The sequence below is a fragment of the Dipodomys merriami genome, unplaced genomic scaffold (assembly GCF_024711535.1).
Source record: "Dipodomys merriami isolate MVZ:Mamm:240054 unplaced genomic scaffold, mDipMer1.0.p SCAF_459, whole genome shotgun sequence".
Taxonomy (NCBI): Eukaryota; Metazoa; Chordata; class Mammalia; order Rodentia; family Heteromyidae; genus Dipodomys; species Dipodomys merriami.
This window is the reverse complement of record NW_027206023.1, coordinates 624,093-696,181: the sequence shown is the minus strand read 5'-3', so window position 1 is coordinate 696,181 and position 72,089 is coordinate 624,093. Positions and strand designations below refer to the sequence as shown.

Here is a 72,089-nt window from a genome sequence, read left to right as displayed (position 1 = left end):
CACGGATTCTCTCTGGCTACTTCCTGCTGAACAGGGGCGTTGACATTAGGGATAAAAGTCTGAAATTTGGTCCCCTCCCAGAGAAGGCAGTGAGCAGCTGCTGTCCCTTGGTGGTGTGAGTCCTTAGATGAACTCTGGAGAGGTCTCATGAGGCATTGAAGGGCTGGAAAAAAATACTAGAGAGCAAATAAATGGCAAGAGGAAGGACTGAAAATGTTGGGTGAAATGTCTCCAGCTACTTATGATATCTGGCAACTAGGTAGAGGATAAGTCAAGTGACAAAGACAAGAATATAAATTCCTGTTCAGTTAATAGGTAGACAGGTATAGACATTGGATGGGCAGGCTTCTTACTTCTATTGACCTCCCAACTGTGGTTAATTTTGAAAGGGCAGGCACAAAGTAGCTGTTTGACAACATCTCCTCTTACACCTATCCATGGTCCCTTGTTCCCCAGACTGGCTGAGTCTAGGTGCTCGTTGCTGGGATGGTTGTCCCAGTTGGTATTCAAGGAGGTTTGAACTCAAGGCCTGGGCACTATCCCTGAGCACTTCTACTCAAGGCTAGTGCTCTATCACATTGAGTTACAGTACCATTTCCAGTGTTTGGCTGGTTAGAGATAAGAGTCTTGAGCATGCTTCCAACCTGGCTCTTTTCAGGTTAGTTGGGAGATGGAGTCTTAGGGATTTTTCAGCCCAGGCTGCCTTTGAACTGCAATCTTTGCCACAAAGGCCCTTTATTATTTCCAATAAATCAACAAGGAGATCAAATAGAATAGAGAATAGAGCCTACCTGGTCCTTATCAAGAATTGACCAACAAATATTCTGCAATGACTAAACTTGTTAGATGTGATGAAAATTTTAGCACAGATAGGCCCAGTATTTTAAAACCACGTAGTTAGTAGTAGAACATACAATATAAAACAAAAAAGGCAAAACTCAAAACCTGAATTTTTTTTAATTGTGAAAATACTGTACAGAGGGGTTACAATTACATGGGCAAGATACCGAGTACATTTCCTATCAAGCATTAACAACAGTGTGTAGACATCTTTGGTAACAAAGCACATCAGATGGTTGGGCCTCACTTACCAGGGCCTGAAAAAGAGCAACTTGTTAGCAAGATACCTTAGAATAGATGGATGGAGTAGTAAGCTTGATGGAAGTTGAAGGGTCAGATGGGGCCAAACCCTTAACCCACCATGTGTGGCTTCCCCACTTCCCCAAGAGCCCTCTAGAGAAAAAAGGCCAAGTCCCAAAACCAAGCATCCTAGGCTTCAGAGGTGAGTGGCCTTTTTCAGCTAAAGGCTGTAGGAGCTCTCTGGCATGGTGCCATGTCTGGACAGAGACTGAGCAACTGAGAATTGTAGAGAGTAGTTTCACTCACCAGAGTAGAGAAGTGGTGTGGACGTGGATGTGAAGGCCAGCAATGGTATTGGTGTGATGTGTCCACAGCAGACAGACCAATTTGCAAAAGGCCATCAGAACTGTGGATATTCCTCAGAGCAAAAAGGGAAAAACAAGCAAAAACAGAAAAAAAGAGGAAAAAAACAGAGAGGAATCCCACCTATCCTGACTTTAAGCCCTTAATCCGAGTCACGACACCATTTGTTAGATTTTTAAAAAGAGGTAGCTGAGTAAGAAGAGCACCACGCACTTGGTATTCAGGTAAGGGGTAGGTTTAGTCATTGTTCTGGCTGGCACCAGGCCATCTTGGCCCTCCACGCGGCTGGGAAAGGCCAGGAAAGACCTGGGAAAGAGTTGGGAAAGAGAACTGAGAAAGATCGCTGGGAAAGAGAGCTGGAAAAGAGAGAGAGCTGGGAAAGAGAGAGCTGGGAAAGACAGAGAGTTGGGAAAGAGAGAGCTGGAAAAGAGAGAGTTGGAAAAGTACTATGAATTCTTGAATCATTTCTAGGAAGAGGGATTATGGGAAAGTTTGCAGGTATCAGGTCTTTGTTATGGTAGGCGTGAGGTTTCTACACAGCAAACATAGAGCCTCCATGATTTAAGAAGCCTTTCATTGGGTCTGGTACTCTTTAATTCTGTTGAAATACTTTCCCTTTTTCCTCTTGAAAAATAAGTTCCAAAATAGAGTTTATTTTAACTTCCATCACTAAAAGTTCTTCCTTTTACTCTATGGGTAGTTCACACATGACCAAAATTTAAACCAGCTGGTTTTACTGCATCATATAACTTTGCTATGTATCAAATTTTTCATCCTAATCCTCAAATCATGTAATAATTTGCCTATTTATGACTGAATTGTAGTTCCTTTATTAATAAAAGCTAATGGGAAAGGATTGTGTATTTAGTTGATGAATAGACCTACATTTTATTTCCCTGAGATACTGTAGCAGAGTATTAAAAGGAATGTAATATATATATTTGGGGGGGGGTCCCATCGAGGGGCCTGAACCTGGGCCTGAGCACTGTCCCTCAGCTCTTCAGCTCAAAGCTAGTGCTCTACCACTTGAGCCACAATGCCACTTCCAGCTTTTTTATTTTTGCTTATGGGATCCTGAGGAATCTAACCCAGGGCCTGCAAGGTAAGCACTCTACCACTAAGCCAACTTCCCAGCCTGGTATGTAATATTTTATTGATAAGTCTATCCCTTAAAATGAATATATTTTGGGGCTGGGAAGGTGGCTCAGTGGTAGAGCGCTTGCCTTGCATGCCTGAGGCCATGGGTTTGATTCCTCAGCACCATATAAGCAAAAAGAAAAAAGCCAGAAGTGGCACTGTGGCTCAAGTGGTAGAGCGCTAGCCTTGAGCTGAAGAGCTGAGGGACAGCGCCTAGGCCTAGAGTTCAGGCCCCACGACGGGACCCCCCTCAAAAAAAGTAATATATTTTAGGATGTCATTATTTTAATGTGAATTATGTAAATGTTGATAATATGCTGTTGGTTATACATTTAGTTTTCAAGAGTTTCACTTAATTGCTTTTTTTGCCCACATATGGTACAAGTCTATTTGCAATTGTTTTTTAATGGCACTAATAGTATAGTTTATATAGAGAAAATAGAGTTATTTTAGGACCCTATGATTGGTTATAGTATTAATAACACAATTAATTTGAAGTATCAATATTTCTCACCAATTACTGACTCTTAATGAGGTTCCGTGTGGAGTTTTGGAGTGCAAATGAGATGGTGGATGTATAGAGTTGTAAGGAAGTGTTTAGGGACCATTAAAAGGCATTGGGTGACCCCAAAGTGTAGGTCCCTGGTCTTCTGTGAGTAACTAGTTCTAGGAAGGTCTCAGGAGAGATCTGCATTGCTTGAGACACATTGTGCTCCTGATATGCATACCCCTGGCCCACCTAGATATGTCCTTTCTGGAGGCCTGGCTCTCTTGTGACTTTATCTATGAAGCACCCAGCCCTCATGGGGATTTGATATTTCAGTAGCTCTTAAAGCCTAGGCAGAATAGAAGACAGAGCTAACCTCTCCCAGTTCCCAGGTCTTGCTTTGAATGGATGGATGGAGAATAGGGGAGATATGAAGCTGTAGGTCAAGCAGGAGTGGCTCAGGTCATGTGCCAGAATCCCAGATGTTCCTTGTAATTGTAGAAGACTCCTATAGCTTCTACAGTGCAGTGCAGGGCAATGAATATTGGCATTGAAGGCAGGGACAACATCAGGTACCAGATGTGCCTCCTTTAAACATGTCCAGGCCTCAGCCTGCATTTTGTCCTCTGAGAAATTGGGATGGTTTTCTTTCCTGATGGTCTTGCTTTGTGTCTATGAGATCCACTTGGAAGTCTTGCTGAGAAGGTGATGCTGTGATTCCCTCATCTGGGCAAGGAAGGCAGGAGGAAGAGAAGAGAGTGTGAGAAACAGAATCCTTCTCTAAGCTTGTCCTAAGGAGGTCTGTCTATGTGGTAGATAGTGCTTCCAATCTGGCTTTGTGTCAGAGCCTCTGCTACCTGCCTCTGGCTTTACTGGATGGCACCCTTGGCTGCAGAGAGTATGGGCTCGGCTTGAATGTTCCTTGTCTCTTGTGTGTTGGTATACTAACCCGGCCTCCTGATTGATGGCTGAGAACCCTATCTCACTTGGGGGTAAACTTATCTCCAAGAAGCTCCAGACCAGTCACCCCTCTGGGCATTTGATTTACTAGGGAACTCAAGCCTGAGCATAGCATGCACACAGCTGCTGCATTAGGGTGCCTGACAATCTCATCAGCCCTTTAGTGCTCATTTGTGCATACTTGTTGATGTGGTGCCTGGAGCCTACAAGTCCAGCTTCCTTGTTACCCTGGAGCATTGAGGACTTCAGAGTGAGTACTCAGTGAGTACCTAATGGCACCCAGTACAGAACTGCTCTGTGTACTCACAGTAGTTGACATAGTGCTCAATTACTGTAGGTGATTCATAAGTGAGTTAAGAGGGCACATGGAAGAAGGATTGGTTAGCTTGAGTTCATACCAAAAATAGATGAGAAATATTTAGGTCTTCACAGGAAGGTGATATTGGTTCTGAATATTGGGGGATGAGATCTTCTTTGGTGGTCTCTGGGAAGAGTCTGAGGCCCTGGCAAGCTGTGCACTATTCTATTTGGTTCCTTGGTGCCAAATTACCTGTCTAATACTAAACGGTTCCTGTTAGCTCCAATCAGATCCTATTATACTAGTGCAATTTGAGTTCCAGCATCAAAAGCTCCTTGTTCAGTTAGCCGAGCTCTTTGAGTTAGTTAGTAAATATGTCTTTTGTGTGAAGCCTGCATGCTTGTCGTGGAAGAAAGTGCTGAAACATCAAATTATTTATGAAGCCTGTTTTCTTTGCTTACTCATAAAGGGATAAATAGCAGTTTTGGAGCCACAGTATTGGCCGGAAAGGAGGAACAATGGCTCATTGTCTTCTCTAGTTCTGAAGGATCACTGTTCCCATGGGGCTCTAAAACAGAGCTAGCTGTGGGTGTGATGGGTTTAATCAAAACTGCTACAAAGACTTTACAAATAGGGCACAAACTCTTGAGAGTGTTTGCATAGATATGAGTCTTTTTTTATTCATGTAAGTAAATCAGTAGTACATTCCTCAGAATAAATACAATTTGTGCATTGTAGAAAATGTGTGTAATAGAGATAAAGCATGATGAAAAACTAATTCCATATCTCAGCAGAAAGGATGGAACACTACCAACACCTTAATGTACAATGTTTTAAATGTCTCTAAGCATGTGTGTCTATCTTACCTTTAGCATATACCTACTAACACTTTTAAAAGAAGGGCATTAAAAGTGTATTTTCTTTTTATTTTCATCACAGCCATGGTCTCTCTCTGGTTCACCAGGTTGCCCATTGACTTGACAACTCTCCCATAGTCTTAGCTGATCTGTTGTCATCACCCTTCCAATAAGACCTGTTGCAACAATGAGAAGTACAAAATGTCATGTCAAAACCAGCTTTACAATGTCGGTGTGGGGGGGGGAGGGGGGTATAATTGGGTAGGGGGAGGGGGGTAAAATTGGGTAGGGGGAGGGGGGAGGCGGGGAAGGGAAGTGAAGGGTAAACAAAGGAGGAGGCTGCAATGCTTGGTAAGAAATGTATGCATTATCCTGCCCATGTAATTTTAGCCCCCCCTGTACAGTATGTTCTCAAATAAAATAAAATACAATTTAAAAAAAAAGAAATATTCTTAGCCTTACTAAGAGCACATAACTTGTGGGGGTGAGGTTATCACAGGAGTTACAGCTCTGTGGCACTTAGAGTAGGGTTTCTAAGTAGTCCCAGGACAGGAGTTGGAATGGCTCTGTCACTTAGGAAATACCAGGTTTCTCTGAGTCCTTGGTGGAATGGTATTGGATAGGCCCCTTTATGGCTTACCCTAAGTTTTTGGGACAGTCAGGACTGAGTTGTGCTATGTCTCCAGCTCTGTCACTTGTCACTTTGTGGGTCATTGAAGATGCTTTTCACTGCTTGCAGATGGCTCCAGTGATGTTTATAGAAACAGTTTCATCAGAACATGCAGTATTTGGGAAATAGCATGGGAAATACTTGGCTCTGTGGACCTTCTTGTCAGTGTGGGGAAGTAAAATTACACAAGAAGGGACCAGAAAAAATTGTGTCTTCTCCTGATTTTAAGAAAACCTAGAGTTTTTTTCTCTTTGCCTCTCATAATGAGTGTCAAAAAGTTCCATCTTGTTGCTGCTACAAAAGAATACTTGCTCAGTGTCCAGGTTCTCACATCCAGCCACTCCAGAAGGGGGAGATGAGTGTGTTCTTGAAGTCTGCCGAGGACTCCATTCTTAGTTGGAGTCCAAGACCCAGGTACCACCTGTTCATCTTGACAAGTTAAAGGCATGAGAGTCTGTGGCTCACCTCACCTCTCCCCTGCAGGACTTGGGCAGGAAATGTGAGGCTCAGCTACTTTGCCAATAACTGGCATATACCCAGGTATTTCCAGTGTCATAAAAAGGAACAGGATTTTCCCTGTGTCCCTTTACTTCTCTGATAGAAAAGAAGTAATGATTAATTTGTTTAATGCTGGTGATATTCAGCTATTGTGATACCAAGCGGTATATCTTTGAAGTTTGAGTCTGAAATGTTCCCTAAAGGCCCATGTGTTATAGACTTTGTGGCCACCCCATGATGAAGCTGGCAGAACATTCAGCTGTGTGCAGTGATCACCTCATAATTTTGTATTATGCCTGTCATCCCATTAATTGGGAAGCATATTAAGATTATAGGGAAGCATGAGTCAAGTGTTAGAGTGGCCTTCCAGCAATCATAGAGCTCTGAGTTCAATCCCTAGGACTTCAAGCAACCATTCAGAAACACACCCCATGCTATGGTAGAGTCAATCTTTTTATTCCACAGCTGAGGTGACCAGCTCCCAGTCTTGCCTACCTTCCTTCCTGCCTCCCTCCCTCTTTCCCCTTCCCTCGCTACCTCTCTTTCTTTCCTTCCTTCTTTCCTCTCTCTCTTTCTCTCTCTCCCTATCTTCTTCCTTCCTTCCTTTCTTTCTTGTTTTTGACCTTATAGAAACTCTTGCCTTGTAATCTGTGTTTACTTCACGTTTGTCTTCTGAGTGTGAAGATAGTTTTTCTCCCAAATGCTACAGCAGGTAATCATTTAATATTTTATGTGTTTCCCATCTGCATATTTGTTTGCTTGTTTATCTTGTTTAGGTTTGAACTCAAGACTAGTTTGCTGGGCACATGCTCACACAGCCACTTGAGACACATCTCTACTCCTTTTTAGATTCAGTTATATTTTATATAGGACCTCATGTTTTTTGTCTTAACTAGGCAGAACCAACATCCTCCTGTCCACAGCTTCCTGGAGTTTGAGATGGGATACATGCACAATCATCCCCAGTTTATTGAGATGATGTTTCAATTTTTTGTGCAAGATGGCCTCCAACTTTGATCATCTTGATCTCCACCTTCTGAGTAGCTGGGATTTGGGGGGACAGACATGCACCATCCCATCCTTGGCTTTGAAAAACTTCTTCATTTTATGTGTTTGTTGTCTGTTTCTGGGGGCCTTTTCCCCCACCGTGCCTCTTTCTTAATGAATAGAGATGTTATTCATTTTGTTCTCTGGTTAGGTTCATGTAAGATGTCAGCAAACTTTTTTGTGTGTGGCAGTCTTGGGGTAGAACTCAGGACCTGAGTACTGTCCCTGAACTTATTTGTTCTAGGCTAGTACTCTACCACTTGAGCCATACCCCCACTTCTGGATTATTGGTGGTTAATTGAAGATAAGATTCTCATGGACTTTTTTGTCAATGCTAGCTTTGAACCATGATCCTCACGTTTCAGCCACCTGAGTAACTAGGATTATATGCATGAACCATCAGTGTCCAGGTGTCAGCAGACATTTTTAAGGGGGAATGAACAAATGGGTAGTAGTTCATTTTCACCTGTCTGTAGGTGTTTAATATTGGTCTGATTTTTTTTGCTTAGCTTTTCCTTGGGTGGAGTTAAAAGTTTCTGCTTTTCAACAAAGGATATTAATGTCTACTGAAGGAATAAGAGCTATATCTTAGAGAGACCATCCATATTCTTTTTGAATAAATGCTTATCTATGACAATCTGGATATGCATATTTCCTGGCAGGTTTTAGAAGCTCAGAATCTTCAGCATTTCAGCTTACCACAGACTCTAAATTATTTCATTCAGGTCTCCTGTTTCTAGGATTTCTGAAATTTTGAATTCTCTCCTTTCTTAGAAATTACAAAATAGGTAATTCTGTTATGCATTTCCTTTGATTTTACTGGGACTTTAGAGTGGTCTTCGATAAATAAATGGGTGAATAAACAAACTTTCTGTGATCTAACAACATACTTCTGGTGATAAGCTGAAAGTATTACATTCATTTTTCCTAATGATCTCATTCTTCTCTGTTCAAATTGTTGTCAGTCACTGATCAATGTTGCATATAAATTGAGGTCTCAAAAGCAAAATAATCCATAGCCTTCAAAATGGATACAGTCCCGTAATTATGAAGAACAACTACCTTCAAAGACCTCTTGTTATTAGAGAAGTGCCTTATAAACCCACTGAGGGAATCTTTGGAGTGAATTTTGTAAGTTTCCTAAGGGCAGGATCATGTTCATACAATTCTGAGCACTTTCTGAGTGTTTTGTTATGTTGGCTTTTTGTCTTTCTTCTCTCAATGTCAAGTCTTAACATGTAAGTACTCAGTAGTACAGTTAATCAGGAGTGCAGCAGACTTGGTTTACAAAGAGGTGACTCCCAGTCACTTGTTTGTACAACTTCCTTCTCATTGGACCCTCTATGGGCTCTTATTAAGACCTTCAATATTGGGAAAAGGGAGGAGGACTGAAAGGGGATAGGCTTGACTCAATTGTCAATAGGTGAGGACTGTTTATTGAGGAACACCAAGGGGCACAGACCTTCCTACAGTTTGGAGGTTGTGGGTAGGAGCTGGGCTTTTCATCTGAGCAAGGATGAATGAAAGGGCCTAGTCTAGTGAATTGTGCCTTTCAAATGAGCTCACGTGGGATGTTCACAGCTGGGTTCAGGCACATCAAACAAACATACCTGGGAATTTGTCTGGCATCTGTATGGACCTGGGACAATAGGGTGGGAGTCAATCCTTCACTCTACATCTGATACTGTTGCCTTTGGTAGTCCTGTGACAGAACACCTTTTGACACCTGAATTCTTTCCTGTTTTCCTCACATTTTCTGTCTTATTGCTTAAAGACAAGCTATAAAATACTATTTCCTACTCCTGTGATTATTGAGCTTATGAATTGTCAATGAGCCCTTATACACACGGGATGAAGTAAATTTCTTCCCTGGGGCTTCTGGGCCCTGTTTGGCTAAGGTTAGCCTTTACACACACACACACACACACACACACACACACACACACACACACACACTCACACACACACACGCACACACATGCACACATCTTCAGACTCTCATTGTTTCTAGGCTTTCTCCACGGTATTCATTGTCCCAATCAGAATTACTTAAATACTGAAAATTGGACCCTATTAATAATTATTCTGGGACAATGGCACAAGTTGGTTGGACTCAGAGAACAGGAACACATGATCATTTTAGGTATATATTACTCTTGTTCTCTTTTCCCCTTGATCTCCATTCTTTTCTACTTAGTTCAGCTCAAGACTCTCTTGTCTTTAGTGGCTTATTGCTAGGAAGCTTCTCTGAATGAAGTCTGAGTTTACTAAGTCAAAATGATGAGGCTCCATGTCAGAAGCCATTTTGTTCTTCAGCTCAGTGTTTAACTACTGGGGTAACATTTTGGAGTGTGGGTTCTATAGCAGGCTGTGTCCTGGCTATTAGTAGCAAGAACTAGACCACAGAGGGCCCAATGTCACTAAATTGTCTGTGTTTGTTGTACATATATATCTTATATTTGCCATTTTTTTTGCTTTTCAAGTCCCCTATTCTTAGAGAAGATCAACATTTTAAAGCAGTACCTATTTAAGATAAAAGCCATTTTATTAATGTTAATGATTAGCATATCTAATCACTTAGCTACCTTCTTATATCTTTTACAAAAATTGTTGAAGCTTCACACCTCTTGTTTAAACTTCTGTAAAGAGATTAAAGGGTCAATATTAATACCATAAGAAGTACTTGATAAGCTATAAAATAGTATCCATGTGTTAGTCCTTATGTTCTGTTTCAAATAGTGAAATTTAATTCTTGACCAATAATGCTATATATCAAGTTGTATAACACTCTCAAAGAAGCTCAGCACTTATATAAGGAATCTACTCTCAAAAATGGATTTTTAAATTCTTTGTTTTGTATTTCTAGAGCTATGTTTTCATTGCTTATACCAATACCAGTTAGATATGTTGTATGGTCATTCTTTTAATTCATGGTTTTGCGTTTTGCTCTTTGGAAAGTGTTTGATGATAAAGATACACTTTAATTTTAACATCAACAAACCTGTGCCTGTTTCATTTTCTACACAATTGAAATGTCAGGTAAGTGCTTTTCAGTTTTCCTTGGAATCAGAGTTCAGGAAGGGATCATTTAGATTCTTGCCTGGCGAAAATATCAGCAGTGGCAATGGGCAGTGTTCCTAATCATGGCTACCATGGCAGATGTGGGTGGCAGCTCCAGCTGAGGTGTCTGCCCCTGGCACTGTGCCATCGGTGGCTTCTTGACACCAGTTCTGCAGATATGGAGACTCATTCTTGGTGTTGTGCCTCTTTTGCACCAAGAATATTCTTGGTGTGTTCTCTGGCTTTCCTGGATGTTTAGAGATGTTTGCATACATATTATAAAAAAAATTTAGCCTAGCAGAAGTAGAGAAAAATTATATAAGGAATCTTTACCTTTCAGCAGGCACACTTAAAAATAGTGCAAATTTTATTGTTTTCTTTGTTTACTGTTGCTATTAAAGAATTTAACAGTATTTTCACTTCAGTATAAGTCTCCAAGAAATAAAGACGTTTTCTTGTATAACTTTACTATTCTTCATCTTTTCTATTAAGTTAATAGCAGTTCTTTAATATTGTCATTTAAGCCTGTATTTCCTCGATTTTCTAAAAAAAAAAAAAAGAACCAAGCCTCTGCCTTTTTGTGTGTGTGATATTGGTGACAGAACTCAGGGACTTGTGCTCCTAGTGTTCCTCCACTTGAGTAATTCCTCCAAATGTGCTCAATTCTCAGCTGAGGTCTTGCAAGCATTTCTGTCTAGGCTGGTCCCAAACATGTGGTTTGCACAGGAAGTAGAAATAGCCATGAGGAAAGACACATGTGGATGTGTAGTTGTGTATATAGCTATTGAAGGTAAAATATTCTTACACAGAGGCATCCCCTCTAAAGTCTAGTCACCCAATGTAGACTTGTACATGGTATTTGTAAGCAAGTTTGGATGGGGATAGAGATAGTGGTATGGAATAAATTTCTAGGAAGAAATAATTCTTCAAAGGGCATGTTCAGGTAAGTGAACAACCTAAGAAAATTAGAGATTTGTGACAGTTTCTCAGCAATTGCAGGCTGTGAAGGAAATGGCCCAGCAAGGTAAGTGTGCTTAAAGAAGCTATAGGCCAAGGTACTTTGAACAATGACTGGTTTGGTTTGTCACCAGAATGTTCCTGCAGGGGTAAGAGTACTGGCTTATTTCAGATTGCTCAGCCTCAGGTCATCCATGCTAGTCTCCTTGCCATCAGTATACTAGTTTCATTGTGTGCCATAAGAAAAACACTTTCTTTGATGCTTATCATGATCAGGACAATTGTGAGGGCCATAAGGTTTCAGACTATGACAATAAATGTATTCATTCATTCATTCATTTTTGATGTTTCAGTGTTGTTCTGCCATAGGTCTTACTGTGCAAGCCACAGTTGAGTCATACCTCAAGACTTCCTACCAACAAATGAATGAAAGTATTACAGGTATGTATCCATCTATTTATTTCAATGAGATCTTCTATGTTGTATGGTTTCCAACCTTGAATTGATTATTCAAAGAAATCGCCAAGACTGTATACTAAAAGAAAAAAAATTCTTTGGATGCTTGTATATGAGAGCAACAGTCAGCAGCTATGTTAAAGAGCCTTGTGTCCTGAGATGGGTTGCATAGTGTGTATGCCTTTTAAGTTATGCCTGTGTGTCCCTGTTTGTATGTCCTGAGGTTTGAACTGAGGTCCAAGGTGCTGTCCTGAATTTTCTTTTCAAGACTAGTTCTCCATCACTATAATCTTGCATTTGAAAATTAATGTTTGTTTGTCATGGGGCTTGAATTCTGGGTTGACGTCCCTCAGTTCTTCAGCTCAAAATTAACATTCTGTCCCTTGAGCCATAGCACCTGTTTTCTGGTGGTTTAATGGAGATAAGAGTTTCACGGACTTTCCTGCATAGACTGGCTTTGAACCATGATCCTCAGTTCTTAGCCTTCTGAATAGCTAGGATTACAGGCATGAGCCACTGGCATCCAGCTGGAAATTACTGGGTTTTTTAAACATAACAAATATTATTGACAAATAAACAATTGTGGCCTCATCAGAAGGAAGTCCAGTTGCTTTCCACCATTGTCCCATTCCTATAATCTTACCTCGGAAAGATGAGAACTGGAGAATCATGGTTTGAAGAAACTCCTAAAAACAAGTCCACAAAACTCCATCTGTAGTTAACTAATCAAAGTACAGAATGGAGGCCTGATTCAGTTGGAAGAGTGTCAGCTTTGAGCAAGCAAACAAATCCTAAAAAACATGAGTTCATGTTCTTAGTTTAAGTGGTTGCAAAATATGTAGATGACATCCAGGCATACAGTCAAATAAATAGAAGATGATAGATCACACTTTCTTGTTGCAAGTTGATCCCACAAGGTAAAACAGCTCATAATACTGGATAAAATATAACTTTTAAATTATTAATTGGATTTGAAATGATACCCAATGCATACAATTCTTGCAGCTCCAAAAATAGCTCTTTGCACCCCCACAAATACCAGTTTTTGAAATCAGAGCCTTGCCCTTTCTTGCCTTTGCTTTCTCATCTAGCCAAGCTCTCTCTCTCTCTCTCTCTCTCTCTCTCTCTCTCTCTCTCTCTCTCTCTCTCTCTCTCTCTCTCTCTCTCTCTCTCTCTCTCTCTCTGTCTCTCATATAACTCTCATTCCATGAGATTCAATTCCCTTGTCTTCCAAAAAATTCAGCAATTTTAATTGCTCTGTTTCCATACATGAAAATAAGTTACATCAAGACTTAAAACCTTTAGCTTTGGGATATACCACTTGGGTTAGCTGGTGGCATACTCATCATTAGACATTTGCAGTCCTAAGAATGGTTATTACATCTATTGGGGAAGCAGAGGAGGAGCACTGGAGGGCTGCTTAAGCATCTTGAAGACCAAAGAGTACCAGATGTTTAAAGGAAGCCTTGGTTCTCCATCAGGTACCAGAAGAGGAGTGCAGAAAAGTTCTGGTAACTGTTGATTTTGCTATTAACTTTCACAGAAACCGTACTCCAATTTTGATTCAGGTGACCACCCACAAATACACCATTGGTGTATTTTCCAGGCATGAAGTATAAATCCAGCAAAGCATGAAATCCCTTGTAATGACTAATTTAACAAGAGCCCATGACTTTTTGAGAAGATTGGACCTGGGGCCTAAACCCAGGACATAGAGCGAAGGGAAAGGAAAGGCACTGGGCAGAGTAGAGTGACTGTGGCATCCCAAAATGGTTGATTAAAAGTAACAGCAATTATTGTGCATTTCAGTCTATTCTACATAGGTGGGTTTCAATACTGTAGCTGGATCCACTTACAAGGAATGGGACAATGGTTGGAGGCAAAGCGGCTTCTTCATTATATTTGTCAAGAATAGTTTTGCCATTTTTTTAAAGCAGTAATTTTCAGCTGGGTGCTAGTGGCTCATGCCTGTAATCCTAGCTACTCAGGAGGCTGAAAACTGAGGATCATGGTTCAAAGCCAGTCTGGGCAGGAAAGACCATGAGATTTTTAAGACTTTTTATGTATCTAATCAAGCCTATTTCCCATTTCACCCTGACAAAAGCAATGTGAAATGTGTAAAAAATATCAGTTTCAAACAAAAATCAATCGAGCAAGATACATTTGCAGTTTGAAAAGTTACAAGAAAAGTAGTGCCTTGTGGTAAAGTTTCTTACTCAACAATTTCAAATGTCTCAGTGTCTGTGTATAAAGAGATTATGGCAAGGCACGAGTGGCTCATGTCTTTAATCTTAACTATGAAGGAGGCTTCAGCTGAAGGGTAGTGCTCTACCATTTGAGCCATAGCGCCACTTCTGGTTTTCTGGTAGTTCATTGGAGATAAGTGTCTCACAGACTTTCCTGCCTGGGCTGGATTTGAACCACATCCCTTAGATCTCAGCCTCCTGAGTAGCTAGGATTACAGACAACACCTGGCTAAAAGTACAATTTATTAAACATTGTCTATATTATTTTTTGTTGATTATGACATCAGTGGCAAAACATATAGTAATAAAAGTGGCAACTCTTGGGGCTGGGAAGGTGGCTCAGTGGTAGAGTGCTTGCCTTGCATGCATGAGGCCCTGGGATCGATTCCTCAGCACCACATAAGCAAAAAGAAAAAAGCTGGAAGTGGTACTATGGCTGTAGTGGTAGAGCGCTAGCCTTGAGCTGAAGAGCTGAGGGACAACGCCCAGGCCCAGAGTTCAGGCCCCACGACTGGACCCCCCCCAAAAAAGTGGCAACTCTGCAAAAATCATAACAAACTACTAATATATGATCCTCCATTAACAATTATGATAGAAATAGGTCAGAGAGAACTAGATGATTTAAAAGGTCCTTTTTCTAATTCTAAAATCATATGATTTAATCAATGATTCATATTAAATACTTATGTGGTAAGCACTGTGAAAGATACAAACCAAATGTTACTGAACTACTGAGTCAAGGAATTAAATTCTACAGAAGGTATATAGGTTCAATTTTATAAGAGTACCTCACAAAATCCAGTTAAACTGCTTACTATATCAGACTGTGGTCTATATATCTATCAAATAAAGAAAAGACAAAAGGCTGTGTGAAAGTAGTTCATGCCTATAATCCTAGCTACCCAGGAAGCTGAGATCTATAGATCATGGTTTGAAACCAGTCTAGGCAAGAAAGCCCAAGAGTTTCTTATTTCCAATTAACTACCAAAAAAGCCAGTAGTGGGGTTGTGGCTCAAGTTGTAGACTACTAACCTTGAGTAAAATGTCTCAGGGACAGTGCCTAACCCTAAATTCAAGCCCTAGGGTCAAAATCAAACAAGGAAAGAAAAGACAAAGGGACTTCTGAAAGACACATCAGAAATTACTACTAGCTGCTATTAATATGTATGTGGCAGAAACTACATTCTTTCTTCACAAATAAAGAACCAGTGAGTGGGGCTGGGAAGGTGGCTCAGTAGTAGAGTGCTTGCTTTGCATGCATGAGGCCCTGGGTTTGATTTCTCAGCACCACATAAGCAGAAATAGTTGGAAGTGGGGCTGTGGCTCAAGTGGTAGAGCACTAGCCTTGAGCAGAAGAGCTGAGGGACAGTGCCAGTTCAGGCCCCACAACCAACAAAAACAAACAAATAAATAATGAGGTTTGGGGGTATGGATAAATGACAGAGCATAGTATACACAAGATCCTGAGTTCAATATTCACCACAAGTGCAAAAAAGTGGGGAAGGAGAAAGAAAAAACCATATGACATAGTAATTTACATATGTCCATTAGCATGTAAGAAGAGAAACAGCCAGGCCCCAGTGGCTCACACCTGTAATCCTAGCTAAGGATCATGGTTCAAAGCCAGCAGGGGCAGAAACGTCCCTGAGACACTTATCTCCAATTAACCACTCAAGAAAACAGAAGTGTTGCTGTGACTCAGAGGTAGAGTGCTAGCCTTGAGAAAAAAAATGCTCAGGGACAGCACCCAGGCCCTGAGTTCATGCCCCGCAATAGACAAAAATTTAAAAAGAAAAAAAATCACATTATTTATCAATTTAAGGTAACTCTAATATTTTGTTCCAGCTTCATTCCATTACTCCCTGTCCATTCGCTCACCTCTCATAATACTAAAGTAGTTAGCACTGGATCTTCTTTGGTATTAGTTTTTTTCCTTGTTTGCTTGAAATCCATCCAAATCGTTTTCATTTTCTCTACACAGTCATTCTCCCTTTTTTTTCAGGTTGTAAATAATTCTAAATAGTTGCTCCTTCTCAATTCCTTGATCTCTTCAAATAATTCTTGCTTTGTAGGTTACTTTAATGTCCACTGTGTTTCTTTGGATCTTTATTTCAATAAGCTCTACTGATGGCTCAATGAAGTTCATTGATTCAGCTTCCATTTTTGTGATCGAACTTCAATAATAATACTCACATCTTGGAATCAGAAATGGTCTCAAGATGGGTTTCTGACATTGGGGGCCTAATTTAGGTAAGTCTAACTATAGTGAAGATCCTGCAGCAAGTAATCCACTAGTAATCCACAATATACAGCAGGACCACAGATAATTAAATTATCATGCAAAGCTGTTTGAGATGAAGTGCCATTTGAAACCAAACAATTAGAGAATGAAGTAGAAAAGCAACTCACCATTATTGCATTATCTTTGCCAAAAAACTAAATATTACTAAACAATTTGCAAAAACATTCTCAGGGATTCAGGAACACAGCTCAAGACAGACAAAAAGTCAGGTAGTAGTAACTTAAATCTATAGTCCTAGCTACTCAGGAGGCTGAACCTTGAAGGAAAAGTCTTGAATTAACCGGCAAAAAGCCAGAATTAAAGGTGAGGCTTAAGTAGTAGAGTGTCCAGCTATGAGCAAGCAAGCCAAAGAAGAGTGAGAAGCTCTAATTTCAAGCCTCAGTACTAGAAGATACTCAGAAAACTCAGAGAATTTCCATGGTGGCTTTTAAAGAATCTCTTATATCCTGTAGCCCTAGAACATACAAGTTCAAGAACCAGACTCTAATTATGCTGAACACTGAATTATCTTTAATGGTGAGTCTAACCAAGTTTCTCCTAAAAAGTTTCAATTTGGAGATAATTAGGAAATAAAGGACCTTGGTTGAGAGCTTTCAGAATTACATAAACCTAAAAATTGTGAACCCCAAGTATCTCCAAAATAATTTTTACCCATCCCTCCTCTTTGAAGTAACTAGCCTTCTACTGATCAAAGATTTATTCATGACTACAAGAAGCAGCTAACTTATGAGTATTTCCAAAATCCACCTGCACTGCTGCCATTAAAAACTTACTCAAGGGCTAGGAAGTTGGCTCAGTGGTAGAGCACTTGCTTTGCATGCCTGAGGCCCTGGGTTCGATTCCTCAGCACCACATAAGCAAAAAAAAAAAAAGAAAAAAAGAAAAAAAGAAAAAACCTGGAAGTGGCTCTGTGACTCAAGTGGTAGAGTGCTAGCCTTGAGCTGAAGAGCTGAGGGACAGTGCCCAAGCCCAGAGTTCAGGCCCCACGACCGGACCCCCCCAAAAAACTTACTCAAATCTCAGTTTCTACAGGAGAAATGCACAGCTGACACTAGAGATAACAACATATATAACAAAAGATTTGCATGCTTTTTTTTTTTTTGGTCATGGGGATTGAAGTCCGGGCTTCATCACTATCCCTCAGCTCTTCAGCTCAAGGATAACGCTCTACCACTTGAGCCACAGCACCACTTCTGATTTTCTAGTGGTTTGTTGGAGATAAGAGTCTCACGAACTTTCCTGCTCCAGCTGGCTTTGAACCTCAACCCTCAGATCTAGCCTGATGAGTAGCTAGATTACAGGAGTGAACCATCAGTGCCAGGCATGAGTACATTTCTTTTTTTTTTCTGATTTTTTTTAATTTTATTATTTTATTTGAGAACATACTGTACAGAGAGGCTACAATTACATGGGCAGGATAATGCATATATTTCTTACCAAGCATTGCAGCCTCCTCCTCTGTTTACCCTTCACCTCCCTTCCCAGCCTCCCCCCTACCCCCACCCAATTATACCCCCCCCACACCGACATTGTAAAGTTGCTTTTGACATGACATTTTGTACTTCTCATTGTTGCAACAGGTCCACCTGAATCCTTAAACGACTTGTTTGTCCCCATCTCCTCCACATGTTATATTGACATCAAATATAGTGAAAGCAGCGGGGGTTACACTGTGGGGGAGGAACATACAAAGCAACAAAGAAATAATCTTATAAATGCGTTAGAAACACATCCATGAAAGAAACGAAAACATTAAAATATATATTTAAGGGTTCATTTTCCTAACATCACATTATCTGACCTTTTCCGCTTGACTCATACCTATACTAGATATTGCAAATAAGGGAAACCATGGGACCTATGCTTCTTTGGGCCTGGCTTACTTCACTTAATATAATTTTTTCCAAACCTTTCAATTTCCTAACAAATGGGGAAATGTCATTCTTTCTGATGGAGGCATAGAATTCCATTGTGTATATATACCACATTTTCTTGATCCATTCATCTACTGAGGGGCATCTGGGTTGGTTCCATATCTTAGCTATGGTAAATAATGCTGCAATAAACATAGTTGTGCTGGTAGCTTTAGTGTGGTCTTGTTTGTAAACATTTGGGTAAATGCCCAAAAGTGGGATTGCTGGATCATAGGGGAGATCTATGTGAAGTCTTTTGAGGAACCTCCATACTGCTTTCCAAAGTGGTTGAACAAGTTTACATTCCCACCAACAATGAAGTAAGGTTCCTTACTGTCCACATCCCCTCCAGCATCTGTTGTTGTTAGAGTTCTTGATTTTTGCTGTTCTAACTGGAGTGAGGTGATATCTCAATGTTGTTTTGATTTGCATTTCTTTTATGGCTAGGGATGTTGAACATTTCTTCATGTGTCTATTGGCCATCCTTCTTTCTTCTTCAGAGAAGCTTCTCTTTAAGTCTTTCGCCCACTTATTTATTGGGCAGTTGTTTCTTTGAGGATTTGTTGTTGGGTGGTTTAATTTTTTGAGGTCCAAGTATATTTTAGGTATGAGACCCTTGTCCGTTGTATGGCTAGTAAAGATCTTCTCCCAATCGGTGGGCTTTCTATTGATCTTGCTAGCTATGTCATTTGCCCTGCAGAAGCTCTGCAACCTTATGCAATCCCATTTGTCCAACCTTTCTTTGATTTGTTGTGCTTCTGGGTCTCTATTCAGAAAATTTCGGCCTGAGCCAAGGAGACCTAGGGTTTCTCCTATTCCATCCTGTAATGTTTTCAGAGTGTCTGCTTTGAGTTCAAGGTCTTTGATCCATTTGGAGTTGATTCTGGTGCAGGGTGATATATAAGGATCTAGCTTTAGTTTTCTACATGTAGTTAACCAATTTTGCCAGCACCATTTACTGAAGAGGCTGTCTTTCTTCCATTCTATTGTTTTAGATCCCTTATCGAAGATTAGATGGCTATAGGTCTGTAGGTTCATTTCTGGGTTTTCAATTCTATTCCATTGGTCCTGAGGTCTGTTCTTATGCCAGTACCAAGCTGTTTTGATTACTATGGCTTTATAGTAGAGTTTGAAATTTGGTATTATTATTCCTCCAGCTGTGTTCTTTCCGTTGAGGAGCGTTTTTGCTATTCGGGGTCTTTTATTGTTCCATATGAATTTTTGGATTGCCTCTTCTATTTCCTTGAAGAATCAGGGTGGAATTTTGATAGGTATCACGTTGAATTTGTAGATAGCCTTGGGAGGTATTGCCATTTTCACGATGTTAATCTTGCCAATCCAGGAGCATGGGAGGTTTTGCCATTTTTTAAGTTCTGTGTTGATTTCCTTTTTCAAGATTTTAAAGTTTTCATCATAGAGGTCCTTCACTTCTTTGGTTAACTTAATTCCTAGGTATTTTATTTTTTGTGGGGCTATTACGAATGGAGTTTCTTTCCTAATTTCAGCCACACTTTTCTCATTGTTGGCATATAGAAAAGCCATTGATTTTGGGGGGTTAATTTTATAACCTGCTACTTTGCCAAAGTTTTGAATCAGCTTGAGTAATTTGGGAGTGGAGTCTATGGGATTCTTTAAATACAAGATCATGTCATCTGCAAATAGGGAGAGTTTTATTTCTTCTTTCCCTATTTGGATCCCCTTTATGTCTGCATCTTGTCTTATTGCTGTAGCTAGGCATTCTAATACTAGATTGAAGAGAAGTGGAGAGAGTGGGCATCCTTGTCTTGTTCCTGAGTTAAGAGGAAATGGCTTTAGTTTTTCACCATTGAGTATAATGATGGCTGTAGGTTTGTCATATACAGCCTTTATTGTATTGAGGAATGATCCATGGATTCCTAATTTTTCCAGAACCTTCATCATAAAGGGGTGTTGGATCTTGTCGAATGCTTTTTCTGCATCTATTGAGATAAACAAGTGGTTCTTATTCTTGCTCCTGTTGATGTGATGAATAATATTAATTGATTTGCGTATATTGAACCAGCTTTGCATCCCTGAAATGATTCCTGTTTGATCATGGTGTATGATTTTTTGGATGAATTGTTGAAGTCGATTGGCCAAAATTTTGTTGCGACGTTTTGCATCAATGTTCATCAAAGAAATGGGTCTATAGTTCTCTTTCTTTGATGAGTCCCTGCCTGGTTTTGGGATGAGGGTTATGATGGCTTCATAGAATGTGTTCGGTAGTGAGCTTTCTCTTTCAATTTCATTGAAGAGTTGGAGGAGTATTGGTGTGAGCTCTGCTTTGAAGGCCTTGTAAAATTCCGCTGTAAAACCATCTGGTCCTGGACTTTTCTTAGCTGGGAGGTCTCTTATTGCTGTTTCTATTTCAATGCTTGATATGGGCCTGTTAAGCTGGTATAACTCATCTTGGTTTTGTTTTGGCATGTCAATATTTGCTAGGAAAAGGTCCATTTCTGTCAAGTTCTCAAACTTATTAGCATAACGTTTTGAGAAGTTTTCCCTTATAATGTTCTGAATCTTGGTTGTTTCCGTGGTGATGTTTCCATTCTCATCTCTGAGTTTATTAATTTGGGTGTGTTCTCTCCTTTTTCTGATAAGGTTTGCTAAGGGTCTGTCAATTTTGTTAAGTTTTTCGAAGAACCAACTCTTTGTTTTGTTGATTCTTTCTATAGTTTTTTTGGATTCTAATTCATTTAATTCTGATTTAATTTTGATTATTTCTTTCCGTCTAGTGGATTGGGGTTTATCTTGCTGCTCTTTTTCAAGGAGGTTTAGATGTGTCATTAAATTGTTAGTTTCAGATCTCTCCAATTTGTTGATGTAGGAGCTCAGAGCTATAAACTTGCCTCTGAGTACTGCCTTTGCTGTGTCCCAGAGGAGCTGGTAATCTGTGTGTTCATTTTTATTGAATGGCATGAACATTTGAATTTCCTTTCTAGTCTCTTCCATGACCCACTCATGATTCAGCAGTGTGTTGTTCAGCCTCCATGTGATACCGGACTTTCTTTGGTGGCTTTTGGTGTTGAGTTCTAATTTTATTCCCTTGTGGTCAGAGAGAATGCAAGGTATAACTTCAATGTTTCTGAATTTAGACAAGTTTGCTGTGTGGCCTAAAATGTGGTCTATTTTAGAAAACGTTCCATGTGCTGCTGAGAAGAACGTGTATTCTGATGCTGCTGGGTGAAATGTTCGGTAAATGTCTGTTAAGTCTAGTTGATCTATGCAGCTGTTTAGATCTGCGGTTTCTCTGTTGAGTTTTTGCCGAGTTGATCTATCTAGTGGGGAGAGTGGTGTGTTAAAATCCCCAACAATTAATGTCTTTGGATCTATATGGGATTTGAGGGAAAGTAGTGTTTCTTTGATAAATTTGGGTGCTCCATTGTTTGGCGAATAGATATTTAGAATTGTAATATCCTCCTGAAGGAGAGATCCTTTAATTAGTATGTAGCGACCTTCTTTATCTCTTCTCACGAATTTTAATTTGAAGTCTATTTTATCTGATATTAGGATTGCAACTCCCGCCTGTTTATGGGGGCCGTTTGCTTGGTAGATTTTGTTCCAGCCTTTAACATTGAAAATGTGTTTGTTTTTACGGGCAAGATGTGACTCCTGCAGGCAGCAGATAGAAGGGTCTTGTTTTTTAATCTAACTAGTCAATCTATGTCGCTTAATTGGAGAGTTCAATCCGTTAACGTTAAGAGATAGGACTGAGAGGTATTGGGGAGTTCCTGCCATGTTATCCACCTTCTTGGGGGCTGCGAAAACTGGGTTCTTCCTAAGGTTCTTGGATTATCAGTTTGGGTGCAGTTTCTTATGAGTACATTTCTTATCAAGCATTGTTGCCTCTTTGTTTTTTCCCTGCCACCCCTTCCCTCCCATCTCCACAACTACATCCCTCCCTGCCCCATTTAAAAAAATTTTTTTTTAACCTACTGGTCAAAGCTCTCATTGTTTTTTTGTTTTTTTTTTGTTTTTTTGGGGGGGTTAACTGGTCCTGGGGCTTAAATTTAGGGCCTGGGCATCTCCCTTTACTATTTTTGTTCAAGGCTAGTGCTGTACCACTTTAGCCACAGCTCCACTTCCTACATGTCACTGGTTAATTGGAGATAAAGAGTCTGACAGGATTTCCTGCTCTGGGTACCTTCCAATGGAGATTTCCAACACTCAGTCTGCTGAGAAGCTAGCATTATAGGCACCCAGGTTCTGATTGCTTTTTGATATTCACGGTGGAAAACTTACACTGACTTTATCACGCCTCTGACTGAACTGGATCTTTGATTACTATTCTTACAAAAACTTATTATTATTATTATAAAGGTGATTTACAGAGGAATTACAGTTACAATAAGTTAGGAAAAGAGTACTTTTTTTGTTGTTCATTGTGGGGCTTGAAATATGTCCCTCAGCTCTTCAGCTCAAGGCTAGCACTCTACCACTTAAGCCACAGTGCCACTTCCAATTTTTTCTGTTTATGTGGTGTTGAGGAATTGAATCCAGGGACTCATGCATGCGAGGCAAGCACTCTACCACTGAGCCACCTTCCCAGCCCTCCAAGAGGATACTTGTTTTGGACAATGTCACCTCTTCCCTCTCTCTGTTTTTCCATCCTGTCCTCACTCACAAGTTATAGAGTTCACTTTTCAACATAGTGAATACCACTGTTGCATTTGTTCACTAATGTTCTTTATTTTTATTATATTTCCCTATATTTTTGCTAATTCTCACTATGTTTACATCAGATTTAAAACGTCACATGAAATGTCTATAAGTATTATATAGAATATATATTATATATAGAATATATAATTATATAATTATAAAATCACAAAGTGTAAGGTATGTTAGTACTATTGTGTATTAAGATGAATAATTATATTAAAATATAAAGGAAGGGATTGTCGATGATTTTGGAGTAGTACAGGACTTGGGTTTGAACTCAGTGCATGTACTAGGTCAGTGTTCTACCACTTGAGCCAATACAATGCAAAAGATTTTCATTAAAATGAATGTATTTGTCCTAAAAGAAAAATCAGTACTTTGAAAGGGTTAACATCTTAGTACATGAAAAATTCATGAAGTAAAGATAAAATATCCTCATGCATGTGTCTTTGTTCCTGAGAATTGAACGTAGAGCTCTATCACTGAGCTATATTCTTAATCCTCTATATTCTCTCTTTTTTTTTTTTTTTTTTGGTCAGTCATGGGACTTGAACTCTGGGCCTGGGCACTGTCCCTCAGCTCTTCCGCTCAAGGCTAGAGCTCTACCACTTGAGCTGCAGTGCCATTTCCAGTTTTTTGGTGGTTTATTTGAGGTAAGAGTTTCACGGATTTGCCAGCCTGGGCTGGCTTTGGACCACGATCCTCAGATCTCAGCCTCCTGAGTAGCTAGGATTACAGGCGTGAGTCTGGGCAACCATCTATATTCTTTAATACAGGGTCTCACTGAGTTGCCTAGGCTGGCTTCCAATTCCTGATCCTTCTACCTTCACCTCTATGATAGCTGGGATTATAGACAAGCACTCTGACCCTGTATGCCTTATCTTTCCATCAGGGTTCATCACCTGCTTCTTCTCATCCATTTAAATATTTGTTAGAAAAATTGATTATCTGCCAAGTATAGGCAAAGCATAAGATGATGTCTACTTCTAAGTAGTTTACAACTACCAAGAAAGATTGTAAATAGGTGCCACTGGAAGATGAAGCCGAGCCTTTCCAGATAGGATTTTTGGCCTGAGTCATTTCAGAAAGAGTTAAACAGAATGCTCTGCTGGTGGAAAACAAGCTAGGGAGTGGTTCCATTGTAGGTGAAATGACCCAAGTAGGAGTTTGTATGTTTAAAATTTAGTGAACCATTACCATTTCTTTAATTTTTTGAGTACGATACAAAATACCAATGGAATCTAATGCAGATGATCAATTCTTGAGTGTCAGCTATGATGAAGTTGTTTTACACTTTTTGCTTACAAAAGGATTACAAATTGCAGTTCATGAGACTTTCTGAATTTAGTTCAGGGAAAGGTCTTTTTCTTTTTCTTTTTCTTTTTTTTTTTTTATCAATTTATGGTGGGATTCAGGTCCTCAGAACCCAGGAATATTGAGATCTATTAATTAGGTACAGTCAAAACCCTTTTTTCAAAATATAACTGTGATGTTCCAAAGTTGTTTTATTTTCAAACTATTTGATACTTAATTTTCTTTAAAAAGACAGTTCTTAAAAATAAATCACAGTTCTAGTTATGGTACCTAGGAAGAGGAGGTGGGGAATCATGGAGTGAGAAACTAAGAATTTCCCAAGAATTAAAAGAGCACTTTGGGGTCTGGGAAGGTGGCTCAGTTGTAGAGCGCTTGCCTTGCATGCATGAGGCCCTGGGTTCGATTCCTCAGCACCACATAAGCACAAAGAAAAAAGCCAGAAGTGGTGCTGTGGCTCAAGTGGTAGAGCACTAGCCTTGAGCTGAAGAGATGAGGGACAGCGCCCAGGCCCAGAGTTCAGGCCCCACGACCGGACACAAAAAAAAACACCAAAGATCACTTTGTTCCTTGATTTTGTTTTATATTTATATATTTTCATGAAAACAATGTGTACAGTAGTGTGCCCAAATCTTCAGTATGTGGCTTGATGGACTTTTACAATGTGCCTTGATCCCTTCTCCTTCCAGGTCTTTATCAATTTCAGTTTGTTTCCTTTTTTCCCCTAGTCTACCTTTTCAGTAGAGTCTTACTAGAATAATCCTTAATATAATAATCCTTTGGTATTTTAAGCTAACAGTTCCCTTTAGGAAAATCTGTTTAACTCTTTTGTATATGATTTGACTTTGAAACATATTGCAAGCTTCTTGTCCCTGTGCTCTTGAGCTCAAGGCGAGCACTCTGCCACTTGAGCTCCAGCGCCACTTCCAGTTTTCTAGTGGTTTTATCTGAGATAAGAGTCTCACCGACTTTCCTTCCTGGACTGGCTTTGAACCTCGATCCTCAGCCTCCTGAGTAGCTAGGATTACAGGCCACTGGCACCGGCACTAGAGGCAGTTTAAAAATAAGATTTTGTTATTATTAAAGTGTTTTGTACAGGGGTTACCATTTCTTAAGTAATGAGCACATTTCTGTTTTGGAACTTTGTCACCTCTTCCTGTTAGCAGTACTTTTGAAAATAACTTAAAATATTTGCCTAACACGTAGTAAGCGTTTGAACAAACTCTTAAAGCTGTTTACTAGCAGAAAGAAGCATATAAACCAACATAATAGTATAAGGATGGAGGGGACAAGTAGAGAAATTAAGGTTCTTAGAACTATTGGTTGATTATTCTGTTATTGTCTTAAACCCTCATTATTATAGATTATGAGTCCAGATTTTCTATTCTGTAATGCTTACACAGATAGATACTAGGGTCAGCTCTTGTATTTGCAGTCAACTTGTTTTCTAATTAAAATGTTTTGTATTTGTCCTCCTCCTCTCTGAGATTAGGACTAAGACCCTGGTAATCTGATACTTTTGCTCATTGGCTTGGTGCTCTACCACCTGAACCACAACTCCAACCCCATGTTTTTGAAATTTCAAATAGAAATGTTATTTAACTCTTGGAACATACTAGTGCTTGGTGGCTTGAAAGATTGAAAACTAATAAAGGAACAGGTAACCCCATGTGATTCAGCCATACAATTGATGTATGTATTCATTATACATTTCAGAGTGGGAAGTGTTGCTTTAAACTTTTGTTAATGTCAGCTTTTACATTACTCTGTTTATGCTTTCTAGAATGTCATTTAGAATTGTGAAGTAGATTGACATTCTTTTTTTAAATAATTTTTTATTGTGAAGATACTGTACAGAGGGGTTACAATCACATGAGCAAAGTAATAAGTACATTTCTTACCAAGCATTATTGCTTCCTCCTTTGTTTTCCCCCTACCATCCCTTCCCTCCCACCTATACAACTTACCCCCCCCAAATTGTAAAGTTCATTTTTCTTTTTTGGGGGGGAGGTCCGGTCATGGGGCCTGAACTCTGGGCCTGGGCACTGTCCCTCAGCTCTTCAGCTCAAGCCTAGCGCTCTACCACTTGAGCCACAGTGCCACTTCCGGCTTTTTTCTTTTTGCTTATGTGGTGCTGAGGAATCGAACCCAGGCCTCATGCATGCAAGGCAAGTGCTCTACCACTGAGCCACCTTCCTAGCCCTTAAAGTTTGTTTTTTGACATAGCATCTTGTACATGTCATTGTTGCAATGGGTCAACCTGTATCCCTGTTTAAACAATTTATTTTTTCCCTTCTGCTTCCCAAATTATACCAACATCAAATTCAGTGAAAATGGGTTATACCGTGGGGGAGGGACATAGAAAAAAACAAAAAAAAATCATGTGGTACCTTATAAATACGTTACAAACAATAGCAAGAAAGAAAAAAAAACCACTTGATTCCTTATCTTGGTGTTCATTTCACTTAATATCATCTTATTTGACCTTTTCTGCTTGTCTCAGATATATAGTAGTTATAGCAAATAAGGAAAACCAATGGGACATATGTTTCTTTGAACCTGGCTTGCTTCACTTATTTTTTTTTCTTTTTTTTGGGTTCGGTCGTGGGGCCTCAACTATGGATGGGCCTGGCCGCTGTCCCTCAGCTCTTCAGCTTAAGGCTATCGCTCTACCACTTGAGCCACAGCGCCACTTCCAGCTTTTTTCTTATGTGGTACTGAGGAATCAAACCCAGGGCCTCATGCATACAAGGCAAGCTCTACCCCTGAGCCACCTTCCCAGCCCCTAATATAATTTTTTTCCAAGTCTTTCCATTTCCTAACAAATGGGGCAGTGTCATTCTTTCTGATAGAAGCATAGAATTCCATTTTATATATAACACATTTTTTTGATCCATTCATCTACTGAGGGGCATCTCGTTGGTTCCATATATTACCTATGGTAAATAATGCTGTAATAAACATAGTTGGGCTGGTAGCATGGTCTTGTTTGTGATCATTTGAGTAAATGCCCAAAAGTGGGATTGCTGGGTCGTAGTGGAGCTCTTCGTGGAGTCTTTTGAGGAATCTCCATAGTACTTTCCAAAGTGGTTGAACAAGTTTACACTCCCACCAACTATGGAGTAGGATTCTCTTCTGTCCACATCCCCTCCAGCATCTGTTGGTATTAGAGGTCTTGATTATAGCCATTCTAAATGGGGTGACGTGGTATTTCAATGTTGTTTTGATTTGCATTTCTTCTATGGCTACAGAGGTTGAGCATTTCTTCATGTAGATTTTGACATTCTTTCTGTGAAATACTTGGATTAAGATAAGTTTAAGAATTGAGAATTTGGGGATTTGAGGAAGTTAATGGTGGTACATATTCCATGTGTTTTGCTACTGCTAGCATGGCACATAACTTTCTGTAGAGAAATTATAGAAACATGACTGCATAAAAGAAATGACTGAATTAGCTTTGGTTTTGCAACAAAGTGAATTTGAAAAAGACACCTTTGTTTTATGGAACTTCTTAGGTTTCAGAGTTGGGAATAAGATTTGGAACCTGTAAAATGTCTGATTTTATATCTTCAGCTGTCTTGAATGTGTTATCAACTTATTCAGATGTGTTGAAGTGTATATGACTGAATGATGGTAATTTTTTTTTAATGTTTCTTTTAGGTAGATGAAGTTCCTGATGGAGCTGTAAAACTACCTACAAACTACCCATTTTCTTTTTTGGAACTCATGAGACGTAAGTCCTGTTAGCTTTTCGATGCAAATTAGAAGTTTCAGGATTGTGCATAAAATGAAAAAGTAGAAATTAATTTAAAGAGGAATAGGAAAGAAATACAAAACTTTAAAATTATGTTTGAACTTTAGAATAAATTTTCAAGCTACCTCTTTGTGTTGAGGAAGCACTATGTATGTTTTACTTTTAGATAGTAAAGGCACTGTAGGTTTAATTTTGATTGAAAGTTTAATTTTCTTAATCAGGGAAGGAAGCAAAAGAATGGTGGAAAGTTTGTATGGGAAGTTTTTACAGGACATTCAATATTTCTGTTCAGTAAAATTACATGGACTTTCTTCTCCCCCCCCCCCCATTCTGGGATTTGAATTCAGTGTCCTGTACTTGGTAGGCAGGTGCTCTACCATTGAGTCATGCCTCTGGCCCAACTAAGTGATTTCTTCTTTTTTTTGTCAGATATGGGGCTTGAACTCTGGGCCTAAACTCTGTCCCTGTGCTCTTCAGCTCAAGGCTGGCATTCTACCGCTTAAGCCACAGTGCCACTTCCGGTTTTCTAGTGGTTTATTGGAGATAAGAGTCTCACGGAGTTTCCTGCCTGGGCTGGCTTTGAACCTCTATCCTCAGATCTCTGCGTCCTGAGTAGCTAGGATTACAGGCGTGAGCCACCAGTGCCTGGCCCAACTAAGTGATTTCCATAAGGATTATTTTATATTATGCTTTAGGCCTTAGGCTATATTGTACAAAATACGAGAAGATGAAATCTGGACAGTTCCTTTGAGTGTACTAGAGGCTTATGGGTAGTAGAGCCATTCTGATTTGTTCTACTGTCCCTACTGGATATGGGCACAAACTGATTTGGTGAGACAATTTTAATTTTTCAAAAATTAGCTGAAAATTGAGCTGTTACTTTTATATGCATAAGATTTTCTGGGAGCTATCTCATGGGTTTCCAATGATTATATTTGTATATACCTATCATTTAGTAGCCTTCTAAGTACTATATAATTTGACTGGTTTTGAACTTAAAATAATTTCTGTAGCTTAGGCTTGCTTATTTGGGATGAAGAGAAACAAAGCTTGGTATTCCTCTTCTAATTATAATTATATTCCTAGAAATGGCTACAATGGCAATGTCTGATTTAATGTTTCTTAGCAACCAGCTTTCAGTTATTAATGTGTATGTGTGGTACTGAGGTTTGAACTCAGCCTCATGCTTACTAATCAATGATCCTTCAGCCCTTTTAAATTCTGGTTGTTTTTGGAAAGGGGGTTGTATTTTTGCCTCAGGCTAGTCTTGGACTACAGTCCTACCTGCCCCTCCAGTAACTAGGATTATAATCCTGTACCATTATCCTAGCTCTCACATAATTTTTTCAACAGTTATGTTTTGCTGTGATAATATACACAAAATGTATACCACTAAGTTGATTTTAATAGGAATTTCATTAGATTTTAGCAGTTTCTTGTATTCATGATCATTCCATTCTCTTCAGTTCTAAACAACCACTAATCTACACGGTTGAATCACCATTTCTGGCCATTTCATGTTAGTGGTATTATAAAATACCACAAATTATTATTTTTTTGAAACTTAAAAAAATTGTCTTTAGTTGTACAAAGGGATTTCAATTCAAGAAATTGATAAATTTGTAAGTACAATGCATCTTTTTTGTGGGGGGCGCCTGAACTCTGGGCCTGGGTGCTCTCCCTCAGCTCTTCAGCTCAAGGCTAGCACTCTACCACTTGAGCCACAGTGCCACTTCGGTTTTTTTCTTTTTGATTATGTGGTGCTGAGGAATTGAACCTAGGGCCTCATGCATGCAAGGCAAACGCTCTACCACTGAGCCACCTTCCCAGCCCCTAAAGAAACATTTCTTAGGGCTTATCCAAGACTTTCTGAGTCAGTCTGTATGCTATGGAGTTCAACAATCTAACAAGCCTTGGGGATGATCCTGAGCCATACCAAATTTACAAATACTGTATTAAATGTAGCTGGCATTAGTTGAATTTTCTTTGGAGGGGAAGGGAGGCAGTTTGGGGCTTGAACTCAGGGCCTGGGCACTGTCCCTTAGCTTTTTTGTTTAAGACTAGCACCCTACAGTCACTAGAGCCACAGCGCTAATTCTTGCTTTTTTGTTTATGTGGTACTGAGGAATCAAACCCAAGGCATCATGGCATGCTAGGCACGCACTCTACCACTAAGCTACGTTCCCAGTCTCCAATTTTTTATTTTTGTAACTTTAAAAAATTCTTTCTGAGTGGTGGGGCTGGGAAGGTGGCTCAGAGTTCAGGCCCCATGACCAGACCTCCCCCCCCAAAAAAAAATTACTTCTGATTTCTCTGATTTTAAGACATTTTGTAAAATATTTATATACGCGTATGTATATATATACACATTCTTACAGTTTTATAGGGCACTTGTGTAGACCATTGTTACTTCTTTTTTTTTTAACAGTCTTGGAGATCCAATGAGATCCTAGTTCATACAAGGCAAGTGCTCCTTCAGTGAGCTAAAACCTCCAGCATTAGGTTACTATTTTAAATTTAAAAGTGACTATTCTTTCCCCAACATTAAAAAATGGAGAACTTTTATTTTCAATGCTGAAGATTTAACCTAGGGTCTTGAACTTGCTGAGCAGTGTTACCACTTGGAAGCATATGTAGCCCAAAGTCTGTATTTAAATCACAGCATTACACTGGGTACCTAAACTTATTAGGTATTACTTGGTTAATTAGGTATTAAGATGGTTAAAGGGGAAAATGAGGCTATTAATAATCAAGAAATTAATGCCTGGGAAGGTAGCTCAGTGGTAGAGTCCTTGCCTGCACGAGGCCCTGGGTTCCTCAGCACCACTTAAGCACCACATAAGCAAAAAAAGCTGGAAGTGGCACTGTGGTTCAAACGGTAGAACGCTACCCTTGAACTGAAGAGCTGAGGGACAACGCCCAGGCCCAGAGTTCAGGCCCATGACTGACCAAAATAAAGGAAATTAAGATATATTCAAATTTAAAAATACCTGCTTTAATAGCTAGGATATGGAAACAACCTAGATGCCCCACCACAGATGAATGGATCCAAAAATTCTGGTATCTATACACAATGGAATATTATGCAGCCATTAGAAATGACAAAATAATGGCATTTGCAGGGAAATGGATGGAGCTAGAAGGAATCATGTTGAGCGAGGTAAGCCAAGAAAGAAGAGACAAATGGTACATGGTCTCCCTGATAAGCGGATGCTAAATCCAAAACGTTAGGCGATATGACAAAACTAGCAGGGCTTAAGAAACAAAGAACTCCCACTCATCTGGTTGAACCACTACTAAATATCCCCATGCTGCTGATCACATATATGGTATATAACATATGAACACCGTTATATGTTACAGACTGTGATAGACAATTTGCTCCAGGAAAGTTAGAATGAACTTGTGACTTTAAATGAACATCATTATTCCACAATACTGTGAAATTCCAGAAATTATTTAATCACTTAATCAAAATTAAAAAAAAAAAGAACCTTGGGTAAGGGAGGGAGGGGAGGATGGTAGGGGGAAAACAATGGAGGGGGTAACAATGTTCAAGAGGAAGTGTACTCAATACCTCACTCATGTAACTGTAACTCTCTGTATAGTACCTTTACAATAATAATAATTTTAAAAAACCTGCTTTAAGCTGGGTGCCGGTGGCTCACACCTGTAATCCTAGCTACTCAGGAGGCTGAGATCTGAGAATTGTGGTTCAAAGCCAGCCCAGGCAGGCAAATCCGTGAAAATCTTTTTTTTGGGGGGGAGGGGGGGTCAGGTCGTGGGGCCTGAACTCTGGGCTTGGGCGCTGTTCCTCAGCTCTTCAGCTCAAGGCTAGTGCCACATCGCTACTTCTGGCTTTTTTTCTTTTTGCTTATGTGGTGCTCAGGAATCAAACACATTGCCTCATGCATTGCAAGGCAAGTGCTCTACCACTGAGCCACCTTCCCAGCCCCAAGTCTGTGAAAATCTTATCTCCAATAAACCACCAAAAAACTGGAAGTGGCACTGTAGCTTAAGTGGTAGAGCTCTAGCCTTGAGTTGAAGAGCTGAGGGACAGCGCCCAAGCCTTGAGTTCAAGCCCCACGACCTCCCCCCCCCAAAAAAAATAAAACTACCTGTTTCATAAAAATTTAGTGGCATTTTTATTTCAAAGTATACTTTAATGTTTTTGATCTTCAGTGTTTTTTTGTTTTTTTTTTTTTTTGCTAGTCCTAGAGCTTGAACTGAGGGCCGGGGTGTTCTATTCAAGGTTAGCACTCTACCAGTTGAGCCACAGATTCATTTCTGGAGGTCAGAGTTTTATAGACTTGCCTGCTGGTCTGGCTTCAAATTGTGATCCTCAGCTCTCATCCTCTCAGCTTACTTAGTAACCAGGATTATAGGCAGGAGCCACTGGTGCCCAGCTATTATCAGTGTTCTTTTAAGTATACCATTTACATTTGCAAAGTCAGTACCTCCCAAAAGCTTGGAGAGTAAAGTCATGGGTTGATGATGAATTTGCTTTGTAACACTTGACACAGGATTTAATACAAGTCGATTACAGCAGTCACATTTGCCTATTTTATGTGACTTTCAGCAAATTCCTTACATTTGTGTCCTTCTGAATTTGTAAAATAGGGATTTCATCTATCTTAGAACTTTAGGACACAGCTAAGGTGCTTTCATAAATAATTACTTAGACTAATGCTAAGTATGTGTTGAATAAAATGCCAGTAAGAATTGTATGGCTTTGAAAGGCTTGTTTTGGGAGCAATACTTGCTGGGATTTATAAATTAATAGTAACATTGCATATTTTTTTTCTAAGGCTGTTATTGTAGTGTTACTAAGTTTAGATCAGCTCAGTTTGAATTTTGCTAACTAGTTTTGCTAATTGAGAGAATGTCTTCGAACTCTCCAAACTCTTGAAAATTTAGTCATACTTTGCTGCTTTTATCTCTTATTAATGTTCAACTTTAGAAACTTAAAAAATACTATATAGTATATGTAGTGTATAGTATGCATATAATTTTTTTTAAATTTTTTATTGTGAAGATACTATACAGAGGGTTACAGTTACATGAGCAAGGGAGCGAGTACACTTCCTATTGAGCATTGCTACACCCTCCATTGTTTTCCCGCTAGCATCCCTTATCTCCCTACCTTCCCCGAGGTTCTTTTTTTTTTTAATTGTGATTAAGTGATTACATAATTTCCCAAATTTCACAGTATTGTGGAATAATGATGCTCATTTAAAGTCACAAGTTCATTCTAACTTTCCTGGAGCAAATTGTCTATCATGGTCTATAACATATAACGGTGTACACATATGCATATAATTTTTAATTACTGTAAATTTACAGAGATTTCATAGTTGTATTTTCATACATGCATATAATATACATTGTTGAAATTATGTTCATTTTTTTTGGGAGAGGGTTAGTTGTGGGACTTGAACTCTGGGCCTGGGCTCTATCCCTTAGCTCTTCAACTCAAGGCTAGTGATCTGCCACTGGACCCACCGTGTTACTCCAATTTTTTGCTGATTTATTGGAGATTAGAGTCTCAATAGACTTTCTGGCCTGGGCTGGCTTTGAACTGTAATCCTCAGATCTCAGCCTCCTGAGTATCTAGGATTACAGGCATAGCCACTGGCACCCAGCTTGTCCTTTCTCCTTCTGCTGGTCGTCTTTCCCCATCATTCTACCTTTTACTGTCATAGCATCTATTTATTTATTGAGCCAAGCCTGGGCCTTCACTCAGGGCTTGGGCACTGTCTCTGATTTCTCTCTCTCTCTCTCTCTTTTTTTTTTTTTTGCTCATGGCTTGTACTTTACCGTTTGAGCTGTAGTTCCACTTTGGAATTTTTGGCAGTTAAAAGTCTCATGATCCTCAGCTCTTACCTTCCCAACATGTTAGGATTACAGGTATGAATCACTCCTGCCTGACTTGTTATAAAATTTTAGTAAACATCCTTTTTAAGATTTGTTTCATATTTTGTGATTTTATAATAGGTAAATGAAGCAGCAAGTTAGAGTTGATAAGTTGAAAATGAAACGTTTTGTTTAGAAAATACTACTTAATAAAGATAAATGACTTGATCTTGATGTCCTTGTGTCTGATAGGCCTTCATATTTTCATTATGGCCCCTTTGGTTTGACTTAAAAGTTCTAAGTTTGGGCTGGGAAGATGGCTCAGTGATAGAGTGCTTGCCTTGCATGCCTGAGGCCCTAGGTTCGATTCCCTAGTACCACATAAGCAAAAAGAAAAAAGCCAGAAGTGGCGCTATGGCTCAAGTGCAGCGCCCAGGCTCAGAGTTCAGGCCCTATGACTGGAGCCCCCCCCACCCAAAAAAAAAAAAAAAAACGTTCTAAGTTTGTGGTGACTTTGTGTGGGCTTTCTTATGGGCATCCATACTGTTTAGTAAAAAGGTAAAATCAGATACATAACTGCTTTTCTATATATTTGCAAAAGAACTTCAATCCACATAAGTTTACTGTTAGATTTGGAATTTACTGCTTAATTTTCTCATTGCTTTTAAAAAGCAAATAATAAAAGGAAAGTTCTAAAGAGAAAGAATAATATTTTTATATTTTAGAATTTCTAAACCTGTTGTGTTCTGATTTTTTTTCCTCTGAACTTTCACAATTTTCCTTCCTTCATTCCTTCCTTTCTCTCTCCCTTTCCTCTCTCCCTCCCCTCTCTTCTTTCCTTCTTCCCTTTCCTCCCTTCTTTCCTCCCTTTAATCTCTTTCTCGAGCTGGTACCAGTACTTGAACTCAGGGCCTAGGCATTTTCCTTTAGTGTTTTTGTTTTTGGTGCAAGGCTGGTGCTCTTATACTTGAGCCACAGTTTCACTTCTGCCTTTTTGATAGTTAATTGTAGATAAGTGTTTCATGGCCTTTTCTGCTTGAGCTGGGTTCTAACCATGAACCTCAGATCTCAGCCTCCCGAATAGCTAAATTACAGGTGTGATCCATGGGTTCCTGGCTTCACAATTTTTTTGTATTTGTTATGAAAATGTAATTAGATTATGTCCTATTTCCATTTTGCATATAAAACACTTTTTGTAGGCCATTTGAAAATGGAACATTTCTAAGAGAAAACCATAGCCACAGCCACCAAAAGGGGTTCCTTGGTAACTAGCGGTGCGGTCTCTAGGCTAATTTATGTACTATTCAGGAATCTTAGGGGATTGTATCCCCATGGAGAGTTATTTTGTTCATCAGCTTTGTTTTTGACTTATCAGTCTTGAGCATATTCTTTACCCCACCTATACTTCGAATTGATTGTGAAGATCAAACATTGAGCAGTATATTTACTGTTACAATATTTATTTTATTTTTTTGTGTGTGCTGATGCTGAATATTGAATTCAAGGTCTTATACTCTTGCTTGGCTTTTTCAGTGGCCTGGTGTGTGCTACTACTTGAGCTACATCTGCACTTCCAGGATTTTTCTCGTTAATCGGAGAGTCCCTTGGACTTTTCTGCCTGGCTGGCTTCAAATCAACATCAGACTGAGCCTCCTGAGTAGCTAGATTACAGGCATGAGCCACTGGTCCCAGACTCTTAAAATATTGCAGCCTCCTGGCTACTTAGGAGAACTGAGATCTGAGTATCTTGGTTTGAAGCCCAAAGAAAAGTGCTTGGGAATCCCAATTAACCAGCAGAAAAGCAGATTGCAGTGTGTGACTCAAGTGATGGAGCACCAGCTGTGAGCAGAAAAAAGACAGCAAGAGTATGAAGCCTTGCCTTGAGTTCAAGCCCTCACTATTGGCACAGAAAAAGTGCTCAAACAATAGATTGATAGGTCCATTTAGCAAAATGTATTAAATAATTACTGACATGAAAATGTGTTCATATTTAATTAGAAGTATATAATGATGTTTAAATTAGGTACTTTCTGTTTTTTCACAGTACTAGAGTTTGAGCTTGAGCTTTGAGGCATTGAGCCTGGTTCGTTTGCTTGGCTGGTTCTCTACCACTTGAACCATGCTTCCAGATCATCTCTGCTGGTTATTCAGACTTGGTGATTTTTTTTCTCCCCAGCCTGGCTTTGTCCAGTTTGGGGGAGAAGTTTTTTTTTTTTTGTTTTTTTTTTTTGTTTTTTTTTTGTCGTTCGTGGGGCTTGAACTCTGGGCCTGAAAAGCCTGTTCAATTAAACTGAATGAGACCAGGTGCTGGTGATTCCTGCCTCTAATAGCCACATGAGGCTGAGATCTGAGAATTGAGGTTCTTAGCCAGTCTGGGCAGAAAAGTTCACGAGAATCCCATTTTCAGTAAACAGTGGAGCTATGCCTCAAGTGGTCTAAAGCTGTAGCATTGGGCACAAAAGTTCAGGGACAGTGCCCAGGCTCTGAGTTCAAGGCCCAGGATCTGTACCAAAAAAAAAGTTCATGTAAATGAGTTGGTGTTATGGATCTAGGAACTCATTACTGAATTAATAAAGTATATCAGATTGACATGTAGTTCTGTGGTTTAGTGCTTGACTTGTTTCTGTGAGACCTGGATGAAATCCTTAGTACTGTAAACGAAAAAAAAAAACAGTAGTATTTGGAATAAAATATAGCCTACTTTATCCCTACCTCTAAACAGAAAACATTTATTGTTCTGCAAAGAAATGGAACCTAAAAATATTTTAGAAGCCAGGTGGCTGGTGTTTCACACCTATACTCCTAGCTATTCAGCCTGAGATATGAGCATCAAATTTCTAAGACAGCCTGGAAGAAAAGTCTGTGTGGCTCTCTTGTGTTCCAAGCTGGAAGTGGAACTATGGCTGTAGTAGAGTGACTGTAGCCTTAAGTAAAAAAGCTAAGCAATAGTGGGAGGCTCTGACTTCAAGCCCAAATATCTGTATACATACTCCCCCCAAAAAGACTTTTCCAACATTTGTTCTGCCAGTACTTAGAGCCTTCTCATATGTTGGTAAGATTGTGTTCATTGAAATGAATTCATCAGACTTAATATCCTTGTCTTCCCTTTAATTTGTATTTTATGAAATGCATCATATAATAGTGTTATTTTAGTAATGCACTATGTATATATTTATTTGAGGTTGCATTGCACTTATTATCTTCTTCTGTTTTAGTGCTTTTTTAGGACCAAAGGATATATTTCCTTACTCAGAAAATAAGGAAAAGTATGGCAAACCAAATAAATAAAAAGGTTTCAATGAAGGCTTATGGGAGATAGATAACAATCCAAAAGTGAAATTTTCAAGTGTACAGGTGAGTCATTGGATACCCACTTAGTTTAGTATTATTTATTCAGTCTTGGAGGAAAAAATATCATCATAGGTAGAGGAAAATAAGATGGCATTTAAGACTCTTAGTAATTTTGGATTAAATTGTGTTCTTATTTATGGAATAAACTTTGACTTTTTATGTCTAGATGAACTACTGAAATTATTATGCTGCTAATGAGACCTCAGAAAACTGAGAAATGCTTGGTTATTTACTCCTAAGAATAAAGTTTAATATATTAGATTTAAAGCCATATATACTGTCTTTTTTTTCTTTATTTATTTATTTTTTGTCAGTTGTGGGACTTGAACTCTGGGTCTGTGCACCATCCCTGAGCTCTTCAGCTTAACGCTAGAGCTCTACCACTTGAGCCACAGCACCACTTCCAGTTTTCTGGTAGTTAATTGGTGATAGAGTGTCAGGGACTTCCCTTGCCCAGGCTGGCTTTGAATCTCGATCCTCAGATCTCAGCCTCTTGAGTAGCTAGGATTACAGGCGTGAGCCACCAGTGCCTGGCTTCTACTATATTAGCTCTCAGACATTTCCATACATGCATACAAATCATTGAAAATAAGTTTTATTCTATTTTCATACATGTGTAAAGTACTTAATTTGCCCTCTCCTTGTCCCTCTTCCCTCCTGCTAGTACCTGATCACCCAGAAGAGCCTATATTACTTTCCTATCATTCATTTTTTAAGTGTGTATTACACAAAGGAATTTTGCCATGTTATTTCACATATATACATATATGCTATGTTCAGTTCAGGATATTTTTTTGGAGGGGTCAGTTGTGGGGCTTGAACTCTGGGCTTGGGTGCTGTCTCTGCGCTCTTCAGCTCAAGGTGACAGACCGGGGGGTTGTGTGTGTGTGTGTGTGGTGTGTGGTGAGTGTGCGAGTGTGAGTGTGGGTGGTGGGTGGTATGTGTGAGCGTGAGTGGTGTGTGTGTGATGTGATTGAGTGTGTGTGTGGTGTGTGTGGTATGATTGAGTGACTGAGCGTGTGTGGTGTGTGTGTGGTGTGGTATGAGTGTGAGCATGTGGTGTGAGTGTGGTGTATGTGGTGTGAGTGGTGTGATTGTGAGCAAGCATGTGTGGTGTGTGTGATTGAGTGTGAGTGTGGTGTGTGTGGTGTGATTAAGTGAGTGAGCATGTAGTGTGTGGTACTTTTGGTGTGTGGTGAGTGTGTGCGTGAGTGGTGTGGTATGACTGTGTGGTGTGAGTTTGGTATGACTGAGTGTGGTGTGAGTGCTGTAGGTGTGGTGTGGTGTGATCGTGTGTGGTGTATGTGAGTGAGCATGTATGGAGTGTGGTGTGTGGTGTATGAGCATGTGTGGTGTGTGGGTGGTGTGATTTGAGTGAGCGTGTGTAGTGTGATTGTGAGTGTGAACATATGTGGTGTGAGTAAAATGGGTGGTGTGATTGAGTGTTAGCATGTGTGGTGTGTGGTGTGAGTGGTGTATGGTGTGTGAGTGAGCGTGTGTGTGGTGTAATTGACTGTAAGCGTGTGGTGTGTGTGGTGTGATTGAATGAGCGTGTGTGGTGTGTGTGGTGTGTGGAGTGTGACCGTGTGTGGTGTGTGTGATTGTGTGTGTGGTGTTAGTGTGAGTCATTCCATTGTCCTAGGTGCTGGGTGTGAATGTTGCCTTATGCTCCGGGCCGCTCTTCCGTGGCTCTTCAGGGAGCAGAGCACAGAGCTTGTGGGTCACCTGCTGCTCTGCGCGGGGCCGGGGTCGTAGGGTCGCTGGGTCAGGGGGATCAGCGAGGCCAGCCGGGCTGAGGGTTGGCAGGCCCAGCCTGGCCTTGGCTCCCACCCTGACTGCACCCAACGCCCACCACTCCGTGGTCCCCGCGGTCCTGGAGGCAGAGGTTGGAGGCTCTCAGTTGGAGGCAGTCTGGACCAACTTCACCCTCATCTCAGAGAGACTGGTGAGGAGGGCACCTGGCACAGCAGGGAGGCTGGGTGGGGCCCTGTGCCTGGTGGGGGAGCTGCCTGGCCAGGCTCTGGGCCCGCCCGCCCCCCTGGACAGGGCAGCAGGTGCTGCTCCGCAGGTGGCCACTTGAGGGCGCTGTCTCCCCGGCCTGCAGAGCCGACAGAGGCCTTGTGCAGCCAGGATCCCATTAGTGGTGGAGGGGTGTCTGGTCCAGCGGGAGGGCGGCCCAGGTCAGGGGGTGACTGGCCAGCCGGGAGTGGGGAGGCCCACACGGTGGGGATGGAAGGGTGCGGTGGGAGCCGTGGGGGGTGTAGTGGGGGCGAGGTGTAGGGGGAGGTTCTGGGTGCAGCATGGGAGTTCTGCCCCTGATGACTTTCTTCTCTGCATAGCACCTGATGCCTGGCATTTCCTCAAATCATCTTCACAACATATAGGAGGTGGGCACCTCTGCAGCCCTATCTTTTTACACAAGAAGTTAAGTAATTCAGCATCAGGTAATCACATGAACTGGCATTGACTTCAGGTCTGCCAGAGTTGGAGAACTTCGTCTCTTTGTTCCAAAGGAAATTGGACTATCTGTCTCCAGAATGTGGCTTTGCTCTGTTAAATGGCCCCAGGACTGGGAAGGTGGCTCAGTGGTAGAGCGCTTGCCTTGCATGCCTGAGGCCCTGGGTTCGATTCCTCAGCAACACATAAGCAAAAAGAAAAAAGCCAGAAGTGGCGCTGTGGCTCAAGTGATAGAGTGCTAGCCTTGAGCTGAAGGGCTGAGGGACAGCACCCAGGCCCAGAGTTCAGGCCCCATGACTGGACCCCCCCAAAAAAATCACCCCAATAAAAGCTGTTGTCTTCACTTGAAAGGTTGGGGAATCAGGAGATACTTTAGGTGGGGCATAAAAGCCTGTGCAAACATAAAAGATCATCATTCTATTGTTGATATATATCCTAGTAAGGACATTTTAAATGCAATGCAAACATAACACAGATTCCCTGCTGATGTTTCTAACTTAGTAATTTGTGAGTTCGACTTCTGAGCAGATCTTCATTGAGACACTTGAGTCATAGAGAAAAAATAACACTTGGCTTTGGAGTTCATCAACTTGGAAATTTTTTTAATATTTTTTTATTGTGAAAATACTGTACAGAGGGGTTACAATTACATGGGCAAGATAATGAGTACATTTATCATCAAGCATTGTAGCCTCCTCCTTTGTTTCCCCTTCCCATCCCTTGACATGCCCCCTTCCCCCAATCCTCCCCTCCCCCTTCCCACCGAAGTTGTAAAGTTCGTTTTCGACATGACAACTTGTACTTCTCATTGTCGCAATGGGTCTACCTGTATCCTCGTTTAAATGACTTGTTTTTCCCTTTCCCCTCCACAAATTATACCGACATCAAATACAGTGAAAGTAGGGGTTATAAAATGGGGGAGGGACATACAAAGCAACAAAGAAATAATCTTATAAATGCGTTAGAAACAATCGCATGAAAGAAAACATTTGAATACATATCTTAGGGTTTATTTCCCAAACATTACCTCATCTGACTTTTTCTGCTTGACTCAGACATATACTAGATATTGCAAATAAGGGGAACCATGGGACCTATGTTTCTTTGGGCTTGGCTTACTTCACTTAATATAATTTTCAACTTGGAAATTTTATTATTTTACTTTGTGAAGACAAGGCCTTACACACATGGAAATGAGAAACTAATTCGTAAGTGTACAATTAAACAGACACAGTTTGTATGTAAGTGTACACAGATGTATTAACTGAAGTATGGTATTTACAGGGGAGAATTCGGATGGTAAAATTCCTCAGGAAAACAAACTCATAGTCCAATGAAATGAATACCAGGAAACTGGCACTTTAAAGGTATGAGTAGGTCAAGGGGAGGGAGGGTGGATGAATGAAGAGAGGAAGGCAACCATAATACTTAACATGTATCCTGTGAAACCAAGAATTGAGAACAGGGCTGGTTTTGGGAGAGTTGGGAGAGAATGATGAAGGGGTGGCATGATCAAGGTGCATTGTATTTATAAACTGATGTGTGCCACCACTGATAACAAAACCACAATATAAAAGGGGCAGCGAACACTGGGAGACATTGGCATAGGTGAGAATTACCTGCCTGACCACTGATAGAACCACACAGGCACTTCAATGGGGAAAGCCATTTCACAGAAATCATCTCAGGGAGACAGTGAATGTTTTGTCTTTATGAGGTATGCAATATTTGGATGTCATAGAAAGGAAGGATTCGAGGCACGAGCAGGGGTGGTGGGGGAGGAATATGCCCGGTCCCTTCCTGTGCTGGTGAGGTGCAGTGGGACAGTAGGGTTGCGGTGGAGGCGTGGGGAGAGGAGGCTAGAGGAGACCTTGAATGTCACATTGAGGACGGGTTTTGTGCTGCAGCAGCAGAGGACTGTCAGGAGCACAGAGGGAAGATTTCCTCGGTGGTGTTGTGGAGGCAGAGACAGGAACCATAATACTAATTAGGCGTTCATTGCTAATAGGCTCATAGGAGTGGTGGCCAAGAGTAGGATGTGAGAGATGTGGAAAGTCAGTATGAAAGCACAGCTGAGTTACTCAAAGACAAATTTCCAAGTGGGTAATGAGAAAAGGAGAAACTCTCTGACACAAAAATAGAACAAGGTGAAGGAATTTGGTGGGGGCGGGTGGTTAAGAAGGTGCCTATTTTGAGATAACAAACTTGCTTCTGGATGTAATGAGTTTTGATGTGCTGTTAGAATGTGACGTGTAGATGTCCACATATAAAATTGCCAAGTGCAGATATCTGAATTCTGATGATGTGAAGCCCTGGAGTGCCAACGTGAACCATGAAACCAAGAGCTTCTGAAAAATTCAGGCCCCAAACGCTTTGAGATGTCAAACCTCAACCCGTCACTAAATTATTCACATTTGATTTTGTTCTCATAATGAACAGAGCAAAGAATCCGTTTTTTTCTCACAGATTTTTTTTTGAAGTTGGCAAAAATAATGTATTTTAAAGAAGTCATCAATGATCACTGAACTTACTTGGTAGATTCTTTTTTTCTTTTTGGTGAGGAATGACTCACATACTAGAAAGTATAAAATCCAATGGCAAATATACACGAGTCCCCCTATACGTACCACTCCCATCAGGAAATGGAACGCTTCCAGCACTCCAAAAAGTGCCTCATAAGTTAAGGTCTCTCCAAGATGCTACCTTCCAGAATGACTACCACTTTGAACAATATCCACTTAAGTTATTTTTATGCCTACAGCTCTGTATGAATTGAATCATACAATGATATATCACATACTATATATGATCTTGTTTCTGTGATAATATATATCTTTCTTTGGTTAAGATGCATTTTTCTAGTATAGTTCATGGAAACAAATCTGGAGACGTGGATGTAATTTACACTTATTGAGGAACCATGCCACCCTAGTACACCAGGCCATCGGCCGCACATAGGGACTTTGTCTGCATTGGTGTACACACACACACACACACACACCACACAGACAGGCTGAAGCACACACACACACACACACACACACACACACACACACACACACACACACACACCCACACAGACATAGGCTGAAGGCCCCTAGATGAGGTCATGGCAGACTCAGGCACTGGTTATGGCCCAGGTTTTACCCTCTTTTCTCAAGAGTGGGGGGAAGACTCTTACAACTCTCATGTGATCGTCTTAGGTCAAATGAATATTTTTATTTTACCCCCACTCTTGGTGTAGGGACAGGAAAGTTGTTTAACCTTTGCAAACTGATTTTTTATCTAAGTGCTGAAAAGTTAGTTTGCTCTTATAATAGCATAAATAAACACTCTTGGAGCGAGAGCTCAGTTTTATTCTTCCCTCTTCAGCAAAGCATTATAAACAAAATCACCTCCATTCTAAACACAGAAACCTAGAATTACAGGAAGGACATCTCATTTATTTAATAGTGGTAAGGAAAATAGTTTATGGAACAAGGACCAAGGACCTTAGATAAGGGGACTAGAGCCACAGCTTCCTGCAGCTGTGCAATGAGTTACAGGCAGGGAGGGAGAGGTGGAGGCCTTGCTATTATGTGCACAGAAACACCTTTCAGTAATCCAGGAGCTCAGGGCTGCCCAGCATGCTTTGTATTAGAGGCTGGGGACAGCATATTTCTTTGTATCCTTAGAGTTTCTGTTGCCTTCTGAAACTGATACAACACAAATTGTTTGTGTGTGCGTGTATGTATGAAAGAGGAAGCACTTTAGTTCAAATGAGCACTTAATATTCGTAATTTGATCTAATTTTAATAAATTATATATGGGAAATACTGAATGGGCCACAAAATATTTTATTATTACTATTTTTTAAAATAAAATGTTTTTCTCCATTTCTTCTGTCCCACCTTCAATTTTTTGTTGCTTTTTTTTCTTATGAGCAAGAATTATATCTGCTCAGATTCTCAAAAATTAATCTGCTTTAAAATGTTGAGAACATCAGGTTTCCTGTCAGTAAGCAGACAGGAGAAGTTAGGGAGAAGAGCATTGTTTGGAAAAGAAAACTTAGTCATCCTGTCACCTGAATGCATATTTGTGTACTGCTTAGATATTGCTGCTCCAAGTGATTCTGAACAGCTATTCAAAGGGTGCATTGGTATGTGACATTTCAGAGGGAGATGAAGCTTCAGTCCACAAAAGGACATATATTAATTGGGGATTTTACTTTATTTTGGCACGGAGTTTTTAAAAAAAAATCACCTGGATGGATTTTAAGATATAGACAACGTTTCAGATCTGGTTTTGGAAGCCTGATTGAGAAAGTTCTTTCTCCCCAGCATTTAGGACAGCATGTTCTCTCTAAAGAAAGCTGTCTATTTTTCTTTTCTTTGATGGACCTTCAGTTTAGAACAGACACAAAGCTGGGAACACAACCCAAGGCAGAAAAAATTCACTCCTATGTACTGTTGGTCAGGTTGACTGTAGGACACAAAGGTTATGGATCGGTGGTGGAGCCTTGTCCCTGCGTGAGCATGTTTTCTGGACTTTGGCTGGAGCTGAATTCCTGACTTCTGAAAGGAGGGATGGGTCTGGGTTTCTAGCGGGAACAGCCAATGGGAAGGAAGTAATATTCATTAAGAGTGTCTCAGGCAGGCCACACCGGTAAGGCATGCTGTTAACACACCCTCCTGCACACTGTTCGCCTGTGTTTGAAATCCTTCCAGGATACTGGGGTTACTTTTTTTTTCCAACCAGGAAGAATACATGATTGGATTCTTCTTTTTATCCCTTCCTTCCTTCCTTCCTCGCTTCCCTCCCTCCCTCCCTCCCTCACCCATCTACCCCTCCCCCTGCTGCCCTCCTCTGGAGCTCTTCTTTCCAGCAGGAGCTTGAGAATAAGATTATTATCCAATCAACTCAACAGCAGCCCATGTCAGTGTCCACATGTGCATCTGAGACGAGAAGAGATTCATTTGTGACCTGGAAACTGAAGTCTGCTTAGGTCTGTAAATATGAATAAAGCCCATTCTCCTTAATGATGAAGGTAATCTCCAGTAATTTAATTGTCTTTCTTAACTAGTGGGGATAACCCATTTCTCTCCACCCCCCCCCTCCTCTCACACAAAAACTATGCTTCTCATAGAGTGATCTTTACAAACACAGGGGAAATATGTCTTTTGGTTAATTGCATTTGAAAGAGCTTCCCCCCCCTTTTTTTCTTTTTTGTATGAGAGACTCTTCTTTCTCCACCACAAATTATGTGTTTTTCTAATACATATTGTGGTGAGCTGCTTGGGCTCTTATGGGCTAACTGTGGAAGTGGTTGGTGTGTGTGGGATGTACTCCTGGCTTGGGTTAGCTTTGGTTGCTGCTACAGATGAAAGGCAGTTTCTTTCTGTTGCCGTTGTTTGTGGAACTTTGGTGGACCTGGAGTGGATTGTGAGATCCCCCTGCCAGCCCATCCCCTGTGAACACAGAGCCGTTGTCTCTTTCCATGTGTCATGTGCATTTTCCAAAACATTCAGCCTTGCCTCTAAGAAAGAAGTACAGCTTCTTAAGATGGCCTAGGAATGGAGCTGTTTTCTTTTCAATATGGTTTTGGAAAGAAATTATAGATGGAAGGTAGAAATCAAGTTGTACAGAAGGACTTAAGTGTAAGCCAGGAATGCAAAGATTAGACTCACTGGTTTAGTTAGGGCAAATAACTTCACTTTGAATTATTTTCTTCTTTTTTTTTTTTTTTTTTTAATTTTTTTATTGTAAAGATTCTATACAGAGGGTTACAGTTACATGAGTGAGGTAATGAGTACACTTCCTCTTGAACATTGTTACCCCCTCCATTGTTTTCTCCCTACCATCCCCTCCCTCCCTCCCTTCCCCAAGGTTCTTTTTTTTTTTTTTTTTTTTTTTTGATTGTGATTAAGTGATTACTTAATTTCCGGAAATTCACAGTATTGTGGAATAATGATGCTCATTTAAAGTCACACGTTCATTCTAACTTTCCTGGAGCAAATTGTCTATCACAGTCTGTAATATATAACGGTGTTCATATGTTATATACCATACACGTGATCAGCAGCATGGGGATATTTAGTAGTGGTTCAACCAGATGAGTGGGAGTTCTTTGTTTCTTAAGTCCTGTTAGTTTTGTCATATCACCTAACATTTTGGATTTATCATCCGCTTATCAGGGAGACCATGTACTGTTTGTCTCTTCGTTCTTGGCTTACCTCGCTCAACATGATTCCTTCTAGCTCCATCCATTTCCCTGCAAATGCCATTATTTTGTCATTTCTAATGGCTGCATAATATTCCATTGTGTATAGATACCACAATTTTTGGATCCATTCATCTGTGGTGGGGCATCTAGGTTGTTTCCATATCCTAGCTATTGTGAACAGTGCTGCAATAAACATGGAGGTGCACGTGTTTTTGTATATTGGTTCCTGTTGTTCAGGGTAGATGCCTAGAAGTGGTATGACTGGGTCGTAAGGGAGGTCAATCTTTAGCTTTCTAAGGACCCTCCAGACTGCTTTCCAAAGTGGTTGTATGAGTGTACATTCCCACCAGCAGTGTAATAGCGTTCCTCGTTCTCCACATCCCCTCCAGCATTTGTCGTTGGCTGATTTGTGGATGTGGGACATTCTGACTGGGGTAAGGTGGTATCTCAGGGTTGTCTTTATTTGCATTTCCTTCACCACCAGGGATGATGAACATTTCCTCATGTGTTTCTTTGCCATTTTTATTTCTTCATTTGAGAAGTCCCTCTTTAGTTCCCTTGCCCATTTAGTAATTGGTTTGTTAGGTTTGGGAGGGATTAGTTTCTTGAGTTCCCTGTATATACAGGATGTTAACCCCTTGTCTGATATATTGCTGGTAAATATTTTTTCCCAATTAGTTGGTTGTCTTTCTAGCTTGGTTGCGATAGCTTTATCTGTGCAGAAGCTTTTTATTTTAAGGTAGTCCCATTTGTCGAGTCTCTCTCCAATTTGTTGTGACCCTGGGACTCTGTTCAGGAAGTTCCTTCCTGTGCCTATTAGTTCAAGTGTCTCTCCTACTCTGTCCTGCAGTAGTTTCAGAGATTCAGGTTTAATGTTAAGGTCTTTAATCCATTTTGAGTTGATGTTGGTGCATGGTGATAGGCTGGGGTCCACTTTTAGTTTTCTGCATGTGGCTGCCCAGTTTTCCCAGCACCAGCGGTTGAAGAGGCTGTGTTTCTTCCATTGTATGTCTTTGGCTCCTTTGTCGAATATCAGCTGGCTGTAGGCCTGTGGATTTATTTCTGGGTCTTCTATTCTGTTCCATTGGTCTTCGGGTCTGTTTTTGTGCCAGTACCATGCTGTCTTTGTTATTATAGCTCTGTAGTAGAGTTTGAAGTTCGGCATGGATAGCCCTCCCATATTGTCTTTATCCCCTAGAATTGTTTTGGCTATTCTAGGTCTTTTGTTGTTCCATATGAATTTTTGGACTGTTTTCTGTATTTCAGAGATGTACGTCATTGGGATTTTAATAGGAATTGCGTTGAATTTGTATATTAGTTTTGGAAGTATTACCATCTTTACTATATTAAGTCGGCCTATCCAGGAGCATGGGAGGTCTTTCCATTTCCTAGTGTCTTCTGCAATTTCTTTCTTTAACTTTTTATAGTTCTCATTAAATAGTTCTTTTACATCTTTGGTTAGGTTAATTCCTAAATATTTTATTTTTCGGGAGGTTATTGTGAATGGGGTTGCTCCCTTTATTTCCCTCTCTTCCTGTACATTATCAGTGTATAGGAAGGCAACTGATTTTTGTGGGTTTATTTTGTATCCTGCTATTTTGCCAAAGTGATTTATGATTTCTAAGAGTTTGGGGATGGAGTTTTTGGGATCTTGGAGGTATAGTATCATGTCGTCTGCAAAAAGGGATAGTTTAACTTCTTCTTTTCCTATGCGGATCCCTTTAATGTCTTTTTCTTGCCTTATTGCCCTGGCTAAGGGTTCTAGGACTATATTGAAGAGGAGTGGAGACAGTGGGCATCCTTGCCTTGTTCCTGATTTTAGGAGAATTGGTTGTAGCTTTTCCCCATTAAGTATAATATTGGCTATTGGTCTGTCATAAATGGCTTTTATTGTTTTTAGAAATGTTCCTTCTATTCCTATTTTCTCCAGAGCTTTTAGCATGAATGAATGTTGAATTTTGTCAAAGGCCTTTTCTGCATCTGTAGCGATAATCATGTGATTCTTGACCTTGGCTCTGTTGATATGTTGGATTACATTTATTGACTTACGTATGTTAAACCATCCCTGTGTCTCTGGGATGAAGCCTACCTGGTCATAGTGAATTATTTTTTTTATGTGTTTCTGGATTCTGTTAGCTAGAATCTTGTTAAGGATCTTTGCATCTGTGTTCATCAAGGAGATTGGCCTGTAATTCTCCTTTTTGGTTGGGTCTTTGCCTGGTTTGGGGATGAGTGTGATATTGGCTTCGTAGAATGAGTTTGGGATAGCTCCTTCCTTCTCTGTTTCTCTGAAGAGCTTGAGGAGTATGGGTATTAGTTCTTGTTTGAAGGTCTTATAGAATTCTGCTGTGAATCCATCTGGTCCTGGGCTTTTTTTTGTTGGAAGACTTTTGATAGCTTCCTGTATCTCATTATAGGATATTGGCTTATTTAATTGGTTAACTTCTTCTTTGCTCAGTTTGGGCAACTTGTATTTCTCTAAAAATGCATCCATTTCTGCCCGATTTTCTTCCTTTAGAGAGTATAGCTTTTGAAAGTAGTCTGTTAGAATTGTTTGGATATCTTGGGTACGTGTGGTGATGTTTCCCGTGGCATCCCTAATCCTATTAATATGGGTTTCCTCTCTTCTTTTTTTAATTAATCTAGCCAATGGGCCATCAATTTTGTTTATTTTTTCAAAGAACCAGCTTTTTGTTTGGTTTATTTTGGTTATGGTTTTCTGATTTTCTAATTGGTTAATCTCTGCTTTTAATTTGGTTATCTGGCTTCTTCTAGTAGCTTTAGGTCCCATTTTTTCCTGTTTTTCTAGCTGTTTTAATTGCAACATGAGATTATTTACTTGGTCTGTCTCCATTCTCTTGATGTGGGCACTGAGGGCAATAAATTTGCCCCTCAGGACTGCTTTTGCTGTGTCCCACAAGTTTCTTTGTGAGGTGTTTTCATTTTCATTGAGTTGTAGGAAATGCTTTATTTCTTCTCTGATCTCTTCTGTTATCCAGGCATTGTTAAGGAGTGTGCTGTTCAATTTCCATGTATTGGAGAAATTTCTGCGGTATGCTTTGTTATTGAGAGCTAGCTTGATTCCACTGTGGTCAGATAGGATACAGGGGATTATGTCGATCCCTTTGTATTTGCTTAAGTTCCTTGCATGAACTATGATATGGTCTATTTTGGAGAAAGTTCCATGAGCTGCTGAGAAGAATGTGTACTGTGCTGTTTTAGGGTGAAATACTCGGTAGATGTCAGTTAATTCCGCTTGCAGTATGGCCTCTCTTAATTCGGTAGCTTCTTTGCCAATCCTCTGGTTGGTAGACCTGTCCTTTGGTGAGAGTGGTGTGTTAAAGTCTCCTAGTATTATCGTATTGGGATCTATTTTATTCTGTAAGTTTGAGAGCATTTGTTTGACATATCTGGGTGCACCAATATTTGGGGCATATAAGTTGATGATGGTTATATCCTCCTCTTGGATTGTTCCCTTTATTAATATGTAGTGTCCGTCCTTGTCTTTCTGTACTGATTTTAATGAAAAGTTTATTTTGTCAGATATCAGGATAGCTACACCTGCTTTCTTACTGGGGGCGTTTGATTGGTAGATCCTTTTCCACCCCTTCACTCTGAGTTTGTTTGTATGTTTGGCTGAGAGGTGGGTCTCCTGAAGGCAACAGATGGATGGGTCTTGTTTTCTTATCCAGTCCTTAGTTCGTTTTCTTTTAATTGGTGAATTCAGCCCATTTATATTAAGAGAAAGTATAGAGAGATGCATTGTTGTCCCTGCCATTCCGTTTTCCTAAGTTTTTCTTTTTTCCTTTCCTCCTGTGCTTGCTCAGTTAGACTTTGAGTAACGCCTGTTTGGGGCAGGCCCCAGTTCCTGGCTGCTTTCTTCAGGTTGTGTCCCCCCTCTTAGAATTCTTTGTAATGCTGGCTTAATGTTTATGTATTCATTTAGTTTTTCTTTGCTATTAAAAGTTTTCAGTTCTCCATCAAATGTGAATGCTAGCTTTGCCGGGTAGATCAGTCTGGGTTGGCAGTTATTGGCTCTCAGGGCTCGTATGGTGCTTTCCCAGGCTTTTCTTGCATTCATTGTTTGTGTGGAGAGATCTGCAGTAATTCTTATTTTTTTCCCATTGTAGTATAGCTCCTTCTTCATTTTTGCTGCATGCAGGATTGTTTCCTTATTATTCAGATCTATCATTTTTACTATAATGTGTCTAGAAGTGTTTCTCCTGGGGTCTTGCTTGTTGGGTGTTCGATAAGCTTTTGTGATGTAGTTAAGATGGTCGTTTTTGAGGTGGGGAAAATTTTCATTGATTATATTGTTAAATAGGTGGTGCATTCCCTTGCTCTGGAATTCCTCACCTTCGTCCACTCCAATTATGCGAAGGTTAAATTTTTTAGCATTATCTGCTTGCTCTTGAATATCCCTTTGGTTTAATTTGAGTAATTTTTCCATATCTGTCACTTTTTGGTCCAGTTGGTGTATTCTGTCTTCTGTATCTGACACTCGACCTTCCATTTCATTCACTCTGTTGACAGTGGCTTCTATTGTGGTTTGCATGGAGGAAATGGATCCCTTTATGGATTCAATGTTGGTTCTCAGAGTACTGATCTCACCTCTCAATGAGGTATGCATTACCTCTAATTTGGCGTTTATCTCACTTCTTACTGAGGTTTGTGCAGCTTCTATTTTTGCATGCATCTCTTGTTTGATACCCTGTATCTCTTTGGATAGATCATCCTTGTGCTCTTTCAATTTCTGATCAATTTCTCACTTTATTTCTTGAGTCATTGCCTCCAGCAACCCTTGGAAGTAGCCTTTGTCTTCCATTCCTGCTTTGGTCCCACTGGGGCTCTCCCCTGTGTGGCTGCTGGCTTTTGAGGTGAGCTTGCTGTCCTGGGTGGTAGTAAACCTTGTGATTTTTCTCTGTGATTTTCGCATGGAGGTTCAGGAGACTGCTCTTCAATTTTGTTTTGGTGTGTCTGTCTTTGCTTGGTTGCTGATTCTGTATTGGTAGAGAGAGTCTGTGCCTGATCTGGGTTCTGTTGGGAGCCTATTTCCAGCTGCTATTCTGTCTTACTTAGGATTCTCAGCTCTCTGCTGTAGATTGCTGGCAGTTCCCGCCTTTGGAAGGGTTGAGCAGCCTAGACTGCTTGTGTTTGCTCCTACGGGTGCTCTTGTGAAGAACAGATGCTCTGGATGCACTCTCCCAAATGCTGGAGTCTGCTATGGGCTCCTGATGTGTTTTTGTTTGTTTGTTTTGGGCTGGTTGTGGGCTTGAACTCTAGGTTTGGGTGCTGTCCCTCAGCTTTTCAGCTCAAGGCTGGCACCCTACCGTTTGAGCCACAGCACCACTTCTGACCCTTTTTGCTTTTGTGATGCTGAGGAATCAGATCCAGGGCCTCATACATCCAAGACTATCACTCTATTGCTGAGCCGCCTTAACAGTCTGAGCTCCTGCTTACTATCAGGTGCTGGCAGCCTGTGTTGCCCAATTCCCAGTCTAGGGTATATGGGTGGAGTTTTGGTGGGGTTTGGGCTTCTCTTGTCCTGGGCCTCCAGGTCTTTTGTTGTCACAGGCGTGCTTCCAGGGGGAGTGTTGTTTCCTGGTTTTCTCCCCTCTGTTGAGGCGTATGCTCAGCTTTTTACTTCAATTGGGAGGAGTTGGTTGTGTTGTTCAGGCGCCGGATCCCCGGGCCTGGTTCCGGCCCCAGCCTGGAGCGCGCTTGTTAGGCCTGTGCTGATGTGTATACCACCTAGGTTATGCAGCCTGGAGCGCACTCGTTAAGCCTGTGCTGATGTGTATACCACCTAGGTTATACAGCCTGGGGGACACAGTTCAAATTTCTTCTACTGTTGGTAGTCTTGACCCAGGGGCGCTGTTCCTGGCTTGGGCATTTAAGCTCCCTTCCAGGGGTGCTCTTGCTCTAGCCTGGCCAGCTGAGTGTGCTCCACGGGCTGGTGGAGCTCTCAAACAGTTCCCAGTTTTAGTGGGTCCTGTGGTCCGGGTGTTGGGGTAGGGAGTCTAGGTCAGGGTCTGGGGATTCCCTCCAGCTCTGGTCTCCCTTGAGGGATACACTTCCCCTGTGGGGTACTCACCCTGGAGCTGGTTGTTTCTGTGTGGTGTAGGTCGTCAGTTGTTGTTGCAATCCGGGCTGGGTTGGGCGGTGGTGGCTCTGTGTGATTCTTTTCTGTCTCTGCCTCTGTCGAAGCTGTCGGGTCAAGAGTGTCCCCGCTCAGACAGCTTCTTCGCGGTACCTCTGGGGCCCGAGTGGCCCCGCCGGGTCGTTGCGATCGTGATCGGGCGGGCGGGTGGGTGGTCTGCAGACAGTTCCCTTTGCGCGCTGCTGGCGGTTTTGGCGGGATGGAACCTCTCTGCTCGGGTGGAGAGTGCCGGGTCGTTGCGATCGATCGCGATCGGGCGGGCGCGCTGCTGGTGCCGAGCGGCTTTGGCGGGATGGAGCCTCTCTGCTCAGGTGGAGAGTGAGGGGTGGGGGTGGGATCCTCGTGGAGACTCCCGGCTGGTAGGCTTCTCTGTTCCTGGCGATCCGCTGTTCTGTAAACCAGTACCTGGTGATCTGAAAGCGGCCCCCTGTGTCTCTGCTGTGTCGCTTGGGGCTCCCGCAGCCCCCGCCGGGCCGGCTGGCCGGCGGCTTGGCGCACTGCCGCGCGGCCAGTAAAGGTTGGGGGAGGGGTCTTCGCTTTTCTTCTGAAATTCTTCTTTTCCTCTGTTTCTTTTTTGTTATTCTCCGCCTCTGGTTTTTCTCTGAGTGTTCGTCTTTTTGTTGTTGTCGGTCTCTTGGGGAGATTAAGCGTTGGAGCTCGAACTCTCTTTTTGGTTGGAGAGAGCTGTGGCGTTTCCCTACTGCCCCGTCGCCATCTTGGTCCCCCCTCTATTTTCTTCTTTTGAGCGAAAAAAAAAAAAGTAGATCTGTGTTGAAAGCAGTGTCTGAGGAGACCAGCTTATAACACATAGCAATTGCAGAGACAAGTTAGGTGACACCAAGAACAAGTGTGTCTAGGCAGTCCCTTTAAAAATACCCCAACCGAGGTTATGAAACCACACAGCTTCTTTGAGGAATAACGCATCCAGGGCTAAAGCAGCCTAATTTTATTCAAGGATTTGAAGAGTAAAAAGGGATTTGGTTCTTAAAAAAAAGGAAAAAAGAACAGCCGAGTGAGGATTATTGATCAGTGAGGGATTAAACATTTGCTGGAATACAAAGCATCAGGAATTATCAACATGGACATCACAGTGGCCGGCCATTCAGCACTTGGAAATGCAAACAGCCCAGTTTCCCACTGATCCAATGGCAGCAGCCTGGAGCTCTTGATTCCCTGTGTGTCCACCTTTGTACTCCCTGCCCCTGGACAGGGATGAGGAGATGGGTTAGGGGTGAAAGGAAACTAATCTTGCTCTTTTAACTTCTGTCTGTCTGTCCCTCTTGAGCAGGCCAAGCAGAGACCAGAGAGGGAAAGCACTGGGGAGCCTAGGAGAGGTCCTGAGGTCCAGAGAGGATCAGGAGATCTATCGGGAAACCTCAACTACCACTTCCTCCTGTTGCCAGGGCTGTGGTCCTGTCTGCTTGCCGGCCCGCACCTGCCTCTGTGGTTCACAAGGAAAAGTCATTTGGCACTTGTACAGCCGGCCCAAGGGAGTAGTGCTGGGGCCATCCCACCCTTTCTGGTTTTGTCTTTTTCTTCCCCTGTCAGGTGCCACTGGCTTTGAACCATGTAATTGCATCAATAAGCCATCTCTGGGATGAGCGGTGTGTGTGTGTGTGTGTGTGTGTGTGTGTGTGTGTGTGTGTGTGTGTGTGTCTGTGTGTCTGTGTGTGTGTCTGTGTGTGTGTGTGTGTCTGTGTGTGTGTGTGTCTGTGTGTGTGTGTGTGTGTGTGTGTGTGTGTGTGTCTGTGTGTGTGTTCTACTGGCAGCCTGGCTCTGCCACCCTGCCTCCTGGATGGGTTTGCAGGACTGAGGACATTGGTTTGGATCCTGAGGCTGATTTTTATCACCTCTGCATAAGGCTTAGCCTGTGAGGAGGGAAAGTGAGAGGGAGGGAAGAGGAAGTCTGACTTTGCACTTTCAAGAGCATGTGTGATTTTCCAGGATGTACATAATATACATTGAAGCATCTGTGTTGTGGGCTCCCAGGGATTTGCCTGTTCTCAGTGCCGATTCTTTGTGCACCCTGCATACATCCCACCTTTTGGAGACTGGGGGAGGCAGTGGAGGATGTTGTATAAGAGGACCAGTGTCCTGACCCACGTGCTGACTGGGTTAAAACAGGTGCACAGATACTTCAAGCTCCAGCCCACATCTCTACCTACCCCTGGGCAGGAAGAGCCTAGGGTCACCGTCTGCCTCTTGGACACTCAGTTTCCCCATCCACTGGGAAGTTTTTGATAAAGGCCTTTATTTTTGGTGCCACATTCTCATGCTGAGTCTCCTATTGCCTTCTGTTGTCAACTTGAGGAGCCTTTGAAACTTTGGGGGAGACGTTCCCATCTTTTTCTTCCTTCTTCTTTTCCATACATTGGACTGTGTTGCTATTTTCAGGCCACAAGTGATGAGACTGAAATGTAAGTGTCTTGATGTGCCAGGTGGGGACATCAGGCCACCTGGCTCAAAACCTGGAATTCTAGGACATGTTAACTGTCTGAACCACAGAGGTAGAGAGAGCACACACAGGGCCACACTCACTGACCCGTGAATGTCACAGATGTGGCCGGGCCAGGCCTTGAGACCATGTCAACCCTGGTCCAGAGGAGAAAGGACACACTTCACCCACAGCTCTTTTTAGGGAGCTGGGATTGAGTTCCATCTGTAGAATCGCAAAGTGTTTCTGGGTTTGGAGCCACTCTTTCTCAGACGTCAAGTAAACACACACAAGGTTGCAATGAGGGTTATGCAAGCCTGTATGCTGGGGTTTGACTCAGGACAAGCCCTAAAATGAGCACATTTTGCTCATTTTTGCTGTTCAAAATTTTGGTGATCCTAGGGTTTAAACTCAGAGCCTTGCACTTGTTATACGGATGCTTTACCACTTGAACCTTGCCTCTAGGTTCCTTTGCTTTCTGCCAATGTTGTATGACTGTGTCTGAATCCACCTCCTCTAGGTTCACTGGTGATGTTGGACTCCCGGGCCCATGTCACCGCACTGTTTTTCTCCCCCAGAAACAGTGTCTTGTGGACCTTTCTGCCCGGTCTGTCCTAGAACCTTGATCCTTCTAATGTCAGCCTGCTAAGTAGCTGAGATGATAGGTGCCAGCCACCAGCATGTAGCTGAGGATGTATTGTCCCACTGTGATCCTACTGAGCCCAAACCTTAGATGCACCCAGTGATTGTGTTGGCGAATTGACATCATCGGATGAGCAGCATATATGGCTTATTTATTGACAGTCGAGGTCCAAGCCCTGACTAGGCCCAAAGCCTTAGCCTCACTCTTGGTCCATGGAGATGGAAGACTATCCAGGCAGATGTGTCTCAAAACAGCAATGCTGCTGAGTTTGGTGTGTGTGGTTGTTTGGGGTGTGTGTGGTTGGGGTATGTGTGGTTGTTTGGGGTGTGTGTAGTTGTTTGGGAAGTGTGTGGTTTGGGATGTGTGTGGTTGTTTGTGGTGTGTGTGGTTGTTTGGGATGTGTGTAGTTGTTTGGGATGTGTGTGGTTGTTTGGGATGTTTATGATTGTTTGGGGTGTGTGTGTGTGGTTGTTTGGTGTGTGTGTGTGGTTGTTTGCGGGAGTGTGGTTTGGTTTCCTGCTCATCAGCCTTGGTGGGTGCCATCTTCTCCCTTCCCCATAGGATGCTCTCTGCTCACAGTGGTGTGACCTGTACCCCTCTCTATTCTCAGTGTTTAACCTGTACCTCCTCTCTGCTCTTGGTATGACTCTATCCCCTCTCTGCTCTTGGTAGTGTGACTTGTATCCCTTCTCTGTTTTTGGTGTGACCTGTATCCCCTCTCTGCTCTTGGTGTGACCTGTACCCCAGGGCTAATTTAGGCCATTGGGATTTAGAATGCAGTTGGAGATGGGAAGGAGAGGGGACTGGAGAGGGAGGCTGGGAGAAGAGGTCTGGTCCCACACCTGCTCGCTGCTCCTCAGGACACCTCTGTGCACTCCACAGGGCCACTGTGAAGCCTGATGGGGAGGAGCTCTATTCTGGCTGTCCAGGGCCCCGCGGAAGGAAAAGCAAGGGAGGAACGCGCTTGAAAATAACATCGTGACTGTTCTTGGGGTAGAGTTCTGCTTTTGCCAGCTTCATTTTTAATGAAAGGATGGAAATGTCCAGAGGCAGGGTGGTGACTAATGGAGTTGCATTGTCCTCTTCTTATTGGAGTTTCAACAGCAGGGCATCCAAGCTCACTCTCTGAGACTGCATTCACGCCAATGTGCAATATGGAATGGAGTTCCTTCCGCATTCACCTCTCTCTAGTCCTGGGCCTGGAGCAGCAACTTAGTCTTCACCTGGTCTGATTTGATGGGATGATTCTCCAGCGCCCACTCCTTTTCTTATGTTGACAGTGGTAGTGGTGGGGGGGGAACACAAATTTACATGACAAAGGACATAGTTCACCTTTTTCACCTGGGAAGTACTTGTGTTTGTTTTCTGGGTAGATAAACTACATTTAAATGGCATGATGGATTAAATAAAGTGTTATTTTTATTTCCTTACCATTGTTAAGGACTAAGTACTTCTGGGTTTTCTTTTTCTTTTTTCTTTTTTACTATCTGGCAGCAAAAATGCCAGCTCAAGTAGAAGTGTGGTTCAAGTGGTAAAATGCCAGCTTTGGAAGAAAACGCTAAGGAAGAGCATGAGGCCACCAGATTGAAGTCTAGGCTTCCAGTCCCAGAGGCAGGCTGTGAGTCACAGCCCATTGGGGTCACCCAGCCCAGCACTGCGTAACAGACAGTGAAAGGGTCAGGACATGACTGCCATCATTTTGTTTTTCTTTGCATGCTAGGCTTTGAAGTCAGGGCCATGCCCTTACTAGACAGAAGTTATATCATCTGAGCAATGCCTCCGGCCCTTTTTGCTTTATTTATTTTTCAAATACGGCTTCCAGGCTGACCCATCAGCACCTCTCATGCATACTTGGATCATTAATGTCAGCTGCCCATGGCACTCATTCTCCCTCCCCACCCCCCAACTCCTTGGAGTCCTGCTGGAGGCTCACTGCAGACACATCCTCATGGCTGCTGTAAATGGAAGGGACCCTGGTCATCAGCAAATGGCAGTGTGAGGCCAAGCAAGGTCAGAACTGGTCAGGAATCAGGACTGGTAATGACTCTGTGCTTAGGGGCAGGCATAGCTCCTGATGAGTGGGTGGAGGACTGGACTATGTAGCTTCAGTGTATCTGTTTTCAGGCAGTGACTATCATAGACACATTTGGATTTTGTGAGGTTTTTGAGCAGTGAGGATGGAAATCAGCTTGAGGCACAGCTGTGGACAGGTTGGTTGGTCCGTCCCATGTGCCTGGGACACCTTAGCTTGCTTTGGCACCTAGGTAACAAGTTGCCCTTATGACGTAAGTTTATGATTTTCTCAATTAGAGACTATATTAAACTCCACGAAGGCACAAGGCTTGACTTGTTCTGGCCACAACTAGTTCCTCCTATTGTCTCCAGACAGAGCAGCAGCTCCACAAATAAGGGATGGGAGGGGGGCATGGGGAACGAGAAGGAAGGGGTGGTGTCGCCCAGGAAGCATTGTACTTGTAACCTGACTTCTGGAATTGTTACCCTGGGTGCAACCCCATCAAAATACTAATAAAAAAAGTCATGTTTTCTTATTTGTTATGAACAAATAAGAAAAATAATTTTAAACAACCACACTCTATAACCCATAGATAATTACTTCTATTTTTGTTTTTAAGAAACAATCATTGTTGGAGAGTTTTCTTTGAAATACAAAAACTCTTCTTGGAAGCTTATCTGTGTATTAGACAACAGAGCCCCTGAGTTTGAGTTTGCAAAGACTTGGAAATGGAGACTTTCAGGATGATTGCACTCCTTCCACGCAGTGTGTTTCCATACCCATGCATTCCCACAAAAATTTCCTCCAGTCATTTTTGGCACTCTAATCTTTGTTACCTAGTTTAGAAAACAAAAGTTGGGGAAAGTCATGTGAATTGAAAGTTGTGCTTTTCTGTATATGGTTAAAGAAATCCTTTGGGAACTGCCTACATTTCTTTGCTGTTTTCGGCAAGTTCTCCTGGCTCTTGCTGCTTTCTTTCTTCCTTAGAGGATTCTGTAAGGTCTATCCATCATCCAGTTACCAAAATGCACCTCACTGGAGAAGGAAAAATAGTTGGCGTAGCTGAGTGTTTGAAAGGAAATAGGAGAAAAGACATGCCTCCACACATCGAACCATCTCTGATGCGCTTTTGGAAATTCATAATGACAGATGGGTTGGGGAGAAGGAGATACACTCCACAGTGGGCTTCCTTTCAGATCCAGAGCTCCTTCCAAGGTGTTCTGAGCTATTCTTAGCAACTGGGGCTCCACACATTCATCCCGCCCCCCCCCCAGAAGAGAAGACTGCTTGAGGAAGCTTTGTTGCTTAGCATTTTGCTCCAAACAAAAGCCAAACCAGGCAATGCAGGAATAGATGTGGAGAAATCTAGACGTCTATTTCATAGAACTTGAAGGACCAAGGCACCTGACTTCTCAGGACCTGTGCTTCTTCAGTCCTCTGTTAGGAGTGAGAAGTTCTTTCTCACTCATCAATTCTTTCAGAATTCTCTGAAAGAAGTGATGAGAATATTCGTAGGGAATGGTGGAGATAGGAAGGTTCCATAGTCCCTATCTTTTGGACACTTGCAGTGTGGAAATCATTGAAATTGTTTTCCCCTTCTCTTGTTTATTCAACTCTACGTATCGTTGGTTGATGGCTCAGATTATCTCCCTTCCCCCCCCCAACCCCCAGTGTAGTAATGCATTTCAGGGTAATGCAGAATTTCAATTTGGGGTGTAGAGTGATATGGTTTGATCATGTGTTACAGAGTTGAAGTTCTGAGACCCCCCCTCCCCCATGGAGTTAGGAACTTTGCGCCATGTAGTCACTCTAAGAGCACCTGTGGATTCTTTCCTAGGCTCTCATACTTAGCCACGGACCATGAGCTTGAGCTCTGCCTCTGATGGGCACCAGTTGAGTGTCCATTTTCACCATGAACATATTTGTGTGGACAGGACCTTCTGTTTGGGGGGGGGCATACCGTGGTGGCTGTGGCAAGACAGAGAAAATGCCTATGTCTGTAAAGGTGTACCTAAGCTGAATCCACAGACTTCTATTCCCAGAACGGCCTCAACTGGTGATCCTCCAGATCTGAGTTCCCTGAGTACCAAGGATTATAGGCACCAGTCATGGATTCCTGGCATGATGCCTAAATATTGCAGCGGATGCAAGGAGTTTGAGAAGTGGCGACTGCCTTACAGGGGGTTGCGAACTCCATAGGGACCACAAATGCCTTTGGGAGGGAAGAGAAGGAGGGAAAACCCTAGGATGTCTTTTAATTTAGTATACTTACTGGAGATACCAGGAACCACTGGAAGTACAGAAACTTAAGCTTTTGACCTTATTTCTCTGGCCAGAGACTATTCATTGAATTTGCAGCCCCTTATTCTGTTGCAGATGTCAAATCAGAAGCCATCTATCCACCACAGGCAGCTTTATTAGATGATCAAATTGGTTATGGAAGTGCCCTGCCCACCTGCACTGGCCTCTTTCCCTTACCCAGCTAAGGACTCCTTGCAGACACACCCTCATGGCTGCTTTGCCTGCTGTGATCTCAACTCCTTTCCAAATGCTTGCCTCGGCAGCTTCCCCTCCATCATGCCTGTGCCTCTCGGACTGGGTTCCCATGGTGGTTGGATATTGAGCTGCTTGTTAGAGGAGGAAACAAGGGCTGTTGTGTACAATGGCAGGCCTGAACTGGCCCTGAGGCAGGGCAGACGCTCTCCCAGGTGGGACTTGTCAGGGCACAGGGCAGGCATCCTGCCACTGGGCCCTGGGTCACTGTGGTGAGCAGCGGTCACACTGGAACTTCTCTCTCTCAGAGAACAACAGGTTATATCTGACCAGATTGTCTTCTCTAGGGAATCTGTTTCTCCACCAACTCCTGGGGGATGCCTGGGGCTTGAGTCCATGCCAGGCTTCACTCCTGTCCAGAACTTTTCATTCCAGAAGTTTCAACCACTCAGCCAACCCCCCTGCCCTTTGCTGCATTCCCTTCTCTGATTCTGTGGCTTACACTCTTCATTTTCTATGAATTGTGAGTTTCCCTTCTGGCTATCCTTGGTTCCTTCCCTTTAGTTTGATTGTGAATAGGCTCCTACTTTGCTTCTAGAAACTTCTTTCCTTCTACCTCTCATTTGGGGGATACTTTACTATACTTCTTTTGGGGGATTCAAGAGTGTTTATGAATTGTTTCTTAAGTGGGCAAACTGCACATACTCTTTAGAGCAGTTTGTGTGGGGGGGTGTGCGTACGTGCAGTTTGTGTGTGGAGGGGTGTGCGTACGTGCACATATGTGCTTCAACACAACTTCAGAAGAGAGGTTCCGCTCCTGATTTCCTGATTCAGAGAATGAGGTACAGAAGATTCAACCCTGAGTAGTGAACAGGGGAGGGCCAGGCGGCCTGAGCTCCAGACATTGTTCTCTGTACATCGCCATCTTATGTGACAATGGGACAAGTCTCAGTGTCAGAGCAGCAAAAGTACTGAGTTGAAACATTCAACCGTGGAAATCTTTTACAGATTATGCCCTCATGAAACGATCTATTTGGCAGGAGTTTGGAGTAACAAATGTATGAATTTATTGTAGGAATGTATTAGATCAGTTCTCTTCTCCTCCATCCTGAGGCTTTGTGATGGTTGCTGACTGGTTCACTTGCAGGAGTTTTCCTGTTCATAGCTCATGAGCAAAATGAGGGTGAGAAATTGCACAGAGGAAACTGATTATTGACAATGATTTGGGCTCTTCTATTCCCTCTATCTGATAGTGCCAGCGACTTCTTAACTGGCATGGACTGTTTGCTGTAAGATAGTTTCCTCTTTTCACACAAACTCACAAACTGGTGAACTGTCATACTGTGTCTTTTCAGTAGTATCCAAATGTAAGGCTGGCTGACAGCTAGTTTGTTGACTCCTAGAAGATAATAGCAATTGTCTCCGAACAGATTTGTTTCAAAGATTCATTACCTGAGTTCTGGAACCACTTGTGAGGTGAAAGATCTCTATCAAGATGGGAGGGAAGGCCACCATGTTGGGTGCAGCCTGCAGGGAGTAGAATCAGCCATTCTATTTGTACACCCTACATCTCTTTGTGGCTGTGGAGGACCAAAACTTTGAATGAACTTTCACTATTTGCTGCAAAGTGTCCCAGGCATTTCATATCTTACTTGCTGAATGGCTTTGAATGGTCAATGCAATCTTAGGTATACCCATGGGAACTCAGATAAGCTATACAGGGAATTGTATTTAATCAAAGACTTCAAACAATAGAAATTAAGAGGCAATGGTGTGTTTGTATATTTAGGTTTCACTCTAAAAAAAATAAAACCAAACTGAACAAAAACTGATCTCAGTGTTTAAGAGGAAAATCTGCTTTTAACAACTTCAACAAAGGTTGATCCCCCCCATCTTAAAAAGCCCCATCAAACTAACTTCTTAATAATTTATTAACCAATGAGGAAATAATGAGGACTACAATTCCTTTGAATTGTATAAACCTGTATAAAAGATAGATCAAAATGACAGTCCAAGATAAATGAATGTTGGACTGATCTATTGAACTCTTCTAAAATACTCAGGTAGAAAAGAAGCCTAGATCCAGGCTACCTACTTGAAAAATAAAAAGACCAGCTCTTGTTGGTTCCAGTTGAGGATGTGGATGGTATGCTTTAGGTTCAGGAGGAAGGTCAATCAGCTAAATATGTCAGAACCCTTGGAGCAGAGGGAGAGCTGTGTGGACAGGCCTTGGGTTTGACCTCAGAGCCTCACCCTGGGTAAGCTGGCCACCACCACGTGGCAGGTGCTCATCACAGCCTTATCTTTTGTGTTTTGAATCTGCTTTTTGTCTTGTCATGGTCTGATGAATATTTGCTAAGTTCTTGTTACTGCTGGTACCAGCTGCATGCCATGGCCATTATGGTAAAGAAGACACATGCTTTCGGCCCTTCAATGGTAAGATCTGGATGAGAAAAACCACTTATTCATCATGTATCACTACACATACCTGTAATCCAAGCTACTTGGCAGATGAAGGTAGGAGGATTAGGATCTGCGGTCAGTCTGGGCAAAAGAAGAGATCTTATCTAAAAAAAGAAACTAAAAGCAAACAGAATTGGGGGTGTGGCTCAAGTGATAGAGGTCTTACCCAGCAAACATGAGACCCTGAATTCAATCTCCTACACTGCAAGAGAAGGAGGAGGAGGAGGAGGAGGAAGAGGAGGAAGGAAAGCAGAAGAAGAAGGTGGAGGAGCAGAAGCAGCAACAGAAGACGGAGGAAGAGGAGAAAGAGGGGAGGAGGAAGAAGAGATGGGAAAGGAGGGAGAAGAGGAGGAAAGGAAGAGGAGTATGAGAAGAGGAAGAAGTAGAAAGGAGAGGAAACAGAAGAGGAGGAGGAAGAGAAAAGATGAGTGAGTTATTTCCAGATAAAGAGAAGGCAGTTTGGGAATGGGCATATTCGGTTAGCTCACAAATGGATTTACTGTTACAATAAACACACTATAACTTAAAGGCATCGGAAGTCATAAATACATGAGATACCCGTTATTCACTGAACCTCACAGCTTAGCAGCAGCTGTCCACCCTGTGGTCATCTGGCTGACTGGGGGCTTCTAACTGCGGCCCACTGCCCGAGTTTTGAGAGACAAGCCTCCTGCATAGTCCTGGCCTGGGAAAAGATCCAAATGCAAAGTTCTAAGTGGAACGAGCAGGGTCATCCGTCTAGAGAAGGACTGGTGTTCTGTCCACTGCATCCAGTCTTCCCTTCAGAGTAAAGGATGGATATCCTTCTCCGCTGTGGTCACAGTTGGGAGGGATTGCTTTGTGGGGAGTGGAGGCGTGGTGTAACAATGCCTTATGTATGAAGACGGCAAGCTATTTTCTCTTCTGGACTCTGTGATCTGTATCATGGTTTGATTGGCTGGAAGCCAGTCTCAAGCTAAATTCCTACCCTGCCCCACCTCCCCTTGGAATACAGAGGTCATTACGTGGTACTCATTGTGTATTTCTGTATTAACTCCATTCCTGTCTCCATTGTATGCTGGTATCCATATCTTTCTACTTTCCCATTCTCTCCTACACCTAGTTTATCAGAGCAGTTCTGGAATACAGCAAGTTATAAATAATTAAAATGTATTAAATTGCCTGGGACTAGGGTGGAATTTGGGAGCTTTGTTTTGCTCTTCTTTGCTGCTGAGGGGCGAGCCGAGCCATCCTGTTGCTCTCCTGCCTTCCACTCACTTGGCCTTCCCATAGACCTCGGCGGTTTTTGCTGCTGGGTTTGCCATCCAGGCTTGGTTTAGGTTCTCCCCGAATCTTTGTCAGTAACCTTGGTCTAAGGAGCCTGGGTGTCTTTTCCCCTGAGCTCATACTTGAATCACTCCGCAGGTTTGTCTTGCATTTCTTGTCTTCATAAATTGTAATAGCTTCTTTTGTCTTAGACACAGAGGTACAAGGAACGGTTAAGAGCTATGGAATGCTGGGTGCTTGCTCCCCAAATCCCTGTAGTCTGGAGCAAGGAGGTAAGATTAAATTTTGCAAATCTCTTTACAAGTCCAGTTGAAAATAAGAACCTCCTTACTTTTCTTAGAGGGATAGATCTGTCTGATAGTGACCCTGAGTTTGTAGCCAAAGGCAACTTTTAGAAACCTTGAGTGGTATTGGGCTCTGTCACTGACTGGTAACTCCAGGCTAATGGCTTTGTTGTATGGTTTCATTGTTCTCAGTGGAGTGTTAGCTCCTCCCCATAGTCCAGGGGATTAAAAGTGAATTGTTTGGTATAATATCTAATGATCAATATATATAACTAGTACCATTAGCCTGCCTTCTGCTTATTTGTCACATTAGTTAGTTGGTCTATCTTCTGTAAAGATTATTTATAGCAATTATGGTAATTACTATATCCACCATAGAGGAACCATATGAATACACACTTAACATGTTCTTTATTTTTCTCTAAACTTGACTTTTATAAGTGCTCACTCCTTCCTTTCTTCCCTTCCATCCCTTCTTTTTCTTCCCTTTTTTGTGTTTGACCTTAGTCTTGAACTTATGGCCTCTTGCTTGTTTGGCTCTTCTGTTTATGGATGATGCTCAGTCCCTTGAGTCTCACTGACTTTATCCGTCAAGGACTTTGAACGGGACCCTTAGATCTCAGCCTCATGAGTTGTCAGGAGTATAGGGGTGAGATAACAGTGCCAGGCAACTCTTTGCTTTTACTTTTAAAAGCAATGTATTCTTTTATTTATTATCTTTAAGGAGTTATACAAAGGAATTGCTATCTAACACAGCAGTTTAAGAATACAATATATCTTCATCAATATCACCTCTTTCAACCGCTGTTTTGATTCCTCTATACTTCCTTTCCCTTAACACTTCTCATGACCAATTACTGCATATTCACTTCTGTGGATTTACTGCACACACATTTGTATGTATGTGCATGCATGTGTGTGTCTGTGTTTGGTGTGCATACTCGGTTCCCACCACAGTCTTTCTAGAACATTGCTTGGCATGTCATAGCCATGCAAATCTATATTGAATAGTCTTCAAACACCACCAGTTTCATTAATGCGGCTTTGGATGATACTTGAAGCAGAAAGGGCACTCATTTGACTGAGGACAGAAGCTTTTCTCTGGGAAGTGGGTGCTTGAAAGACCCAGGGAAAACATGGGCTGCATGACTCTTTAAGTGGGCTGCTTGCTCGGGATTCTGTCATGAATTACCACTAGTCTTTTTGTCACCAGATTGTGGAGTGCCCACTGAGAGCTAGGGAGAAACCAAATAGGAAACCTTGCAGGTGCCTTCAGAATGCTGTCCCTTTCATTTTCTGCGCAGGGACAACATTTTGGCAGGAGCAATACATGTATCTTAGAATCCGCATATGTCAAGAGCATTTTTCATAAGCAGTCTCTGAGCCACTGACCCACCTGGGATTAAGAAAGCTGACCATTGTGTGTAAGCACATAGCTAACAATAATACCCTATGTCCTGATGCATAGAGGAATTCTAAGATGAAGTTGACTAAACACAGGTTCACGCTGCATACACTATGTGTGGAAATTCTGCAAAGCAAGGCTGGGGCACCAAGACAAAGCCCATAGAGCTACTTACACCTGAGGGGAAACAGGAAGCTGACACCAGGGACAGAGACAATCAAACAACTTTCTTTTTATTTTCAGAGCTGAGGACCTTACTGTTAGGCAAGTGCACTTCCACTAAGCTAAATCCCCACCCCCCACTGCCTCTTGTCTCTATATTTCCTCAATATTTTCCTGACATTTTCACAGAATGTCTTTTTATTTAAAAAAAAATCTTAACTGAGGATTATTTCCTTGAGTATGCACAAGTAAGGGTGAATGTTCTTATGTTCTGTATACTTCCCGAATTCTGAATGAATGCATGCTTTCCTGCTGCACTCTGAATGTGCACTCCGCTTTCTCATCCATTATTTCACTGAAGCTCTGCAGTTTCATTGTGAGTCAAAAGTCACCAATTCCTAAACAGAGAAAGCAAAGCAGAGCGGTTAAGTTTTACCCTAGGTCATTAGTGTACAAGTTCAGTAAAGGGAAACTATATTCACTTTTTTTTTTCGCTGTGGGGCCTGAACTCTGGGCCTGGGCACTGTCCCTCAGCTCTTCAGCTCAAGACTAACGCTGTACCACTTGAGCCACTTCTGGCTTTTTCTGCTTATGTAGTACTGAGGAATCGAACCCACGGCCTCTTGCATGCAAGGCAAGCACTCTACCACTGAGCTACCTTCCCACATTTACATTCACTTTTTATCAATTAAATCCTATGAGTCCTTTTCCTCCCCTTTTTTTTCTAACTACATCCTAATTCCTCAGATATAGAGGCTCTATTCTCACAGCAATATTATAGCATCCTCTTCAAGAAAGAATATTAGCAGCAGCCATTATATACTCAGGAAACATGGTCTACCCTACCCTGACTCCTACTGGTAACTCCTCTATGAGTTCCTGGGCAGGTTTTGGACTTTAAGCTACAAGTTAGTTCTGCTATGGCAAAGGGGCCACAGGCAGGACCAGGAAGCAATGCTGCTGTGCAGACTGTGGGGAGCCTATATGTGCTGAAGGTCAGATGCTGACCCAGGCAGGAACAAGATGAGGGAAAAGCACATCAACAGGCATTTGCTTTGCCTGTCTGCTTGTACTCAGGACATCAATGAAGAAATAGATTCCTTTGTGCAACATATGTTTTAGATTATAGCCTGAAAGCTTTATATGTGGCACTTCAAAGATCTTGGCTGGCATAGCTAATTTGAGGGTAGGCTCATGCAAATAGTAAGAAATTTGAACTAAAGAAGACATCTAAAAGAAATGGGCTTCAGTTATTTTCACAAAACTTATATTGGAAACCTAAATGGACAAGGGCTCTAGGAAAGGTTCTGGTGTATCGCCGGTGGAGCCCAGCTATTTAAGAGGAGGTAATGAGAGGGTCACAGTCCATAGATCACTTGGATAAAACTATGAGATTTACCTGAAAAAGCCAAATTAAAGCTGGGTGCTGTGGCTCACACCCGTAATCCTAGCTATTCAGGAGGCTGAGATCTGAGGATCGTGGTTCAAAGCCAGCCCAGGCAGGAAAGTGCATGAGACTCTTATCTCTTATTTTCCAGAAAACCAGAAGTGGTGCTGTGCCTCAAGTGGTAGAGCTCTAGTCTCAAGCTGAAAAGCTGAGGGACAGCACCCAGGCCCAGAGTTCAGGCCTCACAACTGACAAAAAAACAACCTTCAAATTAAAAGCAAAAGAATTGGTGGTGTCACTCAAGTGTCAGGACATTTCTCAGCAAGCTTAAGTCCTTGATTCTTCTAAAAAGGGGTGAGGAGCCTTTGTCCTTGAGTAGCAAATGACTGTGGTATCATTGCATGGAAAAGCCAGGGAACCCTGGGGGGAGAAGTGGTTTCTCTGAATGCTGCCCAGGCAGAGCCCTCTGCTCCTAGTCTGTTCGTATTCAGAATGAACAAATCATTGTTGTTGGAAGAGTTCATGCAGTTCTTCCGGAATATAAAACAATTGAGAATGCCTGGAGGGAGGCGTCCTGAGCCCGCTGTGTGCACCCAGAGCACCTGGAGCTGCCACACCCCTGCGTCAGAGGGGCACCTGGGCTGGGGTTACCGGCGGATGGCTCCAGCATGGTCCCAGCTCTGTGGCATGGCAGCACAGACTTCTAAACCATTAAGGAGGAGAAACTGAACTCAGCACACCAACTCCCACTATAGCGCACACCAAAGGGAAAGAAACTCCTACTTATTCTGTGTTTTTCTTTTTCTTTGGTGGACTTTTGACCTAAGGGTTTAGCTTCACATTCTGGGCACTAAAATGAGCCATACACCTCTGGGTATCCAAGGATATTGTTTCCTTTGATCATCATGACAACCTTCTGCAGGGCAACCCCGTGAACACGGCCATCTTCCAGAGGAGAGAGGATGGGACTGGTGCAGGGGCGCAGGCTTGGTCCTGCTGCCTACACTCCCTAGGTTGTCTCTAACACAGGCTAACATGTACGTGAATTCTGCACACACCTCAGGGCTGTGTAGAGTCCAGAGGTGTTCTCTGTTTGCGTTGTTACAATGAGCCAGGGGGTGAAGTCCATTTCAATGCCACTTTACAGGCTGGGCACAGAGGCTCCAATAGGTACTGAAAGCTATTGAAGAGCACAGAACCAGTTATTGGCCTTGATAGGTTCAAGATGTGATCAGCTGGGGCTGGGAAGGTGGCTCAATAGTAGAGTGCTTGCCTTGCATGCATGAGGCCCTGGGTTCGATTCCTCAGCACCACATAAGCAAAAAGAAAAAAGCTGGAAATGGCGCTGTGGCTCAAGTGATAGGCGATAGCCTTGAGCTGAAGAGCTGATGGACAGTGCCCAGGCCCAGAGTTCAGGCCCCACTACCAGACCCCTCCCTCCCCCCAAAAAAGATGTGATCAGATTGCAATAGGGTCCACCTTCCCAGCCACTCCACATTGTGGGGCCTCCCCCCCAGTCCAGTCCAGTCGATATCCTGATTCAAAGTGCGGTGTGGGCTGCAGTGGAAGGCTGCATGGCACATGGATGCCTTGTGGGAAGTGGTGGTTGGTGGTGAGTTGTTCTGTCATTGGATAAAGGGAAATGTTCTTGCCTTGACCGTGTTGTTTGGTCCAATTGGCCTGCTTTCCACACCCACCCTTCCCCATTTCTGGTAAGTGGGGGGCTTTAGTTGTCACTCTTCCTACCTGGTGTCTGCACTGCCAAGGGGCTGATGAATGGAGACAAGTGTCCTCAGTGTAGCTCAGTCCAAATTCTACCTTTGTGCCCATGAAAAAGGGGGTGGCAGGGCTACTTATGATAAGCTAACTTGTATAGTATTATGGAAATGTAAACCCCAGTTGAATTTCTGCAAACAAAATGCCCAGGTGCATCTGTGGGCTTTGACCACGACCCTGGCTGAGCATCCGTGAACTGGCCACTTGTCCCTGCACGCACAGCATTGCCCCTCTGCCCCCAAGCAATCCACCTTTCTCTCTTGCAAGTGCTTTGCTTCTCATTTCACCGGCTCATTGAAGGTGAGCCCCAGCTATCTCTGGGCGTGTCACACTTGAATTTGTAGGTGCTCTTGTCAGCTTGACCTCCCACCTAGCTTTCCTGGTTGTCTCAAGGTGGGATCTTATGCCCCAACCACAATCTTTCAAATTCAATTTCAGCCCCTTTGACAGTGTGGCCAACCCTGAGACCCAGCAATTCTACACTCTGTCTTAGCATACCCAAAGCCAGCAGAGAACCTGCACAATCATTAGACAGCTGGGTAGCTCCGTCTTTCAGCCCACGTGGAGATGAACTTGAAAATTCCTTCAAGCTTCCGTTTGCTACAGAGAATTTAAACCCGAGCACTAGATGGAACATGTGGCCCTTGGGAGGGTTGGATGCAGCCACATGTTATGGTAGTGAAATGATAAACAGGTGGGGATGATGCTAGGAAAATGACCACTCCGAGAGAGTGATAATTCCCAAATGAATGAATGAACTCACATGGCTGCCTTTGGTGGCTTGGCTCTGTAGACTCTCTCTTCTTCCCACAGTCCATTCACAGGCCATGTGGCATAGTTCATCAGCACTCTGTACTGAAGTTCAGTTTGATGAGGATCTAAGGAACTTGAGAAGGAGATGAGGGTGACCAGTCACTCAGGCATGGATGCCCAGTTTGGGCATCCATTGTCTGGACTTGACATTGGCCCCGTTGCATGCTGGCTTTGTGATCCTGGACAACTCACCTAACCTCTCAGGGCGTCCATCTCTTCATCTGCAAAAACAGTGATGGTGACAGTGGCGCCTACCGCAGAGGGGTGCTGTGAAGACTGAGGGGTTGTGAGACACAAACTTCGCATGGCACAGATTACCTGGCAAGGTGCACACAGCCCGTGAGTGGGAGCTACTCTTCTCTCCCCGAGAGCATGGCAGACATCCTCTCCACATCACGGGCGGACTTAATAGGTTTTCAGTTTCTAAAAGCTTCCCTGTGTTTTCTATCAACCACGCATAAGTAATGAACTTGATGTCTTCATAAAGCATGGTATTTTGTGGTGATTATTTTAAGCTCTCTCATGCATTGTCTCATTTCATTAGGTAATGATCATTATGACAAAAAAATAAAAAGAGTCCTTTAAAAATACTTCTGGTGGTACAGATGTCAAACACCAATTACCATAAACGTGATGGCAAGAGTAGCATTGTTTTCCTCACGTGATGCTGTGCAATCGTTTTCATTGTATGATTTAACTTTTTTCACTGTAGAAAAATTCCTTTTCTCTACATCCCACCTGCCCTGCTCTTGGTGGCTGTGTCATGGAGGGACACGTGCTTATGAAGTGGACACTTAGCTCCCCACCCCTGGTGGAGGAAACCCCAAGTGGCCAGGGCCTCCACAGCACATGGCACATTCTCGATTTCTTCTTATAGTTCCATGGCAGAACTTGTTTTGTCCAGTCTAAATATTGTTGGGATTCATGGGAAGGCATGTTGATGTGACTGTCCATGGCCTGTCTGTCCCAGGGCCCATGGATATTTATTTCCTATGTGGATCTGAGATATGTGATTTGTCATGGGCCATAGTCTTCATCCTTTATGTCTTCTACAAATGCTGTGATCAGAGCTAAGTGGAACTTAGGATTGAATGCAGGACATCATGGTCACTCCTGGAGCCTTGGTGCACTCAGCCTTTGAAACATTGCTGGCTGTGTATGGCAATAGTGATGCTACCCTTTGGTTGTATAGTGCTGGACTGATCATTGTGTTCTATATGCAGCATCTCATTTAAGCAGCATGGTTTGGTTACCTTTTTTTTTAATTGCTGGTTTATATGTGGAAATCTAAGAATTGGAAGAGGAAAGGACTAGCCATTACATGATACTTTTATATGCATTCTCTCTTTCAACCTTCATAGTAGCTTTTGAGGTAAGCATATTCCTTCCTTACTAGTAAAATACTCAAGGTTCATCAAGAGTGTGGTGGTACATGTGTGTAATCTCAGCAATCTAGGAGGCAGAAGCAGGAAATGGTGAGCTTGAGGCTAGCTTAGGTAAGCTTAGGGAAGACCTTATGTCAAACAAGTGGTAGAGTGCTTGCTTAGTATGGGTTAAATCTCCAGCCTAGCCAAACTATCAATTGATTAATGAACCATTCAATCAAATCTGAATTTCAAAGGTGCTAATTAATGTTTGGTGCTGGTGGCTCACACTTATAATCCTAGTTACTCAGGAGGCTGAGATATAAGGATCACAGTTTGAAGCCAGCTCTGGTAGGAAAGTCTATGAGACTCTTATCCAGATTCCAGAAGTAGAGCTGTGGCTCAAGTGGTAGAGCACCAGCCTAAAAGAGTTCAGGGACGGTGCCCAGGCCCTGACTGCAAGCCCCAGACACAGCAAAAAGAAAGTGCTAATTTAGTGTATGATTGAATTGATATTTAAACACTGGTACATTGGGCAATATAACCAATATTCATTCTGTTATCTAGTGGTGGGCCAAACTGTATTATCGAATCAATGTAGTAGAAAGATTTTACTTCTCAGGATTAAAGTTGTTGTTTGAAAGCTCCAGAAACACCAAAATGAAGAAGTGCTGGAGGACAGGGGACATCTTATACCAGCCCTCCTGTGTATCAGGCCCACCACAGAGAACTCATCCTTTACCATCCCAGTGCGCGCGGTGGCGGAGTTCAACACAGACAATTCACACATGGTGGGGCTGGCATGTCTGTTACTCTGCAGAACCCCTAGCTCCAGCAGTACTTGATAGTGTAGCTAAACTGAGCACCGCTCCCCAGTTCCTCTGTGCAGACAGAATGCCACAGACCACCAAGAGCTAGTTCAGGAATGGCTGAGGAAGAGAACAATGGCTTTCCTCCCAGATGCTCTAATGTGCATTTCCAGGAAGTGTGCTCCCCAATCCTGAGAAATGACCCAGTTGACCAGACATGTGTTGGCGTCGGGGGGGCTCTCCCACATGGACAGTATCCTGCTTCCCCAGGTGCATCCCATCATTGCATGCTGATGAGCCTGGCCTGAAGGAAGAACCTGGGCATGTGGTCAGAATCATTGCTTGCTACGTCAAGAGAAAATTCATTTTCCTTGAGGGTTTTTTTTCCCCCCAAGTCACGTTTTATGGCTGGAGTTACTCAGCAAATTACTAGGTATAGAAATGCAAAGGTCTTATTGCATTCTATCGACCTGATTGCAGTGTCATTAATTGAAAGATGGGGTGAGCATGATGGATAGTTGAGAACAGGATTTTACATTCCTGTTGGCCTATTGGAAGAAAGCCGCATGGAGCAGACAGAAGGAAGCCTTTTGGTGTGACATGAATGATTCTTTCTTTGTCAGTTCTTTGAGAGCATTATTCAGCCCTAGTGAGATTTACAATGTGAAAGGGTGAAC

General features: G+C 42.1%; 1 long non-coding RNA gene across 1 annotated transcript; it reads left to right on the top strand.

The window, feature by feature from the left end:
- Positions 1 to 37,215: 37,215 nt before the first annotated feature.
- LOC138808603 (uncharacterized) lies at positions 37,216 to 56,300 on the top strand. Its single transcript, XR_011366517.1, has 4 exons — positions 37,216 to 37,283; positions 41,022 to 41,104; positions 44,605 to 44,721; positions 56,059 to 56,300. It is a non-coding gene; the product is annotated as an uncharacterized lncRNA (long non-coding RNA).
- The last annotated feature ends 15,789 nt before the right edge of the window (positions 56,301 to 72,089 follow it).